Source organism: Artemia sp. Qi Xiang Cuo, chromosome 9 (genome assembly GCF_049724085.1).
Source record: "Artemia sp. Qi Xiang Cuo chromosome 9, ASM4972408v1, whole genome shotgun sequence".
Classification (NCBI taxonomy): domain Eukaryota; kingdom Metazoa; phylum Arthropoda; class Branchiopoda; order Anostraca; family Artemiidae; genus Artemia; species Artemia sp. Qi Xiang Cuo.
In genome coordinates this window covers 23,587,736-23,659,824 of record NC_142802.1, presented here as the reverse complement: position 1 = coordinate 23,659,824, position 72,089 = coordinate 23,587,736, and the positions used below count along the sequence as shown (strand labels likewise).

Sequence of the window (72,089 nt, the reverse complement as noted above, 5' to 3'; positions counted from 1 at the left end):
AATTTGACACTAGACTTCATAAATCAAAAGAAGAACCGTTACGATTGCCATACTTGCTAAAGCGTTAATAATTATGCAAGAGCCACATTATTAAAATTAAGCATAAACTTTCCAACTAAACGCTTAGTTAAAAAAATATAACTCAATTTGGCCAAAGACATATATATTGATCGTCAGAAATGATGTTTTATATCAATTTTACATTTTAAAAATATGAGCCCCTCTAGTGGGTAGATTTTCTCCGTTTCTTTCTTGGTTTACAGATAAAATAGATCACTTTATAGTTACACTGCTTACAATGCACATTATCCAGTCACTGAACAAAGAAGTGGAACTAGAGCAGCTGTTCGAGCGTAGTCCACGGCTGTTCCTTTCGCCAATAGTGAGCTTGTACCATGTCCTTAGCTTTGATAGCGTCGATTAAGGGTTTTATATTGTCCTTAATGGACACAAAGTCGATAGAAGTTATATAGACTAGGAAATGGAAATCTGAAGCAGCTTCTAAAAATTTTCCCGGCTCGAACTGTTTTAAATAGCTCTGCAATGACATGAGATCTTGGGTTTCACCAATGTGTGATCTATTTTCCACAGAGAATGAGGATCCCTGTTTTGGAACATGAAAAGTGTAGACAGACTCTAAAGGACTGGCCACAGGGACATCCACCAAAAGGTATTCGACTGGGAAAGGTCGAGCAATTTTTGATGTTTCGTTCCCATATTCATCTTTTACTTTGTAAAAGACATCAGGGACGTATTGGTTCTTTTCAGAGTCCCTTAAATATCCTAATTCGGGGGCATCTTTTGTGGGGATGATTACGTTATCTCTTGCTAATGACATGCACTGATTAGAGACCTGATAACCCTCCATACGAACCTGATTATTTTCATCCCCTGTAACACACACAGTTACGAATTTCGATCCAAACCGTCCTTCAAATGAATATTTACAAGGATTTGGATGTTTCGCTTGCAATTTTCCAGCAAGTATACATTCCTGAGCTGATAGAAAGAATGTTTCTCTATTCCGGAAATTTTTTACTGTTCCCTTTTGGGGATCTTCTGTTTCCAAATCAGTGAAAATCCAACCAACTCTTTGCAATCCGAAATCTTTGGCAACAGTGTTTACTGTTACTTCCATAGGATCATCCAGAAATTTAATACCCACTCTACTGTTTTGTTGAGGTGGCTCGTATATAGCTGCTACGACAGTTTTTATACCCAAGGGTACATCTTTGTGTGGCTTATACCATCCATACAAATGGCCTGCTCTTTGATTACCAGTAATTCTCCAATAGTTCAAAAATCTGTCCACAATTTGAGGATTTTCAAATTCAACGTTATCTAAATGCCGATACCGCTGTCGATTAAGTGTTATTGCACCAGGTCGACATCTTAGACATCCTCCTTCCGAGACTGGCAGATGATTCAGACAACGTAGTTTCAGTGTGAACTTCATATCATCCAGCTGAGCATATTTCCCTCGATCAGCAGCGCTTCCAAGTTTCCTTAAGCTGGCATGGAATGACATGTGTTTAATTTTGTGTTCAGCTAAATATTTTTCATCAAAGGGATCAATGGCTGAACATTGAATACAACGATAATTTGCCTCATGTTGACAGAATACATTTTTACCCCTTTCAATCATTCCTGTCTCATGTTCTAATATCCTATCAACTTCATCTTCTAAAACATTTTTTTTTACAGGTGGTAAAGAAATTCCAACACTTAACTTGGAAATATTTTGAACAGAGGGCTGCACTAGTTTAGGTGCAAAGGCATCCATGGCTTCACCATTGGACACACAATCAAAAAGAGTTACATTATTCACTGGGGATATGAATAATAATTCACCATGTTTTAAATTGTAGCTCTTTAAATCTCGAAAGGGGGTTGACTTAATTGCTGATGATTCCGGAGATATTCTATCCTTAAATATCATAAAGCTGAAACTCTTCAATCCAAAGGAATTATAAACCATTTCATAAAGCTTCTTGGTTGAAGTATCTGGGTCAATTTCAATGCGCTTTGTTCCTTCTGAAGTCTGAAAACGCAGGGTCATCTTTCTTGACTGATGTTCCAAAAAACCTGTATTCAAAATCAAATTTTCCGAGCTTGAGTCACGAGTTTTCCTTTTTTTCGAATTTACAGCTTTGCTACGACCTTGGTTACTCCTTTTTCTTGTCTTTAACCTGGTGAAAACAGTTTCTTCCTCGACACTTACTGGTGGACTAGTATTTAAAATCCTTAACTTCAGAGTTTTCATTCGTCTTAGAACTTCTGTCATGCTGGAATGTGGCTCATTTATTATAGTGGAAATACTTTCTGCCTCGACAGGCATAGATGCCCAGGTATCTAAAAAACTTATGTTAACAGCAACAGGTGCTGACGCGCTCAAATTTTCTGTTGTTGACTGTTGTTCCAAAAAACCTGTAACGGCGACAGGTACTGACGCGCTGTAATTTTCCGAGCTTGAGTCACAAGTTTTCCTTTTTTTCAAAGTTACAGCCTTGCTAGGACCTTGGTTACTCCTTTTTCTTGTCTTTAATCTGGTCAAAATAGTCTCTGCCTCGATAGGTACTGATGCACCTGTATCTACAAAACTTAACTTTAGATTATTCATTCGTTTTAGAACTTCTGTCACGCTGGAATGTGGCTCATTTATTATAGTGGAAATACTTTCTGCCTCGACAGGCACAGATGCACTTGTATCTACAGAACTTATGTTACAAGCTTCCTTTCGTTTTAGAGCTTCCGTCATGATGGAATGTGGCTCACTTATTTGCATATTAGTTGAATTTACAACCTTAGAAACACCGTTATCTAAATCTGATTCTAGATTATGATTATCACTTAGGTCTAACTTCTTTTCTTCTTCTCTCATTGCTCTATCTTTTTAAACTTACAAAAGAACTTGCAAAAGCTCATTTATATATAGTGTCAATGACGTAATGTGTCATTAGTAGACTCATATTTAGTGTTAATAACGTAAAGTAGCCTTTTGACGTCATATTTTGTAGTGAATGATGTCATACCAGTAAAAATGAACCCTTGCCATTATATATGAGTTAAATAACAAATTAGATATGGTTAGCTGTCTTACCATCGTGTGAATATTATGTTAACTCATAGGCTATTTTATGACCAAAACCTGTATTGGTTAAAACTAGATTGTGATATTTACAAAATAACAGCAGCCTGTAGTCATTACTGTTTTCTTTTCATAGACAAAATTTCCCTATATATATATATATATATATATATATATATATATATATATATATATATATATATATATATATATATATATATATATATATATATATATATATACATATATATATATATACATATATTAAATTTTTTTTTTAATGTAATCAATTTTCACGAAAAACTTCATTTTTCATGTACAATATTGATCAATGACGTCATAATCGTAGGTTGTAGTACATAAAGGCTCAATAATCGGAATTGAGAATTACATTATTTGCTGCGTTAAAATGATGAATTAGAGAACATAATGCTGGAATAATAGTTTAATGCTCTAAATCATTGGGTCTTATGTATTATGATGAAAAATACTATTTTGCGGATTCTCACTCATGCGGAGGTGCACCATAGCAAAATCATAATGGAAAGGCTTGTGTCATAGAATCACATAAAGGACCAATACAGTTCATTATAAGTGGGGCCTATGGTAGTTTCATATGATATAGCTGAAAACGTGGTAGAAAAATAACCATGGCACATAGCAACTAAAAGTTATCTTTTATAATAAAATCATCTTTTGAATTGAAGTTAGCTGCCTGACTTTTTGAGGTTCGTTTCTTACTATTCCAAGTAAGAAAAAGAGATAAGCTTTTTCCTGTTTGTAAGCATAGCTTGTACATTAAAATGTAGTTTTTTTTTGTAAAAAGTGATACTCGTTGCCGTCCAATTTTTTTGGTCACTTCAGAAGGGCACTAGAACTTTCAATTTCTGTTCAAATGAGCCCTCTCGCGACATTCTAGGACCATTGGGTCGATACAATTACCCCTGGAAAAAAGGCAAATAAACACGCATCCGTGATCTTTCTTCTGGCAAAAAATACAAAATTCCATATTTTTGCAGTTAGAGAACCTACAGTAAGGTTCTCTGATTATGATTCTATGACTTTTAGGAGGTATTTCCCTTTTTTTCGAAAATAAGGCAAATTTCTCAGGCTCTTAACTTTTGATGCGTAAGACTAAACTTTATGAAACTTTTATATTTAAAATCAGCATAAAAATTCAATTATTTTGATATATCTATTGGTATCAATATTCCGTTTTTAGATTTTCGGCTACTATTGAGCCGGGTCTTTCGTTACCACGAACTGTTTGATCAAGTAGTAGTGGCCTGCTATTAAGTACTTCAAACGCAACCCTCCCAGGATTTCTACCACAGCCCTCTGACGTCACGTCATCCCTAGGAAAAATAGCATTGGATTTTTACCGCAGCCCTCTGACGTCACGCAACACACCTTCGCACCTGTACAATGCGGTCAGCTGTTTCTACCGGAGTCCTCTGACGTCACGCTACACACCCCTGTGTTTTCAAGCGCATGCTTCGTCACGACACACCCCTGTGTATTCCAAGCGGAGCCTTGTTACATCACGCGATACACCCTCACCTTTAAGGAGCTACCAACCCCTCAAGTCGTCACACCTACGCAATAAGGTCACGACACACCCCTCTGGACTCCTTAGCCCGTTCCAAACAGACAGGTCTAATATGCTTCACGCAATTTTATGTAATCCTATCTCAGGTACCCATGTGGGAGTCCCCGCTTATAACGTAACGAGAGCGCACACCTTACGAAATGATTTTGCAACACTGTCACGTAATACTTTTTTTTGCCATTTTAGTTTTCAGCCGAAACGTGCAACGTTTTTTTCTTTCTTTAACTTAATGGCGGCGCACACTTTATGTAAGGTCACATAATGATTGCGCAACCATCACTGTCAGATAATACGTTTTTGACATTTTTCACCCGAAACCTTCAACACATTTTTTCCTCCTTTTAACTTAATAGCATTTTATTTTTCACCCGAAACGCTCAACACATGTTTTCTTTCTTTAGTTTTTTTTCTATAGTTCTTGACCCCACCATGACTTGCAAGGTCAGTTTCCTTCTATTAAAACTGCACCTTAATCAACTCGTCCATGAAGCCCTTTCCAATACTCCGTTCCAAGAAATACTTTCAGTAAATAATACAACCCCCTTGACGTCGCAGGTTTCCCCCCTGTGTATTTCAAGAAGAGCCCTGTTACATCATCGTGTTCTAGTGCCCTTCTTAAGTGACCCAAAAAATTGGACGGCAACTAGTATCACTTTTTACAAAAAAAAATACATTTTAATGTAAGTAGTAACCTAGGTTATACTTCTATGGAAGCTATAGGAATTACCATGCTATTCTATGGAAGCTATAGGAAAACATTTCTATGGAAGCTCTACACCTTTTCAAAGAGAGTGAGTATCCTCTCACATGGCCTTATACTTCTATGAAAGCTATAGGAATTACCATGCTAATCTATGGAAGCTATAGGAAAACATTTCTATGGAAGCTCTACACCTTTTCAAAGAGAGTGAGTATTTGACATTTTTGCAAAAAGGGATTCGCAAATTGGACACTATGAACGATATTGATTAATATTTTGAATAATAGAAGTGTGAATAATTTTAATTAGTGATTGGATTGTATGAAGGGGGAGAAAAAAAAAGGATTGAACTGATTAGCAGTTATGGTAACCCCGAAGGAGTTGTTTACTCGGGTAATTTGTTATAAATTTGATACATCATCAGTCTATGAAAACGGCTAACGACGATATAATGACATTGTGACTTGACCTAGCTTTACCTTTCCGATGTGGTCTGTATAATACACAAGTGATGTTTGATAAGTATTGTCAATTTAAAATAGGGTCTAACGTTTTAGTATACTAAAAAGTTGATACTAAGAGAGATGTAGATGGTAAGAAAAGAATTTTAATAATGAAATTCAGAACAAACGTTATAAATCCTTGAAAATAAAGTAGTATGGTTTATGTGAGTACGAACAATAATGTATAATAAGCACCAACGACTCTAACCAGCAGAGACATCAACTCCCCAAAGGTCCCTTATCCCCAAACTCGAAGGGCGCCCCCGGCCTCCAAAGTTTTGGCCCCCCCTTTTTTTTTTTTTTTTTTTTAACATGATATATTTTTTTCAACTTTTTTTTTTACATGTCTTCGAATCAGATGAACCAAACTTAAATTCAGTAGTGTTTTGTCGTGGTTTACCTTGTCACAGTTACATTCTCTTAATTCTTAGAGGTTCATTTTGAATTTCTTTCATTGAAATGCAAGAGTTGGAATATTTCAGTAGTGTCTTGTTATGCTTTACCTTGTCACTGTCTTGTTGTGCTTTACCTTGTCACAGTTACATTCTCTTGATTTTTCAAAGTTCATTTTGGATTTCTTTCGTTGAAATGCAAGAGTTTTAATATTGCAGTAGTTTCTTGTTGTTGTTTACCATGACCCTGTTACGTTCTCCTGATTTTGCAAAATTCCTTTTGAATGTCTTTCGTGAAATTCAAGTGTTGGAATATTTCAATTGTGTTTTGTAATTGTTTTAAATTTAACAGTTAAAGTATATGGGAGTTTAAATTTTACTTATGGAATTATATCTTTGAAATACAAGAGTTGGACTATTTCAGTAGTGTCTTGTTATGCTTTACCTTGTCGCAGTTACATTCTCTCAATTTTTGAAAGCTCATTTTGTATTTCTATTGTTGAAATGCAAGAGTTTTAAAATTTAAGTAATGTTTGTTATGTTTTACCTTGTTAAAATTACAATCACTGGATTTTAAGAGTTTATTTTGAATTTATTCAGTGAATTGAAATAGTTGGTACATATAAGAAGGGTGTCGTCATTGTTTAAATTATCACAGTTACATTCTCTTGATTTTTAAAAGTTACTTTTTGATTTCTTTCGTGAAATTCAAGATTTGGAATATTTCCGTAGTGTTTTATCATGTTTTACCATGTAACAGGTAAATTCTCTTGATTTTTAAAATGTCATTTTGTATTTATTTTTTTTACATGAAGGAGTTTTACTATTTAAGTATTGTTTTTTTGTGATTTCCATTGTTACATTTACATTCTATTGATTTTTCAAATTTCATTTTTAATTTATTTCTTGAAATGAGAGAGTTGTAATATTTAAGTAGTGTTGTGTCGTGGTTTACCTTGTCACAGTTACATTCTCTTGATTTTTCAAAGTTCATTTTGAATTTCTTTCGTTGAAATGCAAGAGTTGGAATATTTCAGTAGTGTTTTGTCGTGGTTTACCATGTCACAGTTACATTCTCTTGATTTTTTCAAAGTTTTTATTTTGGGTTTCATTTGTTGAAATGCAAGAGTTTTAATATTTCAGTAGTGTTTTGTTATGCTTTACTTTGTCACAGTTACATTCTCTTCACTTTTGGAAGATTATTTTGAATTTCTTTCGTGAAATGCAAGAGTTGGAATGTTTCAGTAGTGTTTTGTCGTGGTTTACAATGTCACAATTACACTCTCTTGATTTTTCAAAGTTCATTTTGAATTTCTTTCGTGAAATGCAAGAGTTGGAATATTTCAGAAGTGTTTTGTCGTGGTTTACCTTGTCACAGTTACATTCTCTTGAATTTTCAAAGTTCATTTTGGATTTCTTTTGTTGAAATGCAGGAGTTGGAATATATCAGTAGTATTTTGTTGCGCTTTACCTTGACACAGTTACCTTCTCTTGATTTTTCAAAGTTCATTTTGGATTTCTTTTCTGAAATGCAAGAGTTTGAATATTTCAGTTGTGTTTTGTAGTGGTTTAACTTTTCGCGGTTACATTCTCATGATTTTTCAAAGTTAATTTTGGATTTTTTTTTCCTTGAATTACAAGAGTTGGAATATTTCAGAAGTGTCTTGTTGTGGTTTACCTTGTCACAGTTACATTTTCTTGATGTTTCAAAGTTCATTTTGGATTTCTTTCCTTGAAATGCAAGAGTTGAAATATTTCAGTAGTGTTTTGTCGTGGTTTACCTTGTCACATTTACATTCTCTTGATTTTTCAAAGTTCATTTTGAATTTCTTTCGTGAAATGCAAGAGTTGGAATATTTCAGTAGTGTTTTGTTGTGCTTTACCTTGTCACAGTTACATTCTCTTGATTTTTCAAAGTTTATTATGGGTTTCTTTCTTTGAAATGTAAGAGTTGGAATGTTTCAGTTGTGTTTTGTTGTGATTTACCTTGTCACAGTTACATTCTCTTAATTTTTCAAAGTTCATTTTTGAATTTCTTCCCTTGAAATGCAAAATTTAGAATATTTCAATAGTGTTTTGTTGTGGTTTACCTTGTCACAGTAACAATCTCTTGATTTTGGATTTCTTTCCTTGAAATGCAAGAGTTGGAATACCATTTTTCGTTAAGTGTCAGAGTGAATAAATTCATTATCAACATCCTTTGTCAGATACATCAAATAAAATTGACAAAATCTAAATTTCAGAATGAATAAATTCAATATCAACGTCGTTTGTCACATATGTCGGATGAAATTGACAAAATATTAGTATCAGAGTGAATAAATTTTATATCAACTTCCTTGTCTCGGATGATTAGGATATAACTTACAAAACCTTAAGTTTTATAGTGAATAATTTTTTTTTATAAACATCCTTTATAATAAAAATAAGTAGAAATTTACAAAATCTAAATTTGTGAATGAATAAATTCATTATCAACATCATTTGTCAGCTATATAGTATAAAATTGATAAAATCTAAGTATCAGATTGATTAAATTATATATCAACATCCCTTTTTCGGATACATAGGATAAAATTGACAGAATCTAAGTGTCATTGTGAATAAATTTTTTTATCAACATTCTTTGCCAGATACATCGAATAAAATTGATAAAATATAAGTGTCAGAGTGAATAAATTTTTTTGTCAGAGTGAAGTATCGGAGTGAATATTTTTTTTATCATCATCCTTTGCCAGATACATCGAATAAAATTGATAAAACATAAGTGTAAAAGTGAATAAATATTTCTATCAACATCCTTTTGTCAGATACATCAAATAAAATTGACAAAATCTAAATTTAAGAACGAATAAATGCTTTAACAACATCCTTTATCAGATATGTCGGATAAAATTGACAAAATCTAAGTATCAGAGTGATTAAATTCTGTATCAACATCCTTTTCTCGGATACATAGGATAAAATTGACAGAATCTAAGTATCAGTGTGAATAATTTTTTTTTATCAACATCCTTTTTCAGATTAATAAAATAAAATTGAAAAAATCTAAATTTTATAGTGAGTCGCTTCATTATAAACCTCATTTTGTTGGATGTTTGAGAAAAAATTGCCAGAATCAAAATATCAGAGTGATTAAATTCTATATCCACATCCTTTTCTGGGATACATAGGATAAAATTGACAAAATCTAAATGTAAGTGTGAATAAATTTTTTTTTATCAATATCCTTTGCCAGATACATCGAATAAAATTGATAAAATATAAGTGTCAGAGTGAATAAATTTTTTTTATCAACATACATTGTCACATACATCAAATAAAATTTAAAAAACCTAATTTTCAGAATGAATAAATTCTAAATCAACATCCTTTGTCGGATATGCTAGATACAATTGACCATATATAAGTGTCAGAGTGAATATTGCTTTTAATCAACATACATTGTCACATAAATCTGGTAATATTGGCAAAAGTTAAGTATCAGAGTGATTAAGATCTGTGTAAACATTCTTGTCTCGGATGCGTAGGATAAATTTCACCAATTCTCAATCTTAGAGTGAATATTTTTTTTATCAACATCCTTTGGCAGATACATCGGATAAAATTGACGAAATCTAAATTTCAGAATGAATAAATTCATTATCAACATCCTTTTTCGGATATGTCAGATAAAATTGAAAAAATCTAAGTACCAGAGTGACTAAACTCTGTACCATAATCCTTTTCTCGCGTATAAAGAATAAAATTGTCAAAACCTAAGTGTCATTGTGAATAAATTTTTTTATAAGCATTCTTTGTGAGTTACATAAAACAAATTTGAGAAAATATAAATTTCAGAATGAATAAATGCATTAACAATATCCTTTGTCTGATATGTCGAATAAAATTGAAAAAGTATAAGTGTCAGAGTGAGATCTTTTTTTTTATCAACATCCTTTTGTCAGACACATGAAATAAAATTGACAAAGCCTAAATTTCAGAATGAAAAAATGCTTTAGCAACATCCTTTATCTGATATGGCAGATAAAATTGACAAAATCTAAATTTCAGAATAATTAAATTTTAAATCAACATCCTTTATCATATATATTATATAAAATTGACAAAATATAAGTGTCAAAGCGAATAATTTTTTTTTTATCAAAATCTTTTGGCAGATAAATCGGAAAATATTTACAAAATCTGAGTATTAAAATAGCTAAATTCAATAACAATACAAGTTTATCGGATACATAGGATAAAATTGACAAATTATAAGTTCCGGATTGAATAAATTTTTTTTTATCGAGATTCTTTGGCGCACATATAAGGTAAAGTTGACAAAATATAAATTGTAGAATTAACAAGAAACTTATCAACTCTCTTTGTCAGACACATATTATACAACTTAAAATTTATCGTCACCCATATGAATATTTTTTTTTATAGTAATCGTTTTATCAGACACATCAAATAAATTTTACAAAATCTATATTTCAGAATGAATGAATTCTATATCAACATCCTTTTTCGGACATTTCGTTTAAAATTTACGAATTATATTTGTCAGAGAGAATAATTTTTTTTTATTAAGATGCTTTGTCGGATACGCCTTGTAAAATTGCCGAATTATCAGCATAATCGTAACTAAATTCTATATCAAAATCCATTTCCTATATATAGAGGAAAAAATGGACAAATTAGAAGTATTAGATCGAATAAATTTTTTTTTATCAGCATGCTTTGGCTAAAACATCGGATAGATTTGAAAAAATCGCCATTGGAGAAAGAATAAATTCATTATGACTATCCTTTGTTGGACACGTCGGATAAAATTGACCAAATCTAACTGCCAGAGTGAATAAATACGTGCGCGCACGTAACCTCGTCTAAATTAACTTTAAAGAATTAACTAAAGCTATGTCGAATGTGCATGTCTCTCTAACTCTCTATGCGCCGCCGCGGTGTACACTCCATGTCTTTCTTGTTAGTTTTACCTGACTTAGCCGAAAAAAGATGTTGATAATACATTTAAAGGATGTTGATAAAGAATTTATTCACTCTGATACTTAGATTTTGTCAATTTTATCCCATGTATCCGAGACAATGATATTGATATGGAATCTAATCTCTCTGATACTTAGATTTTATCAATTTTATTCGACGTATCCGACAAAGGATGTTGATAATGAATTTATTCACTCTGACACTTAGATTTTTTCAATTTTATCCGATGTAACTGGCAAAGGATGTTGATAAAAAAAAATATATTCACTCTAACACTTAGATTTTATCAATTTTAATCTATGTATCCGAGAAAAGGATGTTGATGTAGAATTTAATCACTCTGATACTTAGATTTTGTCAATTTTATTCGAAAAACCCGATGAAGGATGTTGTTAAAGCATTTATTCATTCTGATATTTAAATTTTGTCAATTTTTATTCGATGCATCTGACAAAGGATGTTGATAAAAAAAAATTACTCACTCTGACACTTAGATTCTGCCAATATTATTCGATGTATCTGGCAAAGGTTGTTGTTAAAAAAAATTTATTCACTCTGATACTTATATTTTGTCAATTTTATCTGACATATCCGGCAAAGGATGTTGATAAGGAATTTATTTCTTATAATAATTATATTTTATCAGTTTTATCAGATGTATCTGGTAAAGGATGTTGATAAAAAAAAAATTATTCACTCTAACTCTTAGAAATTGTCAATTTTTATCCTATGTATCCGAGAAAAGGATGTTGATATAGAATTTAGTCACTCTGATACTTAGATTTTGTCAATTTTATCCGACATATCCGATAAAGGATGTTGTTAAAGCATTTATTTATTCTGAAATTTATATTTTGTCAATTTTATTTGATGTATTTGACAAATGATGTTGATAAAAAAAAAATTATTCACGCTGGCACTTAGATTCTGTCAATTTTATTCTATGTATCCGAGAAAAGGATGTTGATATAGAATTTAGTCACTCTGATACTTAGATTTTGTCAATTTTATCCGACATATCCGATAAAGGATATTGTTATAGCGTTTATTCATTCTGAAATTTAGATTTTGTCAATTTTATCCGACATATCCGACAAAGGATGTTGATAATGAATTTATTCATTCTGAAATTGAGATTTTACCAATTTTATCAAATGAATCCGAGAAAAGAATGTTGATAAAAAAATGTATTCACTCTGATACTTAGACTCTGTCAATTTGATCCTATGTATCGGAGAAGAGGATGTTGATATAGATTTTAGTCACTCTCATACTTAGATTTTTTCAATTTTATCCGACATATCCGACAAAGGATGTTGATAATGAATTTATTCAATCTGATACTTAGCTTTTGTCAATTTCATCTGACGTATCTGCCAAAGGATGTTTATACAAAAATTTATTCACTCTAACACTTAGAATTTGTCAATTTTATCCTATGTATCTGAGAAAAGGATTTTTATATATAAGTTGGACACCCCGATACTTGTAATATGTTAATTTTATCCGAATAATCCGATAAGAGGTTACTATTAAAGCATTGACTAATTTTGAAATTTGGATTTTTTAGATTTTGTTAGATTTATCTGACAAATGATGTTGATAAAAAAAAATTTAATCACTCTGACACTTATATTTCGTCAATTTTATCAGACATATTCGACAAAGGATTTTCATAAGGAATTTATTCATTCTGAAGTGTAGATGTTGTCAATTTTATCCGATGTGTCTGTCTAAGGATGTTGATAAAAAAAATTTATTCACTCTAACACTTAGAATTTGTCAATTTTGTCCTTTGTATCCGAGAAAAGGATGTTGATATAGAATTTAGTCACTCTGATTCTTACAATTCGTCAATTTTACAAGATGTATCCGACGTATCATGTTAATAAAAAAAATTTATTCACTCTGATACATATATCTCTTCGATTTTAACTAAAATGTCCAAAACAGAATATAGATATATAATCCATTCATTCCGAAATATATATCTCATCAATTTCGTTTGATTTGTCTGATTAAAGGATTTCGATAAAAAAAAATTATTCACACTGACAATTAGATTTTGTCAATTTTATCCTATGTATCTGACAAAGGATGTTGATAATGAATTTATTCATTCTGAAATTTAGATTTTGTCAATTTTATCCGATGTATCTGCCAAAGGATGTTGATAAAAAAAATATAATCGCTCTAACACTTAGAATTTGTCAATTTTATCCTATGTATCCGAGAAAAGGATATTGATATAGATTTTAGTCACTCTGATCCTTAGATTTTGTCAATTTTATCCGATGTATCTGCCAAAGGATGTTGAAAAAAAAAAAATTATTCGATCTGACACTTATATTTTATCAATTTCATCTGACTTATCTGATAAAGGACGTTGACACAAAATTTATTTATTCTCGTATTTAGATTTTTTCAATTTTATCCAACATATCCGACAGATGATGTTGATAAAGAATTTTATCATTGTGAAATTTGGACTTTTTCAGTTTTATTTGATTTGTCTGACAAAAGGATGTTGATAAAAAAAATTTATTCACTCTGACACTTATATTTTGTCAATTTTATCCGACATATCCGACAAAAGGATGTTGATAATGAATTTATTCATTTTGAAATTTAGATTTTGTCAATTTTATTTGATGTAACTCACAAAGAATGCTGATAAAAAAAAAATTTATTCACACTGACACTTAGGTTTTGACAATTTTATTCTTTGTACGCGAGAAAAGGATGATGGTACAGAGTTTAGCCACTCTGATGCTTACATATTGTCAATTTTATCTGAGATATCCGACAAAGGATGTTGATAATGAATTTATTCATTCTAAAATTTAGATTTTGTCAATTTTATCCGGTGTGTCTGCCAAAGGATGTTGATAAAAAAAATATTCACTCTAACACTTAGAATTTGTCAATTTTAACCTATGTATTCGAGAGAAGGATGTTGATATATAACTTAGTCAATCTGATAATTAGATTTTGTCTATATTATCCGATGTAACTGACAAAGCATGTTGATAAAAAAAAATATTCACTCTGACAATTATATTTTGTAAATTTTATGCAGCATATTCGACAAAGGATGTTGATATAGAATTTATTAAGTCTGAGATTTAGATTTTGTCAAGTTTATTCGATACATCTGACAATTGATGTTAATAAAAAAAAATTATTCACTCTGACACTTATATTTTATAAATTTTATTAGATATATCTTTCAAATGATGCTAATAAAAAAATTTATTCACACTGAAATTTAAATTTTTTCAATCTTATCTTATGTACCCGAGAAAAGGATGTTGATTTAGAATTTAGTCGCTCTGATGCTTAGATTTTGGCAATTTTATCCAACACATCCGACAAAATGATGTTGATAATTAATTTATTCATTCTGAAATTTAGATTTTGTCAATTTTATTTTATGTTTCTGACAAAGGATTTTGATAAAAAAATAATATTCACACTGACATTTAGATTCTGTCAATTTTATCCTATGTATCCGAGAAAAGGATGTTTATATAGAATTTAATCACTCTGATACTTAGATTGAGTCAATTTTATCCGACATATCTGATAAAGGATTGTGTTAAAGCATTTATTCGTTCTTAAATTTAGATTTTGTCAATTTTATTTGATGTATCTGACAAAAGGATGTTGATAAGAAATATTTATTCACTTTTACACTTATGTTTTATCAATTTTATTCGATGTATCTGGCAAAGGATGATGATAAAAAAAATATTCACTCCAATACTTAGATTTTGGCAATTTTATCTGACATATCCGACAAAGGATGTTGATAATGAATTTATTCATTCTGAAATTTAGATTTTGTCAATTTTATTTGATGTATCTGACAAAGGATGTTGATAATGAATTTATTCACTCTGAAACTTAACGAAAAATGGTATTCCAACTCTTGCATTTCAAGGAAAGAAATCCAAATTGAACTTTGCAAAATCAAGAGACTGTAACTGTAACATGTTAAACAATAACAAACACTATTGAAATGTTCCAACTCTTTCATTTCAACGAAAGAAATCCAAAAATTAAATTTAAAAAATCAAGAGAAAGCAACTTTGACAAGGTAAGCCATGAAAAAACAATACTTATATATTCTAACTCTTGTATTTCAAGGAGAAAAATCCAAAATGAACTTTGAAAAATCAAGAGAATGTAACTGTGACAAGTTAAAGCACAACAAGACACTACTGGAATATTCCAACTCTTGCATTTCACGAAATAAAATTCAAAATGAACTTTGAAAAATCAAGAGAATGTAACTGTGATATGTTAAACCACGACAAAACACTACTGAAATATTCCAACTCTTGCATTTCAACGAAATAAATCCAAAATGAACTTTGAAACATCAAGAGAATGTAACTGTGACAAGGTAAAGCACAACAAGACACTACTGAAATATACCTACTCTTGCATTTCAAGGAAAAAAAATCCAAAATGAACTTTGAAAAATCAAGCGAATGTAACTGTGACAAGGTAAACCATAACGAAACAATACTGAAATATTCCAACTTTTGCATATCAAAGATATAACTCCAAAATGAACTTTAAAAAACCATGAGAATGTTAGTGTGATAAGGTAAAGCACAAAAAGAAACAACTTAAATATTCCAGCTCTTAATTGTAAACGAAAGAAATCGGATTCGAACTTTGAAAAGTCAAGAACATTTAACTTTAACAGGTTAAACCACAACAAAACACTACTGAAATTTTCCAACTCTTGCATTTCACGAAAGAAATCCAAAATGAACTTTAAAACATCACGAAAATGTAACTGTTACAATGTAAAGCGCAACAAGACACTTCTTAAATATTACTACTCTTTCATTTCAACGAAAAAAAAATACAAAATAAACTTTTAAAAATCAAGAGAATGTAAATGTGACAAGTTAAACCACTACAAAACACTACTGAAATATTCCAAATCTTGAAATTCACGAAAGAAATTCAAAATGAACTTTGAAAAATTAAGAGAATGTAACTGTGACAAGGTAAAGCACAACAAAACACTACTGATATATTCCAATTCTTGCATTTCAACGAAAGAAATCCAAAATGAACTTTGAAAAATCAAGAGAATGTAACTGTGACAAGGTAAACCACGATAAAACACTATTGAAATATTCCAACTCTTGCATTTCACGAAAGATATTCAAAATGAACTTTGAAAAATCAAGAGAATGTAACTGTAACAAGGTAAAGCATAACAAAACACTACTAAAATATTCCAACTCTTGCATTTCAACAAATGAAACCCAAAATAAAAACTTTGAAAAAATCAAGAGAGTGTAATTGTGACACGGTAAACCACGACACAACAATACTGAAATATTCCAACTCTTACATTTCACGAAATAAATTCAAAATGAACTTTGGAAAATGAAGAGAATGTAACTTTGACATGTTAAAGCACGACAAAGCACTACTTAAATATTCCAAATCTTGTATTTCACGAAAAAAATCCAAAATGAACTTTGAAAAATACAGAAAATGTAACTCTGACAATGTAACCCACATCAAAACAATGCTGAAATATTCCAACTCTTTCATTTCAACAAAAAAAATCCAAAATGAGCTTCGAAAAATCAAAAGCTTGTCAGTGTGACATGGTAAACCATAATAAAAAGCTATTTAAATGCTCAATATTATGTATTTCACGAAAAATCGCCAAAAGTCAATTTGAAAAATCAGGAGAATGGAATTGTGAGAAGGTAAACCATTACAAAACACTACTGAAATATTCCAACTCTTGCATTTCACGAAAGAAATTCAAAATGAACTTTGAAAATCAAGAGAATGTAATTTTGACAAGGTAAAGCACAACAAACGCTACTGAAATTTTCCAACTCTTGCATTTCAACAAAAGAAATCCAAAATGAACTTTCAAAAATCAAGAGAATGTAACTGCGACAAGGTAAAGCATAACAAGACACTACTGAAATATTCCAACACTTGCATTTCAACGAAAGAAATTCATAACGAACTTTGAAAAATTAAGAGAATGTAACTGTGACAAGGTAAACCACGATGAAACACTACTGAAATAATCCAACTCTTGCATTTCACGCCTGATATCCAAAATAAGCTTCGGCATAACTAAAAAATGTGCCAGTGACATTGAAGAGGATGACATGACACTGCTGAAAAGGTCCCACTATATTTCATCAGGAAAAGAAATCCAAAATGACCACCGAAAAATCAAGTAAGCGAAAGAGTGACACGGTAAATCACAAAAAAACAGTGACAAGGTAAAGCATAACAAGACACTACTGAAATATTCCAACTCTTGCATTTCAATGAAAGAAATTCAAAATGAACTTTGAAAAATTAAGAGAATGTAACTGTGACAAGGTAAACCACGACAAAACACTACTGAATTTAAGTTTGTTTCATCTGATTCGAAGACATGTAAAAAAAAAGTTGAAAAAATATATCATGTTAAAAAAAAAAAAAAAAAAAAAAAAAAAAGGGGGGGGGGCCAAACAGTTGGAGGGAGGGGGCGCCCTTCGAATTTGGGGATAAGGGACCTTTGGGGAGTTGATGTCTCTGCTGGTTAGAGTCGTTGGTGCTTATTATACTTTATTGTTAGTACTAACATACACCTCACTACATGATTTGCAAGGATTTCTAAGGTTTGTTCTGAATTTCATTATTAAAATTCTTTTCTTACCATCTAAATCTCTCTTAGTATCAACTTTTTAGTATACTAAAACGTTAGACCCTATTTTAAATTGACAATACTTATCAAACATCACTTGTGTATTATACAGACCACATCGGAAAGGTAAAGCTAGGTCAAGTCACAATGTCATTCTATCGTCGTTAGCCGTTTTCATAGACTGATGATGTTTCAAATTTATAACAAATTACCTGAGTTAACAACTCCTTCGGGGTTACCTTAACTGCTAATCAATTTAATCCTTTTTTTCTCCCCCTTTATAAAATCCAATCACTAATTAGAATCATTCACACTCCTATTATTCAAAAGATTAATTAGTATCGTTCATAGTGTCCAATTTGCGAATCCCTTATCCCTTTTTGCAAAAATGTCAAATACTCACTCTCTTTGAAAAGGTGTAGAGCTTCCATAGAAATGTTTTCCTATAGCTTCCATAGATTAGCATGGTAATTCTTATTGTTTCCATAGAAGTATAAGGCCATGTGAGAGGATACTCACTCTCTTTGAAAAGGTGTAGAGCTTCCATAGAAATGTTTTCCTATAGCTTCTATAGAATAGCATGGTAATTCCTATAGCTTCCATAGAAGTATAACCTAGGTTACTACTAATGTACAAGCTATGCTTACCATTCTACCATTGGAGACTCCTGACCATTCTGCAGTAGCCACAATAATAACTATAACTGTTTTTTTCTAAAAAAAAAAACTTTTGTAGCAAGTGTTATTTTTAAAATTATAATAACTGAAAGCTAATTGTAATTCCGAAGGTATCGGGCACTAAAACATCATAGAGAGCTGTTATCAAACAGTTCGTGGTAACAAACTGTATGGTACGAGCGACCCGACTCAATAGTAACCGAAATTCTAAAAAACGGTCTTTTGATACCAATAGATCCATCAAAAGAATTGGATTTTTATGTTGATTTTAAATATTTGAGTTTCGTCAAGTTTAGTCCTACCCATCAAAATTTACGAGCCTGAGAAAATCTGCCTTTTTTTCAAAAAAGAACCCCTAAAAGTCATAGAATCTTAATGAAAATCACAATATCAGATTCAGCGTCTGAGAAAATCTTGTTATAGAGGTTTCAAGCTCCTATCTGCAAAAATGTGGAATTTGTATTTTTTTGCCAGAAGAAAGATCACGGATGCTTGTTTATTTGCCTTTTTTTCCAGGGATAATCGTATCAACCCAGTGGTCCTAGAATGTCGCGAGAGGGCTCATTTAAACGGGAATTAAAAGTTCTAGTGCCCTTCTTAAGTGACCAAAAAATTAGAGGGCAACTAGTATCACTTTTTTACAAAAAAAAACTACATTTTAATGTACAAGCTATGCTTACCATTCTACCATCGGATACTCTTGACCATTCTACAGTAGCCACAGTAATAACCATATATGCCGTAATAAATGAATGCAATATTTATACACGCTTATATTTCGACAAGATGATAATATAAGAAATAAATAATTACAAGGATCAATTTTTACGAAAAACTGCCTTTTTCTATAAAACTTTAGTAGCAAGTGTTATTTTTAACATTATAGTAACTGAAAGCTAATAGTAACTCCGAAGTTATCGGGGTACTAAAACATCACTGAGAGGTGTTTATCAAACAGTTTGTGGTAACGAACTGTATAGTAAGAGCGACCCGGCTCAATAGTAACCGAAACTCTAAAAAACGGAATTTTGATACCAATAGATACATCAAAAGAATTCGATTTTTATGCTGAATTTAAATATCTAAGTTTCGTCAAGTTTAGTCCTACCCATAAAAATTTAAGAGCCTGAGAAAATATGGCTTTTTTAAAAAAAAAGGGGAAATAACACCTAAAAGTCATAAAACTCTAATGAAAATCACACCATCAGATTCAACGTATCAGAGAACCTTACTGTAGAGGTTTCAAGGTCCTATCTGCAAAAATTAGAAATTTTGTATTTTTTGCCAGAAGAAAGATCACAGATGCGTGTTTATTTGTTTCTTTGTTTTTCTTTTTTCCAGGAGGGATCGTATTGACCCAGTGGTCCTAGAATGTCGCGAGAAGACTCATTCGAACAGAAATTAAAAGTTCTAGTGCCTTTTTAATTAAAAAAGCAAAAAAATTCAAATAGAGTCACTTTATACAAAAAAACTGCATTTTGGATGTCTTTTCATACTGCAGTCTTTTCAAAGATATTTAATTTTTGAAACAAGTCCAATTTTTAACATCAGTTTTATACTAATAACCATATATGACGTAATAAGTGACGTGACGTAAAAACTGAAAAATTGAATTTTGTTTCTCTCTCTTAAGGTCGTCTCTTACCATAAGGGGGGGGGATCGACCCAGCTCTAAATGGGTACCTGGAGAAATTTGGAGATGGTAAGCAGGAAGGGTGTGCGAAAGCACAGGATGACTGGCCCCAAGCCCCCCATTGCACTTCCTGGCTGAAGAGCCACGAAACGGAGATCAGCACCGCCGGTTTGGACCTTAAGGGTCTAGTGCCGTCATACTTACTTTACTTACTTACTCTTACTATATGAAATAAGAAAAAGCCGTAGCCTTTTTCCTGATTGTTAATTACATAGAGAAACGTGATTGTTTTTTATCTGCTGAGCTTCAAACTTTTGTTTTTTTTTAAGGTTTTCGAATTGTATGGTAAAGAATTAACTCCTAGCCACAGGGCCCGATAAAGGGCGATTGGACCGATTGGGCCCAATTGGGCATCGTGTTTGAAAGGGCCCCGCGCTGCCATCAAAATGAACAATTCATTTTCAAAATTTTGAAATGTTCTGAATAATTCCAGTAACCGTTGCTTCTGAAGAAAGGTCATTTTCCAGGCTAAAACCAATAAAAAAACTACCTGATATCAACAATAATCAGGATAGACTAAATTGTTAAGCAATTATGTTGATTAAAAGTGAAGACACAAGGAAAATAGATTTTAAAACGGTTTTAGAAGCTTTGCAGAACACAAATTTAGAAATTTTGTACATTCACGTGCCCGTATCCGGTGCTGTGTATTTCAAAAGGCATTTTCATAATACTTAGGGAACACAAACTTAAATTAAGGTAAGCACAAAATGAGCACAAAAAGAAGAAAAGAAGACAAAACCGTAAACTCAAAATGAACAAACCGGACCATGAGATAAGATCAAGAGAACCAACTGAGAAATGTAAATGTATGACGGGTGATAAACAACAACCTAGACCACCAAAAGTGACAAGACCAATTCAAGCATCTAAGGCTAAAGGTACTGAAAAATTTCCGAAGCAATGATAAACGAAAATAAAGATCAAAGAGACATGTAGCTAGAATATTAGCGAAACCAACAATTATACAAGTCAAAAACGAGACTTAAGAGCATAGAAATATGCATTCAAGAGATAAGTGCCAGCGAGAATCACAACGAAACTAAAACGAAAGCGAAGAACAGACAAAATATGCGGTTACAAGATATATAACAATGAGGATCAGAACAAATCAAAATGAAAATGAATAACAGAGAAATGTGTGGCTAGAAGATATACGACCGCGAAAACAAAATAAATTTGCAGTAAGAAGATAATCAAAAGCGAGAATTACAAGCAACAACAGGAATAAGAACGTGTCAAAAATGAAAGGGAAGAACAAAGACTTGTATGGTTAGATGACACGCTAAAGCGAGTATCAAAAAGGGTCAATAATGGCATTGAAGAACAATGAACTGCGCTGATAAGAGACAGCGAGAATCAAAACGAATCAAAAATGAAAGTGCATAAGAAAAAACATTATGTTAGAAGAACAGCACCATCACAATCTTAGATGCTAACTAACTGTGGCGTAAAACACAGTGAAAACCTATAATTATGCCTTAAACTACGAAAGTGTCATTTACAAGTCATTTGGGCCCTGCAATTCTGCATGTATTCACTGTAGAGCCCTCCATTATACCACAATAAAAGTACCTAACAAAGATGAGCTACTTGGAGACTGCTGCCTGCTTGGTCGAATTGCATTCCTGCATCAACACTTTCCAAATGAATTTGTTTGGCCTGTTATGGAACATCACTTGCTCTCAAAAGAGTTCGACAAACAAATGCGAAACTAAAACTCCTGTTTTGCTTTAACTTCATTCAACGTAACCGATGAGCGAACCAAAAATAGTCGTAATGTTTTCAGCCTCAAAACAGCAGGATAGAATTATCACAGAATCGATTTAGTGGCATATTCGTTATAGAATCCTGAAGCTGATTTTAAATCACATTGATATGGCCAAATTTACTTTTTAAACCCAAATAGATATGTTAAAGAACACCTTTCACATCTTTATATATATATATATATATATATATATATATATATATATATATATATATATATATATATATATATATATATATATATATATATATATATATATATTATATATATATATATATATATATATATATATATATATATATATATATATATATATATATATATATATATATATATATATATATATATATATATATATATGTATATATATATATATATATATATTTTTTATATATATATATATATATATATATATATATATATATATATATATATATATATATATATATATATATATATATGGAAAGTGTTGATGCAGGAATGCAATTCGACCAAGCAGGCAGCAGTCTCCAAGTAGCTCATCTTTGTTAGGTACTTTTATTGTGGTATAATGGAGGGCTCTACAGTGAATACATGCAGAATTGCAGGGCCCAAATGACTTGTAAATGACACTTTCGTAGTTTAAGGCATAATTAAAGGTTTTCACTGGGTTTTACGCCACAGTTAGTTAGCATCAACGTTTGCCCCCGGGCCCTGGGGGGTTGTGATGACACCTGAGTTTTTGTTATCTGACTTTTGAGAAATTTTTAACTTTATGGTTATCTCAAAACTTTTATTGGATGCATTTGGGGAAAAAGGGGCGGGGGGTGGGGGGGAGGCTAGTTGCCCTCCAATCTCTTTTGACCCTAAAAACTTAACTAGAACTTTCAATTTCCAATCAAATGAGCCATCTCTGAATTTTTTACGAGCATCCCTTCAATAAGAACCATATATTCCCCCAGGGCATAACTTACTACACCTGCCCTCGGGCCCTGGGATGCTGTGTTGACCCCTGCGTTTTCGTTATATGGTGTTTGAATTATTTAAAAAAAATAGCTATCTCACAGTTCTTATCTGTTGGGTTTGAGAAAAAAAGGGCATGGGGGGGGGAGGGGGGCTAGATGCTCTCCGAACTCTTTGGACTCTTAAAAAGTGAAATGGAACTTCCAATTTCCAATCAAATGAACTCTCTTTGAAGTTTATACGAGCATCCCTTCCATAAGACCCATAAATACCCCCAGGGCATAACTTACAACTTCTGCTCCTGGGCCCTGGTGGGTCGTGTGGACACCAGAATTTTTGTTATATGATCTTTGAACTATTTTTAACAAAATAGCTATCTTAAAATTTTATGGGATGCATTTGGGAAAAAGGGTTTGGGGGGGGGGAAGCTGGTTACCCTCCAATATCCTTTGACGCTTAAAAAGTGAACTAGAACTTTCAATTTTCAATCAAATGAGCCCTCTCTGAAGTTTATACGAGCATTGCTTCCATAAGAACCATATATGCCTCCAGTGTATAACTTATAACCCTTACCCCTAAAGATTGGGGGGGGGAATGTCCTGCTCAAACACATAATTTCCGGAAATTTCAACTACGTTGAACCAAATGGCTTTATAAAAATTTTGATTGGATGTGATTTGGGGAATGATGGGCGTGTGTGTGGGGGGAAGGGCCCTTCCCTCCAATCACTTTCGACTATTAAAAAGGGCAGTAGCCCTTTGAATTTCCAATTGAATGAGCCTTTTTTGAAGTTTCTACGACAACACCTTCTGTAAAAACCATATATGCCCCCAGGGCATAACTTACAACCCTTGCCCTGAGGGTTGTGGGAGATTATCCTCCTCAAAAATATATTTTCTATCTGGAAATCAACTACGCTGAACAAAATGGCTATCTCAAAATTTTGAGTGGATGTGTTTGGGAGAATGATGGGCATAGGGGGGGGGGGGGAGCTAGTTAACCTCCAATCACTTTCGACTATTAAAAGGGCATTAGCCCTTTGAATTTCCAATCGGAAGAGCCTTTTTTGAAGTTTTTACGACAACGCCTTCTATAAAAACCTTATATGATCCCAGGGCATAACTTAAAATCCTTGCCCTGACGGTTGTGGGAGAGTTTCCTCCTCAAAAACGTATTTCTATCTGGAAATCAACTACGCTGAACAAAATGGCTATCTCAAAATTCTGATTGGATGTGTTTGGGGAAATGATTGGCATGGAGAGGAGGGGGGGGCTAATTGCCCTCCAATCACTTTCGACTATTAAAAAGGGCACTAGCCCTTTGAATTTCCAATCGAATGAGCCTGTTTTGAAGTTTTTTACGACAACACCTTCTATAAAAACCTTATTTGCCCCCAGGGCATAACTTAAAACCCTTTCCCTGAGGGTTGTGGGGGAGTGTTCTCCTCAAAAATATATTTTCTATCTGGAAATCTACTACGCTGAACAAAATGGCTATCTCAAAATTTTGATTGAATGTGCTTGGAGGAATGATGGGGGTGGGGGGGTCTAGTTGCCCTCCAATCACTTTTGACTATTAAAAAGGGCACTAGAACTCTTGATTTCCAATTGAATGAGCCCCTTTTGAAGTTTTTACGACAACCCCTTCCATATGAAGTGCCTCTAGGAGAGAAACAATAATAATCATAGGCAGCGCGCTAGCGCTGCCTAAGTAAAGAACGATATGGGCACAATGTGTTTTTTTTATCGAAGGATTTGTCGTAGAAACTTCGAAAAGGGCTCACTCGATTGGAAATTGGAGTGGCTAGTGCCCTTTTTAATAGTCGAAAGTGATTGGAGGGCAACTAGCCCCCCCCCACGCCCATCCTTCCCCCAAACACATCCAATCAAAATTTTTAGATAGCCATTTTGTTCAGCGTAGTGTATTTACAGATAGAAAATATGTTTTTGAGGAGGACACTCCCCCACAACACATAAAGAAAGAAAAACGAGCAAAAATGGGGTTTTTATAAGCCAAATGAAAATATTGAAAAAACAAAGCGAATAATTCGAGAGGACAAACGCCTCTTTTCTTCAGCGCGAAACGAAATAATATATCCAAGGAAAGTGCCGAAGAAAAAAACGATAAAAAACAAACGTGGAAAGTCAATGTGAAAAGAACCAAAAAAACAAACAAAAAAAAACAAATATTAAAAGATGGATAAAATTCAATAAAACCCAAAAATCAAAAGAATTAAAACCAAATACCTAACAACCATAAAAGCGAGTCATTCACCAATATCCGCGATTTACAGAAAATCCAAAAAATTATAAACTGCCATCGACGGATACTAGCGAACAACTGAGAAAGAAAGGAAAACAATTCATTCACTAGTAGAGTAGTACCTTCCATTTCTATAGAGGCCCTAGGAATTATCATGCTATTCTAGAGAGGCCATAGGAAGACGTTGCTATAGAAGCTCTACACCTTTTCAAAGAGAGTGAGTATCCTCTCACACCTATACTTTCTTGGCACCTTTTCAGAGCATGTACTTATGGATTTGCTTGGTTTACGTTCCTTCATATGCTATTCTAAGGGTTTATGTTCCTTCCTATGCTATTCTAAGGGTTTATGTTCCTTCCTATGCTATGCTATGGCATTACGTTCCTTGGCACCTTTCCAGAGCATGTACTTATGGATTTGGGTGGATTTTGTTCCTTCCTCTGCTATTCTAAGGGCTTATGTTCCTTTCTATGCTATTCTAAGGGTTTATGTTCCTTCCTATGCTATTCTAAGGGTTTATGTCCTCTCCTATGCTATTCTAAGGGTTTATGTCCCTTCCTATGCTATTCTAAGGGTTTATGTTCCCTCCCATTCTATTCTATGGCCTTATGTTCCTTCCTGTGTTATTCTATGGGACCTCTACACGTCATTAAACACGTTTTGCTTATGTCTCCTTGGTACCTTTCTAAGCGAGCAGGGATTCCCCTCCGGTTCCTACACATTGCAAAAAGTGAGCAGTATGAGCGGGGATTCCCCACACAAGTTTTTTTCAACTCCCAGTTTTTCAACCAGATTGTTTTTTGAGCCAACATCCGTTTTTTAGGGGTCCAATCAGAGATACCGAAGGTTGCTCAATATACGATAACTCGACTGGTGATTGGTTACAAATAAAAGGAGTGATTTTTATTCGTCCTTGAGATTTTGTATATAATGGCCATACCTTACAATTAAATTTTCATTATGATTTAACATACTATGGATAATACATTAGATATTATTAATCTTGAAGCAATGGATACATAAATTTACAATGTGAGTACAGTTTACTACATTTCTTAATTTATTTCCAAATAAAATCATTTTACCACCCCACTAGTAAATTCAAATTTCAGGGGGACATAGCCCCCCTCCCCTCCAACAATACAAACCCTACAATATGCTTTTTTCCACTATGTAAACCTACATCCCCCCCTCCTATGTTTACGAGTTTATTTCATTAGTTTTAGTTATTTCGTTCAAAATTTCCTTTTTCCCATTATCAAAAATCTTTTTTCCGGTCTAAAACCACATGTGTTTATAATTACAGAAAGGGTCCTTTTTTGGAACCAAACTTCAAACGCTCGTGCTATCACAGATTAATAGCACATGTTTATGGATAGCAGCAAGGGTTTTCCTTGACAAAGAGAGAGAAATTGTATTCTGGCCTAATTAGACGAGAGATATTCTATTTTTAATTGTATTCGATGATTAAGAGGGTTTTATAAAAATATAAGGCGGGGGAGGGGAGCAATGTATCAATTCTAACACCTTCGTTGCGAGGTGAAAAACAAACTATTTCGTCGCATGGACAGTAAGGGGCCGGGCGGGGGGATTCTTTGTGCAGACTATTTTTTCTTCTGTAAAAAAGGGGATCGTTTTTTCCATACTAATTTTTTTTAAGGAGGAGGTGGATTCTTACAATTACTCTCCCCCTGATAAGAGAGCTAAGGCTAATGGTATTACTACAATGCAACAACTGGAGATAGCCGAGTCATCCAGGGCCACGCAAATACAGTCTGGTCAAAAACCGAAAAGAGAATGGACGGCTGCTCACAGGACGATGAACCCCACTGGCTCATCTGTACATGCCAGTGACATCGCCACCATATCTATGCAAGAAACGGACGGCACTCAACATCAGTCTGAATTCGGAAATGTGGGTATTTTCACCACTAGCTTCTACCTATTTCTATCCAACTTTTTTTTTGTTTTTTTTAAGTATTTTCTTTTCGCCATTTTTCAACACCGTAAAAGTGTATGTCAGAGATATTAAAATGTTAATCCCCCGCCCCCAACCATTGTTTTAAATTTCTCTGCTCCCCTCAGAGATAGCTGAATATAATGCATTTTTTTTATCGGCAAAGAATCTTTTGCGTCTTTCTTAACTTTCTCTGGGAGGGGGGTGGAGGCAAGTGTTTAGTTTAAATAATTCTAGAAGGAATTGAGTTTTGAGGATGGGGTGAAAAAATGAACACGTTTTTTTTTTTTTTTTTTTTTAACTTTATAAAATAATCGTTATTTAACATAGAAAATAAAACCTTTTTTCTATAGGTTAATGAATTAGCCTTTTCGTAATTTTTTCAGCACTGTAAAAGTGTGTGTGTGTGTGTGTGTTTGTTTGTGTGTGTTTGTGTGTGTGCGTGTGTGTGTGTTAGCGTGTGTGTGCATGTGTGTGTGCGCGTGTGTGTGTGCGATTGTGTGTGTGTGTTTGTGTGTGTGTGTGTGCGTGTGTGTGTGTGTGTGTGCGCATGTGTGTGTGTGTGTGTGTGTGTGAAGGATGCATGCGCTGCTTTTTTTCTGTCTACTCGATAATTCATTGAGATAGTATAATGAATATTTCAAATTCAATAACAACGTAATGATTTTCACTATTTTGTTGTGTGTGAGTGTGTGTGTGTGTGTTCGCGTGTGCGTGTGTGCTATTAACAAAATTTGTAATTTATTATGCATTTGTTTTATAAATAATGCTATAAGCAAAAATTTGTAATTTATTATGTATTTGTTTTATAAATAATGCTATAATCAAAAAAAATTTTTAATTTATAATGCATTTGTTTGATAAACTCGAATCCAATTAAGAAAAAAAACAATTGTTTGATAAATACAAATCCGACTAAGAAAAAAAAATAAATAGTGTGCTTTAATTGTGATCAAACTTTCCTAAAAAAAAAACAATTGTTTGATAAATAAAAATCCGACTAAGAAAAAAAAATAGTGTGCTATAATTGTGATAAAACTTTCCTAAAAAAAAATTGCTTGATAAATCCGACTAAGAAAAAAAATAGTGTGCTATAAATGTGATAAAACTTTCCTCAAAGAAAAAAAATCAATACATTCATTTTCTAGTTTCAGGGGGAAGCTACGAAAACAACTGCCTTCCCTGGCCCAGGACTTCAAAATATCATGGGCAATTGTCCCCTCTCGCCGAATGATGTTAGTGAAGGTATGTCATTTAACATCCCCCTGGATTTTCAATTTACAACTGAAGAAATGGACAGCCTTATGCAAATTGTTGGACCTAATGTTTCCGCAGAACCTTTTTTACGATGAACTTATAGTTAATGATTTGGATTCTTTGCAAATAGTTGGAAGTCACGAAAATACTATCGCGTCCCCGGAACTACGTGAATTTTATTTGTTAGAGTCTGCTCTAGGTCACTTGCAAACATATAGAATAGATTTTAACCCCCCATCCCCGAGGAAAACGTGGTTGACGGGAGTGTCATTTTAACAGACCCTGTAAATTTTCTTCATACCTATATCGACCGAATTCGAGCATATATTGAAATTCAGATTCAGAAATGGGGGGGGGGGTCAAGGGGGGAGGTTTAAGGCATCGGTAAATCAAAAAGTTTATTTACAAAAGGGGACATTTGGGGACATTTTTTATTTTCATTTTTCAACTGGTAATAAAACTTTTTACCCTGCTCTAAATGAATTTGAGGGTAACTTTTTCAATTGGGTTAATAAATTAATATCGACTTTGGGCACATTTAACGAGAGGGGAAGTGGGTCCACAGTTTTACACATTGAACACATGGACTTGAATGTCAGTTGATTTAAAAAAAACTTTAGTTCAAGGGGAGCGGGGAGAGTTAATCAACGAATAAATTGCCACCCAGTTTTGTCGACTACCAAAGGGGTTCAGGGTTTCGGTTTTGACACAGGGCCGCAATGCTTTAAATATGCATTTTTAGCAGCAGCCCATAAAACATTAAAAAATGATTCAAACATGAAAAATCTCGACAGACTTGCTCGTAACGGTGGAGACGATTTTCCTAAAGTAAATTTTGATTGTTTAGAGGGGAAGTATTCGGTGTCCTTAAAAGAAATAACCATATTTGAAAAAGCAAACGAAAATCTTGGGTTGGGGGTGGTTGTTCTCCAGTATGACACAGAATTTGTAAATGGGGGAAAGAAACCAAATAAAAAAGAGATTCTATATTCAGTTACGACACCATGGGTAGATAATGTTAAAAATTGGGTTTGGGTTATTTATGAGCCCCCCAAAGATGTAAATTTCGATGGTCATTTTTTCCCCGTTACGGCAATAAGTCGACTCTTATCTCAAGGTGTTCGGAAAGGGGAACATCACTATTGCCCCATGTGTCTTTCCCCATTCACATCTGAACGAACATTCTCGGATCACATGAGATATTTTAAAACTTATGGCAATCAAAAAATAGAAATGCCGGCAGAAGGCAAAGATACTTTACAATTTAAAAACTTCCAAAATTCCCTGCTACAGGTTGATAAAGTATCTTCGGACTGTGAATCAAGACTGGTGGAGGTATCGGACCCATCAAGGCCAAATATAGTCAAGGAACACAAACTAGTTGCGTGTTCCTATGCGCATGCCCGTGACGATTCTAATAATAAAATGCAGCTGGAAGAGTTTTTTTTATGAGGAGTGTAGCATGGAGAAGTTATTGGTGTCTTTTATAAAAACAGCGAACGGTGCAATTTCACGATTGCGTCACACCAACTACCAAATGTCAGTATCAGAAAAGGAGCAACTAGCACAAGAAAAGGGGACACTTTTTTGGGTATGTAGGAGTGCTCTTGCCCCAAAAGACGCGGTCCAGGGTCATAATCATCTTATTGACCCCAATTCAACGGGGAAAAGTAACTTTCGGGGGTGGGCTCAATATTCATGCAATTTAAACATTATACAGCAGCTGTTTCTTTCGGTTCTTATACATAATTATAACTAAGATCTGATTCGTGTGGTACCACTAACGGCACATGGTCAAAGAAAATGAACTGTTAATTATGCATGGCTAACAGACAGCTTTTCCTACAAAACCATTCCTAAATCATCCAAAAAGTTGCTTTTTTAGGAATTCATATAGAGATTTTTTCAAGACGACGCTGAGCACATGAATAAAATTGGCTTTTTAGATTCCTACAGTTTTTTCCCCAAATCATTGATCGAATTAATTCAAGTGCAGAAAAACGATGACGGCTGCAACGCTTTCCCCCTTCTCAAGCAACAATTTCCAAATGATTTATACGACTTGTTGACCGTCAAGGGCATCTATCCTTATGGTTATTATTGTTCCATGTCGAGATTCGCCGAGGAAACTATTCCATCGATCGAATCGTTTTACGATAGTCTACACGATCGTAGGTGCATCCCTGATGAATAGAGTTTTGCTAAAAAAGTGTGGGCAGAGGGAGGGTGTAAAAATGGATTTGATTACTGCAAGCTGTATTTTTCGAGTGATATGTTAACTTTGTTAGACATTATGCGTAAAAACACAGACAAAATCTATAGGGAGTTTAATCTTGATTTAGGATATTATTTTTCATCTCCTCATCTGGTAATGGACCTCATCCTAAAAATTTGCGGGGAGAAAATTGGGCTAATCACTGACATCAATCAGCACCTGTTCATCGAGTGGTCAATGAGGAGTTCTAAAAAGCTCATGTTGGAATTCTGCTGCAATATGGCGAAGCTACGGGGGCTAGAGAAGGGGAAAGTATGGGTCTGCTGTGGGGAAACAGACTCTCTGCTGTTAAAAGTAAAAACCTCAAACGTAATCGATTCTTTGGAAAACGGTGAAATTATTAGGTCGTGGCTGGACTTCACCAATTGGAGTGGGCTTTACCCAGAGCTAGTGAAACGGCGGGCGCCAAATCAGCTTTTATTTTTTAAATCAGAAACAGGAAGCGACATGATGTCCAGTGGTGTATTTCTAGGTTATAAAGTGTACTTTATACAGACAAGCGGCAAGGAAATCAAGAAACGTTGCAAAGGAGTACCCACGCGCTATGTGGATAAGAATTTCATCACGGACATTAAGGGAAATCTTATTGATCTGAGTACAATTCTAAAATAGAAATTGCTGGCAATATTTTCTTTCAACTACAAAAGCTTTACTGTAAATATAGAAAAAAATGCCATGGGTACTATTTTCGAAAAATTCTGTTTGTCAAGACGGTGTGACTACCCTCCCCCTGGGGCACTGTTTAACTTCCAACCGAGCCGAATGTGTTATCCAAAGGGAAAGTCTCGGTTTGAATAAAGTCCAATAAATTTCCCAAAACCTGGGGGGGGGGCCTTGCGGGGGGTGGGGGGTGGGTGGGGGGGGGGCTCGCGGCACGGGGGGGCCTCCAGAGGGGTGCGCACCGCCACTACCAAAGTTATCTTTTTTTACTTAGAGCAGATTTTTTTTTTAGCTTTTGTAAATATACATGTTGCATTCAAATTAAAAAAAGTGATATTATTCAAAGTGTATTTTTGTAGTGCATTTTTTTATAAATAAATTTAAAAAGTGTATTTTGCTTTGTTTTCTGTAAAGTGCTGTTTTTTATAATGCAAGAAATACGATTCTTTATTGATTTTTTTCTTGAACGGAGTAGTATTAATTGGGAAATTATTTAGTCATTAGACAACTATATTCTACAGTTAGTTGTCCTGGTGAACTATTGAAGGGAACATGTATCAATTTAAAACACCATTCAGATCGTTTCTGTGTGGGCCGTCAATGTCAGGCAAAACAACACTCTTAACTAAAATAATTAAAAATTACGATAAAATGTTTGTGGAAAAGCCGAAAAAAATCTACTATTGTTACAGTATTTGGCAGGAGTCATTCGATAAAATAAAATCAATTGGCACGGCGGCTTTGGTACAGATAAAATTCGTGAAGGGACTTTACGTTTTCAACATTATTGAAGCAAACTCTTGGCAGGTCTTTGACGAAATACAAGTATATATTAAACACTAGTTCCCGTACATACTGTAACTGTTCAGTATTCGCTGCCATGACGAATAAATTTTAATTACTCTGTCTCTAAGTAACCCGTTTCATCAGAGCAAATATATCCCAAAACTTGCATTGAACTGCACCTACTATATCATCTACAGAGTTGTTCGTGATTCTAGCTCCCTAATAACTCTCAATAAACAAATCTATCCAAGCGCCCCCAAATATCTGCTCTCACCGTACAATCTGGCAACAAATACACCCTACGGCTACATCCTATTGGATCTTGATCAAAATGCACCCAAGGATCTGCGTGTAGCCACAGATATTTTTGACAATGAAATTACAGTATATCTCCCTGTGAACAGTAAAAAGACCTAAAAATTAATATACAGACACTGAAGAACCAAGATTAAAATGGACATTTATTTTCATTTCTAGGTGCTTCAAAATCTCAAATTGGGAAAACTTTACTTAAGTATAGCGTCCATAATGATTTCATTAATCTGATATCCGAACTTTGTTCAAATTTGACCGAATGCAATGTTGAACTGCCAGAAGTAGTTAAGCAACAGGCAAAGCAACATCATTCCATTGTACTTACTATGGCCTCTAAAAACAAAGGAAAGAATTTTAAAAGGAAACGACTTCTTCAGGCAAGCGGTAGCTTTTTCACACTTTTACTTCCAATAATTGCAGGACTTGTAAACGGTTTTCTCTAGAGAATTGCAAAACCCTATAAATTGACTCCAATAGAACTCGCTCTCTCACCCGTGGAACACTTTGAGGACAATCTGAGTAAATTCATTGACAATGAGAATATTGAGGATGATAAAAAACTGCTTTTACTTCAAGATGCACGTCGCCGAGTGGACACACATAAGCCCAATCGTGCAAAGGTTAGTGGTATTGATCACAAAAAAGAATCATCTCCTAAGGAGTCTGCTGCTGCTGTACCAAGATTAAAGACGGATTAATTGGATTCATTTTTATTTACAATTGGAAATCTAAGACCCAACTAATACCTTTAAAAATTTACACGACTACTAATTTATCTCATGGAAAGTGGTCAAGATCTTATTCCAGTTGATGGCAATGGGAAAGAGATTATAATTGAAGGCAAACGCTATAATCTACTTGATTTAATCTATGATATGGTTACAAATCGTAAAGGGCTTTTATCATTTGACGCTCATCTATACAACTTTCTAAATATATTAAACTTCCCCAAAAGCCTTATTAGCAATAGGCAAATTCTAAAACAATTAAATGAACACGCATCAACAACACCATTTAAATATGAACTTGAAGAAGAAGAAGAAGATTTTAAATCAATTTTGGAAAATACTAGCACGCCTAGTGGAAACTTGACAATAAGGAGGAGTAGCAGCATACCATTGATAGCTAGACAAAAGCGAAGACGTATGAAGTCAACGTCACCACCACCACCAGCATGCAAAAGGGTAGCGGACGTTACACTACACGTTTACATTCAAAGTGGTTGAAGTTCTGAAACGTATTTATGAAAATATTGGTGAAGTGGGGAGTTTAAGTTCCCCCACCACTCTTTCCAAAGTCACTGGTGTTCACGCTAAAATGTACAAGACTATCTACAAAACGAATCAAGTTACACTCTGCATAGAAATAATAGACTTCGTGCTAATCATTATCGAAAAACTAAAGCCTTTTTCCCATTGCATATAATGCAAGCAGATCTCTTTACTCTAGATGAGATTCAAAAACATCATAATACACCGTACAATTACATTCTAATTGCAATTAGTGTTTATAGTCGTTATGCATATGCCATTCCATTGCGATCAAAGAGAGGTGTTGAAGTTGCTCAGGCCGTTGAAAGTAGTCTAGAACAGGATTCGTGTAAGAAAATTCAAACAGATCATAGTTGTGAATTTTTTAATCCCCATGTTGCCAAACTACGATCGAAATATAAAACACCGCTCTTTAGTTATGGCCCCATAAAGGCTGCGTTGGCCGAAAAATTGATAAAAACTATTAGACTTTTGATTTCAAGATATTGTATATTAAAAAATACATCTGCTTTTATTCATGATTTAGATAAAATCATGTTGATTTATAATCAACAACATCATCGATCATTGTCCAACTCAACCCCAACGGAAGTTCATCATTATGATCATGATACAATTGATACTTTTCTTAAACAATATTCCAATGAAACGAGTGTCAAGAAGAAAAAATTCAATGTTGGTGATACTGTTCGAATTAATAGAACAACTAATTTTTTTGAAAAGGATAATTACTTGTGGTACACAGAACTTTTTAAAGTGGCAAAAATCCTAGACACTAAACCCATAACTTATCGTTTGCGTGATACCAAAGATGAAGAGATTCTCGGCGGCTTTTATGACTATGAACTACAAAAAGTTACAAATAATAGTGAAATATATCGAATTTAAAAGATATTGAAGACTCGTACTCACAGGGGTAGGAAACAGTTACTTGTTCGGTGGCTAGGATACAACTCTGATTTCGATTCTTGGATCAGTGTTGAAGATATTGAAATTACACAATTATTTATATGTAACATTTATGTTCAACGTCTCCGATCCCCTCTACAAAGACTTGACAAAGACAAATGATTTTTTGAGGAAACTCTCCCCCACCATCAAATTTGATGGCGCGTATGAAGTGGCTCTTGTCGATTGTATTCTCAAAAATACCTATGATATCCTGAGAAAAGATCGTGTGTATGATATAAAAGTTATACCATTCGATTCGTCACTTTTTGTCGACTATGAATGGGTTGAAGCACTTAAATCTAGCGAATATCCACATGTTAAATTGAAATATATTGAATATGATCATATGAGAGATTTGTGTCATGCAATCAATAGAAAAATCTCATATCGTAGGAATGGTACATCCCGTTTTAATTATTCATTGGAACACGATAGGATTTACATTACCTCACCTGTTGACAGTGAAATAATTATTCTCAATGATAATCTGAGAGACGTTCTTGGCTTTAAACAGAATATGATCAATGGGGAAAATGCTGGCACTGTTTACGGGATGGATCAAGTTATTTTTGCTGATTATCCACCTGGTTTCGCCTCGGACTCTTGCATATTTTTCTATGCATCCTTTGTGGAAACACCGAGATTTGGTAATTCAAATGTTCTCCTCCTACGTGTTCTTGAACGAAAAACATCCCATGAACTTGTTCATCACTATAATATAAAACAACTTCAGTATGTTCCTGTAAACACTTTATATTTGGAACTCGTTCAGTTATTGCTAAGCAGTGAATTGGGGGGCGCTCATGTAATAGCAAAAGGCTGAGTAGATAGCGTATATCGATTTCCATCCGGTTTCGGTGACATCATTATCATCACCTAAAATAAACAATGCAGGTATTCCATTTCTCAGCCTCGGTGTTAATTCCTAAGCTGTTTTTCTTGATCCTAATCGATCAGGGAATGGTTTGTACTACAACAAGGAGCGTACTACAATGTCTGACTATGGTCTTGGTAGTTGGTTTTCTAGACTATTTCGTTTTGCACTATCCCTTTCCAGAAAATGTCTTGTACCTACTTCATCAAACTTTTCTTGCCTACACAGCAAAAGACTGGTAGTTGGGCAAGAATTTCAAGGAGAGTATTAAGGAAAATGTTAGATCTTAAGCAAAAGCCGTTGGTGAGCAATTAAAATCTCAGCAAAATGGGAAGGGCTTGAAAAGGATGCGTGCGCGTCATTCACTCATCAGTCTCTACCCAGGCGGGAAGCGAAGGACATCAACAAGGACTTTGAGGAATAAAACAAGGAAGACCAATAAGCAGAAGAAAAATAAAAAGATTGTTAGAACAAAGAAGGATTTCTTCTCTTAAGATGACTTATCTCCCCCACAAGGAATCGCATCCATCAATCAGTTCCTCATTAAATCTGTTCAATTCTGAAAATATTGATGTCAGTGTCAAGTATGGCTTTTATGAACAATTTCACCCCCAACAAACCCTCACGGAAAATAAGCACTTTCAAATACTTTCCAATGAAGACTATTTCATTGATTTGTCATCAACATTTATTGATTTAAATGTTGCGGTGAAGAAAAAGTCAGATAATACAACTCCAACTGTTGCCGACGGTCTCTCCTACGAAAACTGTACTCTACACAACCTATTGAAACAAATTAATGTATTTATTAATGGAACATTGCTGAGCACTAGCAATAATTTATCCAACTATGCAAGCTACATACAATTTATGATGATGACACCAAAGGCATACAAGGAGTTGAGAGGACAATCATTGGGCTATGAATATCGATCAGGTGTTGATACTGAAGGTGTGCTGACTACTGCGGTTACCTAGTATAGTCATCAAGTTGAGTAACCTTGAAATATGACTCATTGCGCGCTCCTCAGACTACCCCCCATAGCCACGATTTGCCTAAGAGCGTAACTAGCCCCCCTGGATGTCTGCTTGAAAACATCGCTTCCGTCACCTCCCGATGCACAAGCTAGAGCCGTTTCGAGAATCCCTCACGTCCGAAAACAACAAGTTATGAGCTCTGTTGCATCGGCAGTGGAAAAGCTGAGAGCCAATCGCAACATCATTAAACTTCTCGTACCCCAAACGATCGCTAATCAGCGTCACACTACCAACGGTTATTGTAGCTATAGTGATTCATCATTTATCAATGGAGAAATCCCATCAAAATTGGCTTTGCTCTTTTTGAAGAGTGGCAGTGCCATTGGATCCTGGACTGAATCGCCCCATGATTTTAATTTTCTCGGTCTATCTAGCCTTGTGTGCAAAGTGAACGGTATCCCACTGTACACTCTTTCATTTGATAAAAAATCCTATAGAACTCTGTACGAGTTGACCATGCAATCCCTAGATCATGACTCTCAACTATTTGAAAATGGAATAACCGAATCAATGCTTTCAAAAAATCATGGGATAATTGTTTTGAACTTGTCGGGGACCCAGGATATGAGCATAATACGAACAGGGAATGTACGTTTAAAGTGCACCTTTGCCAATGCTTTGACTCAGAGTATCACGCTAATATCACTGAGTCAATTTGAAACCTACTGGGAAATGACACCCGACGGTAGTGTTCTTCTAGACCTAGCACCATGAACACAAACCAAATAATCAGCGTATTTAATATAGATCCATACATGTCCCAGTACAAGTCCTATTGCATACCATCGGACTTCATTGAAAAAATTCCAAGTGTTAACAATACCCTAATCATTGTAAATAGCAGTCCATCGACTTTGAAGACAGGTAATTGGCTATGCATCTTTCAAACAGCGAAGAATATTGAATTTTTTGATCCTCTTGGCCTATCGTATAAATTCTACACTCCATTCATCAGCAACTTTATTGATCGCAGTGGGAAAACTATTATTCAAAATCAACGAAGAGTACAGGATTTAACGAATAAGACATGTGGCTTTCATGCACTACTCTTTTTCATGTTCAGATGTCGTGGCTATACCTACTAGCAGTTTCTCGACATCTACGTTGACTTACCTCGATTGAACAACTTTCTAGTCGTAAATGTAGTTAAAAGCGTGTTTAATATTGATTTTAGTGCCCTACGAATAAAATGTTCTAAAAATGTATGTAAGATTGTTTATTAATAAAAATAATGTATGTACATGATAAAAACGTCTTTTCTACTCTTTAGATTTCATCTTCTACTAGATATTTTTCGATAACAACTAAGGCAGGTAGATTATCTAAATTCAGAGAATACTGATCCTGACGTACTGCAATGTCAGGCTTACATTTTCCACAATAAAGTGTAACTTCACTCGTGCCATATTTCTTCTTATAATCAATGTTAACAATCTTATTTATTTAGTATAATTCACATGTTTCAATTTGCTTATTTGAAGTAATGTCACAAATAATGTCCTCAAGTGGTGAATCAATTTCCATCACAGCCAAATAAAAAGCAGTGGGCTTATAATCGTAGTAGTAATTGTCTTCACAACGATGACGTAGAAAATAAATTCTTTTGTTGTTCCAGCAGTTGAATCGCTGACCCGACTCCTCCTCCTAGAACAATCTAAAACTACGACGATGCCAATCTGTTAGCAATAAACTAAAATCACGCTTAGGATTCTTTCCAATCATACCTGGATATGTATTCTCTCATTGATTACATTAATCATAGTGGAAATTGAAACACAGGTGCCCTCTAGGATGAGAGTCATGCACCTCCTCAAGACAGGAATTATATCCTTTAATTTCTACAGCATAGTTTCAATGAAATTGACACGGGATGTATAATCTAAACTATTTATCATGCTCATCAATCATTATACAATTCTCACATGATGACCAGCTGCCCAGTGTGTACATACATAGTGGACATGTATGGAACATTTTTCATGTATTGACACTCTCACTGCCACAATGAAACTGAGCTACCAACATTAAAAAATTGAGTGGGATAGAGAGAGGAGTAAATCATCCTTTAACGCCATCTTTCTCATGAAAAAAGGTCCTAAATTTCTAAACTGGTGTTTAAAAGCATATCCACAATATCATTTTGTCGTGTCGGGATCAGTATATCAATAAATTGTGTAAATGCATTTGGACCACGACGTAAAAGCTTCATGCAATAGTCTAATGATGGAGAATGACGTTTCATTATATCGACAAGCGTTCCCTGAGAAAATATCTTCCTTTGAATTGACGGCTCTAGAAAATCATCATCTAAAATCAAAGGTTTTTCCATAGACACTAGATTTCCCTTGATTCGTTCTTTCTCAAATCTATCCATTTTTTAGAGTCCTAACACTCTCACAACCAACTTCAGACTAACCAGAATTTTTTTTTTATGAAAATCACTCCTTTTTATTTGTAACCAATCACCAATCAAGTAATCGCATATAGAGCAACCTCCGCTGTCTTTGATTGGCCCAAAAAAATGGGTGTTGTCTAAAAAAAACAGTCTGGTTGAAAAACTTGGAGTTGAAACAAACTTGTGTGGGGAATCCCCGCTCATACTGCTCACTTTTTTTTCAATGTGCAGGAACCGGTGGGGAATCCCTGCTCGTTTGGAAAGGTACCAAGGAAAGACAAGTAAATAGCATGTAGTTCCAAAATGTGCTTTTTTTTTCTTTTTTTCACTTTGTTTGGAAAGGTACCAAGGGGACATAAGCAAATAGCATGTAGTTTCAAAATGTGTTTAATCACGTGTAGAGGTTTTGCATGCTTTTTGCAATGTGTACGTGAAACTGTGTGAGGGAGCACTGACTCTCTTTGAAAAGGTGTAGAGCTTCTATCGAAACGTCTTCCTATGGCCTCTATAGAATAGCATGGTAATTCCTAGGGCCTCTATAAAAATGGAAGGTACTACTCTACTTTCACTCACAAACAAACCAGCAATTAAATAAGTTGGAGAACTATGTCATCTGATTTCGGATTTTAATTAATGCATTTCTTGCAGAGACCCTTTGAGACCTATGGGGCTGTTCACGTGGTTGATTAGATGGCTGGGAAAGTGGTTCAAAGTTTATTTCAGGGATTACTAAAGTATCGGCTTCTCTTTTGAGAAAACCAAAATATGACTCGTTTATTCTTAAATCACCGGAATCTTTGTTTAAAGCTAGACCTAAATGTTGGTATTTATAAATTTCAACAGCTTCTCTGTAGTGCTGGACAATACCTTTGTCACGTAAAATTAGACTGGCTTAATTAAACAAAATGGTATGGTCTGGGTTTTCAAAACTGTGCTGTGCAACAGCAGTCAAAATTTTCTGTTTTTTTTCCGCTTTTTAAGTGTATTATTAATTGAACTAGAGTGCTGAGTTAATCTATCCGTTAGTCGCTGATCAGTGACTAACGGATTGCTCGTTTTTCTTTCTTTATGTGATGTCAGGCCAATGTGGTTTAAGAAATTATCTTCCCCCACAACCCTCTGGGCAAGGGTTTTAAGTTATACCCTGGGGGCATATAAGGTTTTTATAGAAGGCGTTGCCGTAGAAACTTCAAAACAGGGTCATTCGATTGGAAATTCAAAGGGCTAGTACCCTTTTTAATAGTCGAAAGTGATTGGATGGCAACTAGCCGCCCCCCACGCCCATTATTCCCCCAAACACATCCAATCAAAATTTTGAGATGACCAATTTGTTTCAGCGTAGTTGATTTCCAGATAGAAAATATGTTTTTGAGGAGGACACTTCCCCACAACCCGCAGGGCAAGGGTTTTAAGTAATTCCCTGGGGGCATTTACGGTTTTTATTTGAACCGTTGTCGTATAAGCTACAAAAATAGCTCATTCATTTGTATTATCAAACGGCTATGGCCCTTTTCACCGTTTGCACGGGACGTAAGTGCAAATAGCCCCCCCCCCCACACCACTAATTACATCAAAATAATCCAATCCAAATTTTGAAATAGCCATTTTGCTGAGTGTAGGTTATTTCCAAATAGAAAACACATTTTTGAGGCGGACACTCCCCCACAACCCTCAGGACAAGGATTATAAGTTATACCCAGGGGGCAAATAAGGTTTTTATTGAAATCTTCGTCACAGAAACTTGAAAAAGGGCTCATTCGATTTGAAATTCAAAGGGGTAGTACCCTTTTTAATAGTCAAAAGTGATTTGAGGGCAACTAACCCCCCTATCACGCCCACCTTTTCCCCAAACACATCCAATCAAAATTTTTATATAGCAATTTTATTCAACATAGTTGAAAGTTTTGGCAATTAGGTCTTTAAGGATGACAAACCCTCCCCCCACAGCCTTCAGGGCAAGGTTTGTAAGTTATGCCCTGGGAGCATATAAAGTTTTTATTGAAAATGTTGTCGTGGAAACTTCAAAAGGGCTCATTCAATTGGAAATTGGAAGGGCTAGTGCCTTTTTCAATAGTTGAAAGCGATTGGATAGCGACTAACGCCCCTCTCACGCCCACAATTTTTCCAAACACATCCAATTAAAATTTTTAGATATCCAATTTGTTCAACGTAGATGAAACTTCTGTAAATTAGGTCTTTTAGGATGATAACCCCTTCAGAGCCCTCCTAGCAAGGGCTGTAAGTTATTCCCTGGGGCATATAAAATTTTTATTGAAAGCGTTGTAGCAAGAAATTCAACAGGGCTCATTCAAGTGGAAATTGAAAGAGCTGCCGCCTTTTTTAATAGTTGAAAGTGATTGGATAGCGACTAACGTCCCTCTCACGCCCACTATTTTCCAAAACATCAAATCAAAATTTTGAGATATCCATTTTGTTCAACGTAGTTGAACGTTCTGGAAATTAGGTCTTTTAAGATGATAATCCCCTCAGAGCCCTCAGTGCAAGGGTTGTAAGTAATGCCCTGGGGGCATATAAGGTTTATATAGAAAGTTTTTGTATAAATCATAGGCAGCCCAATCGCGCTGCCTAAGTAAAGAACGGGGACACTCGAGAACGAGACAAAAAACGGGGACTAAGTAAAGAGGAGGACACTCCCCCACAACCCTCAGGGCAAGGGTTTTAAGTTATGCCCTGAAGGAATATAAGAACGATGTTGGCACAATGTATTATTTATTAATTTTAACCTTTAAAGCACGGCACTTCGTATCGAAGAAGTTGTCGTAGAAACTTTGAAAAGGGCTCATTCAATTGGAATTTGGAGTGGCTTGTGCCCTTTTTAATAGTCGAAAGTCGTTGGAAGGCGACTAACACCCCTTCAACGCCCAGCATTTCCCGAAACACATCCAATCAAAATTTTGAGATATCCATTTTGTTCAGCGTAGTTGATTTCCAGATAGATATTTGAGGACAGTCCCACACAACCCTTAGGGCAAGGGTTGTAAGTTATGCCCTGGGGGCATATACGGTTTTTTTATAGAAGGCGTTGTCGTAGAAACTTCAAAAAAGGCTCATTCGATTGGAAATTCAAAGGGCTAGTGCCCTTTTTAATAATAAAAAGTGATTGGAGGGCAACTAACCCGCCTCTCTCGCCCACCTATTCCCCAAACACATCTAATCAAAACTTTGAGATAACCATTTTATTAAACGTAGTTTTAAGTTCTGGAAATTAGGTCTTTGAGGATGACAACCCCCCCACAGCCCTCAGGGCAAGGGTTGTAAATTATGCCCAGGGGGCATATACGCTTTTATATAACCTGTTGTCGTAGAAACTTCAAAAAGGGTTCATTCGATTGGAAATTGAAATGGCTAGTGCTTTTTTTAGTTGTCGAAAGTGATTGGAAAACAACTAACACCCCTTCCACGCCCACCATTTCCCCAAACACATCCAATAAAGATTTTGAGATAGACATTTGGTTCCACGCAGTTCAAAGTTCAGTAAATTATACCTTTGAGCAGGACACTCCCCCCAAAGTCTTTAGGGCAAGGGTTATAAGTTATGCCCTGGGGGTATATTAGGTTTTTATTGAAATCTTTGTCGTAAGAACTTGAAAAAGGGCTCATTCGATTGGAAATTCAAAGGGCTGGTGCCCCTTTTAATAGTCGAAAGTGATTTGAGGGCAACTAATCCCCCTCTCACGCCCATCTGTTCCCCAAACACATCCAATCAATATTTTAGATAGCCATTTTATTCAACGTAGTTGAAAGTTTTGGAAATTAGGTCTTTAAGGATGACAGCCCTTCCCCCAGCCCTCAGGACAAGGGCTGTAAGTTATGTCCTGGGCGCATATAAGGTTTTTATTTAAAGCGTAGAAACTTCAAAAGGGTTCATTCAATCGGAAATTGAAAGAGTTAGTGGCTTTTTTAATAGTTGAAAGTGATTGGAGAGCGACTAACGCCCCTCTCACGACCACCATTTTCCCAAACACATCCAATCAAAATTTTGAGATATCAATTTTGTCAGACGTAGTTGAAAGTTTTGGAAGATGGGTCTTTTAGGATGATATCCCCCTCAAAGCCTTCAGAGGAAGGGTTTTAAGTTATGTCTTGGGTGGATATTAAGTTTATATAGAAGGTTGTTGTAGAAATTTCAAAAAGGGCTCATTTGGTTGGAAATTAAAATTTCCCTTTTTAATAGTCGAATGGGAGTGGAGGATAATTAACCCCCCTCTTCGCCCACCATTTCCCCAAAAACATGCAATCATAGTTTAGAGATAGCCATTTTGTTCAAGGCAGTTGAAAGTTCTGGAAATTATGTATTTAAGGATGACAAACCCCCCAGAACCCCAAGGGCAAAGGTTGTAAGTTATGCCCCGGGGGCATATAAGGTTTTTATAAATAGAGTTGTTGTAAAAATTCAAAAGGGGCTCATTCAATTTGAAATAGAAAGGGCTAGTGCCCTTTGTAATATTCGAAAGGGATTGGAGGGTAACTAACCCTCCTCTCCCGCCCACCAGTCCTCCAAACACATCCAATCAAAATTTTCAGATAGCAATTTTGTTCAACGTAGTAGAAAGCTTAGGAAATTAGGTCTTTAAGAATGACACCCCCCCACACTCAGGGCAAGGGTTGTAAGTTATGCCCTGGGGGCATATAAGATTTTTGTTGAAAGTTTTGTCGTAGAAACTTCAAAAGGGCTCATTTGATTGGAAATTGAAAGGGATAGGGCCATTTTTAATAGTTGAAAGTAATTTAAGAGCGACTACCATCCCTCTCATGCCCACCATTTTCCCAAGCACATCCAATCAAAATTTTGAGATAGCCATTTTGTTTAACGTAGTTGAAAGCTCTGGAAATTTGATTTAGAGGATGACAACCACCCTAACAGACCTAAAGGTAAGGGTTGTAATTTCTGCCCTAGGGGCATATAAGGTGTTTATAGAAAGCGTTGTCATTTCTAAAAGGGCTCATTCGATTGGAAGTCGAAAAGCTTAGTGCCCTTTTTAATAGTCGAAAGTGATTGGAAGGCTTGACATTTTTATAGTAAAGATCGATGTGGGTATAATGTATTATTTTTTGTTGTTGTTGTTGTTGTTTAGACCAGGGCACTTCGTATCAAAGGAGTTTTCGTGTGAACTTTGAAAAGGGCTTATTCAATTGAATATACAAAAGGGCTGATGTCCTTTTTAATAGTCGAAAGGGATTGAAGGGCAACCAATCCCCCTTCCACTCCCACTCTACCACGCCCACCCTTCCACGCCCACCCTCCCATTTGCCCATTATGTTTAAAAACTAAATGTTGCCCTAAGATTAAATCAAAATGCACTGTGATAATGCTAATTCCAAATAAGGCATCTCAGCAGTATCCCAAAAACAACTGAGGGACATGAGGGTATTATGTTCAAACTTTGGGGCTACTTCTGCTCTTAAAATTTAACCAAATCAAAATAGTGGAAGTGTATCCAAGCTATCGAAGAAAGTAAATAGATTTTTTTGCGAATGGTATCAAGTTTTCTATTTCAGGTCAACCAAAGGAGGTATGAAACTGAATTGAACAGTACCATTTTTATCCAGATTTATAAAAGGGTATGTTGTTAAAAAATGCTGAAAATTTTTCTCCAGCATACAAATATCAGACCAAACTATAAAGTCTTAAAAAATCAAAAGATTTAAAGTATTATTTTCTTTTTCCCTGAAAAGACTATGCCAATATAAAATGAACAGATATTAATTTAAAAAACCTTTTCCACAAAATAAGTTTTTCAAAGAAAAGTAAAGAAATCCATTTAACAAAAAATTAGCAAAATCAAATCAAATAATATACCATGTGTGAAACTACCACAAATCAGCATCAATAAATAAATGAAACCCAAAACAAACAGAAATTACAATAATTAACCAAGTCAAACTCAAAACGAACAGAAATTAAGATAAGTTGGGCGCAAAACCCGTATGCCTTCCCAAGCCCAGAACAAAATTTGCACTTTACTGATAAATACAAATAAATGTGCATTGTCAGTTTAATATACATATACTGAAATTTAGTCATTAAAATGTTAATATTATTTGATTTATTAAAGTTGTAAAAGTAAAAACATTTATATATTTTCAGTAAAGTGCAAATTTTGTTCTGTAAAAGTGCTTTCAGTAAAGTGCTAATTATTGTAATTTCTGTTTGTTTTAGGTTTCATTTATTTATCGATGCTGATTTGTGGTAGTTTCAGACTTGGTAGATTATACGATTATGCCCAGGGCATAACTTACAACCCTTGCCCTGAGTGGGGGGGGGGTGTCATTCTCAAAGACCTAATTTCCTAAAGTTTCTACCACGTTGAACAAAATTGCTATCTGAAAATTTTGATTGGATGTGTTTGGAGGAATGGTGGGCGTGAGAGGGGGGTTAGTTACCCTCCAATCCCTTTCAAATATTACAAAGGGCACTAGCCCTTTCAATTTCAAATTGAATGAGCCCCTTTTGAAGTTTTACGACAACTCTATTTATAAAAACCTTATATGCCATCAGGGCAGAACTTACAACCTTTGCCCTTGGGGTTCTGGGGGGTTTGTCATCCTTAAATACATAATTTCCAGAACTTTCAACTGTGTTGAACAAAATGGCTATCTCTAATCTATGATTGCATGTTTTTGGGGAAATGGTGGGCGAAGAGGGGGGTTAATTATCCTCCACTCCCATTCGACTATTAAAAAGGACAATTTTAATTTCCAACCAAATGAGCCCTTTTTGAAATTTCTACAACAACCTTCTATATAAACTTTATATGCCCCCAGGGCATAACTTACAACCCTTGCACTGAGGGCTCTGAGGGGGTTATCATCCTCAAAGACCAAATTTCCAAAACTTTCAACTATGTTGAACAAAATGGATATCTCAAAATTTTTATTGGATGTGTTTGGGAAAATGGATTAGTCGCTCTCCAATCACTTTCAACTGTTAAAAAAGGCACTAGCCCTTTCAATTTCCAATTGAATGAGCCCTTTTGAAGTTTCTACGCTTTAAATAAAAACCTTATATGCGCCCAGGACATAACTTACAGCCCTTGTCCTGAGGGCTGGGGGGGAGGGGCTGTCATCCTTAAAGACCTAATTTCCAAAACTTTTAACTACGTTGAATAAAATTACTATCTAAAATATTGATTGGATGTGTTTGGAGAAAAGATGGGTATGAAAGAGGGGTGAGTTGGCTTGCAATCACTTTCGACTATTAAAAGGGGTACTAGCCCTTTGAAGTACTAGTTAAATCAGCCCTTTTTCAAGTTTCTACGACAAAGCTTTCAATTAAAACCTAATATACCCCCAGACAACAAATTATAACCCTTTTCCTAAAGACTGTGGGGGGAGTGTCCTACTCAAAGGTATAATTTCCTGAACTTTGAACTGCGTGGAACAAAATGGCTATCTCAAAATCTTTATTGGATGTGTTTGGGGAAATGGTGGGCGTGGAAGGGGTGTTAGTTGCTTTCCAATCACTTCCTACTACTAAAAAGAGCACTAGTAATTTCAATTTCCAATCGAATGAACCCTTTTTGAAGTTTCTACGACAACGCGTTATATAAAAGCGTATATGCCCCCTGGGCATAATTTACAACCCTTGCCCTGAGGGCTGTGGGGGTGTTGTCATCCTCAAAGACCTAATTTTCAGAACTTAAAACTACGTTGAATAAAATGGTTATCTCAAAGTTTTCATTAGATGTGTTTGGGGAAATGGTGGGCGAGAGAGGTGGGTTAGTTGCCCTCCAATCACTTTTGATTATTAAAAAGGGCACCAGCCCTTTGAATTTACAATCGAATGAGCCTTTTTCGAAGTTTCTATGACAATGCCTTCTATAAAAAAAACAATCGTATATGCCCCCAGGGCATAACTTACAACCCTTGCCTAGGGCTGTGGGGGACTGTCCTCAAATATCTATCTGGAAATCAACTACGCTGAACAAAATGGATATCTCAAAATTTTGATTGGATGTGTTTCGGGAAATGCTGGGCGTTGAAGGGGTGTTAGTCGCCTTCCAATGGCTTTCGACTATTAAAAAGGGCACAAGCCACTCCAATTTCCAATTGAATGAGCCCTTTTCAAAGTTTCTACGACAACTTCTTCGATACGAAGTGCCCTGCTTTAAAGGTATAAATTAATAAATAATACATTGTGCCAACATCGTTCTTATATACCTTCAGGGCATAACTTAAAACCCTTGCCCTGAGGGTTGTGGGGGAGTGTCCTCCTCTTTACTTAGTCCCCGTTTTTTGTCTCGTTCTCGAGTGTCACCGTTCTTTACTTAGGCAGCGCGATTGCGCTGCCTATGATTTATACAACATCCTTCTATATAAACCTTATGTGCCCCCAGGGCATTACTTAAAACCCTTGCACTGAAGACTCTTAGGGAGTTATCATCATAAAAGACCTAATTTCCAGAACGTTCCACTACGTTGAACAAAATTGATATCTCAAAATTTTGATTTGATGTTTTGGAAAATGGTAGACGTGAGAGGGACGTTAGTCGCTATCCAATCACTTTCAACTATTAAAAAAGGCGGCAGCTCTTTCAATTTCCAATTGAATGAGCTCTTTTGAAGTTTCTACGACAGCACTTTCAATAAAACTCTATATGCCCCAGGGTATAACCTACAACCCTTGCACTGAGGGCTCTGAGGGGGTTATCATCCTAAAATACTTAATTTCCAAAACTTTTAACTACGTTGAACAAAATGGATATCTCATAATTTTAATTCGATGTATTTGGAAAAATTGTGGGCGTGAGAGGGGCGTTAGTCGCTATCCAATCGCTTTCAACTATTGAAAAAGGCACTAGCCCTTTCAATTTCCAATTGAATGAGCCCTTTTGAAGTTTCCACGACAACATTTTTAATAAAAACTTTTAATGCTCCCAGGGCATAACTTACAAACCTTGCCCTGAGGGCTGTGGGGGGAGGGTTTGTCATCCTTAAAGACCTAATGGCCAAAACTTTCAACTACGTTGAATAAAATGGCTATCTAAAATTTTTATTGGATGTGGGGAAAAGTTGGGCGTGAGAGGGAGGTTAGTTGCCCTCAAATCAATTTTGACTATTAAAAAGGGCACTAGCCCTTTGAATTTCAAATCGAATGAGCCGTTTTTCAAGTTTCTGCGACAAAGATTTCAATAAAAACCTTATATGCCCCCAGGGCATAACTTATAATCCTTGTCCTGAGGGTTGTGGGGGAGTGTCCTCCTCAAAAATATGTTTTCTATCTGGAAATCAACTACGCTGAACAAAATGGCTATCTCAAAATTTTTATTGGATGTGTTTGGGGGAATGATGGGTGTGTGTGGGGAGGGGGCTAGTTGCCCTCCAATCACTTTCGACTATTAAAAAGGGCACTAGCGCTTTGAATTTCCAATCGAATGATCTTTTATTGAAGTTTCTACGACAACACCTTCTTTAAAAACCGTATATGCCCCCAGGGCATAACTTAAAACCCTTGCCCTGCGGGTTGTGGGGAAGTGTCCTCCTCAAAAACATATTTTCTGTCTGGAAATCAACTACACTGAAACAAATTGGTCATCTCAAAATTTTGATTGGATGTGTGTGGGGGAATAATGGGCGTGGGGGGCGGCTAGTTGCCATCCAATCACTTTCGACTATTAAAAAGGGTACTAGCCCTTTGAATTTCCAATCGAATGACCCTGTTTTGAAGTTTCTACGGCAACGCCTTCTATAAAAACCTTATATGCCCCCAGGGCATAACTTAAAACCCTTGCCCAGAGGGTTGTGGGGGAAGATAATTTCTTAAACCAAATTGGCCTGACATCACATAAAGAAAGAAAAACGAGCAATCCGTTAGTCACTGATCAGCGACTAACGGATAGATTAACTCAGCACTCTAGTTCAATTAATAATAAACTTAAAAAGCGGAAAAAATAGAAAACTTTCACTCTTCCGTTGCAGAGCACATTTTTGAAAACCCACGCCATACTATTTTGTTTAAGCAAGCTAGCCTAATTTCGCATGACATAGGTATTGTCCAGTACTAAAGAGAAGCTGTTGAAATTTATAAATACCAACATTTAGGTCTAGCTTTAAACAGAGATTCCGGTGATTTAAGAATAAACGAGTAATATTTCAGTTTTCTCAAAAGAGAAGCCGATACTTTAATAATCCCTGAAATAAACCTTGAACCACTTTCCCAGTTATCTAATCAAACACGTGAACAGCCCCTTAGGTCTCAAAGGGTGTCTGCAAGAAATGCATTAATTAAAATCCGAAATCAGATGACATAGTTCTCCAACTTATTTAATTGCTGGTTTGTTTGTGAGTGAAAGTAGAGTAGTACCTTCCATTTCTATAGAGGCCCTAGGAATTACTATGCTATTCTATAGAGGCCATAGGAAGACGTTTCTATAGAAGCTCTACAGCTTTTCAAAGAGAGTCAGTGCTCCCTCACACAGTTTCACGTGCACATTGCAAAAAGCATGCAAAACCTCTACACGTGATTAAACACGTTTTGAAACTACATGCTATTTGCTTATGTCCCCTTGGTACCTTTCCAAACAAAGTGAAAAAAAAGGAAAAAAACGCGTTTTGGAACTAGATGCTATTTGCTTGTCTTTCCTTGGTACCTTTCCAAGCAAGCGGGGATTCCCCACAGGTTCCTACACATTGAAAAAAAAGCGAGCAGTATGAGCGGGGATTCCCCACACAAGTTTGTTTCAACTCCAAGTTTTTCAACCAGACTGTTTTTTTTAGACAACACCCATTTTTTTCGGGGCCAATCAGAGACAGCGGAGATTGCTCTATATGCGATTACTTGATTTGTGATTGGTTATAAATAAAAGGAGTGATTTTCATAGAAAAAGAATTCTGGATAGTCTGAAGTTGATTGTGAGAGTGTTAGGACTCTAAAAAATGGATAGATTTGAGAAAGAGCGAATCATGGGGAATCTAGTGCTGATGGAAAAACGTTTGATTCTAGATGAGGATTTTCTAGAGCTGTCTATTCAAAGGAAAATGTTTTTTCAGGGAACGCTTGTCGATATAATGAAAACTGATTCTCCATCATTAGACTATTGCATGAAGCTTTTACGTCGTGGTCCAAATGCATTTACACAATTTATTGATATACTGATCACGACACGACAAAATGATATTGTGGATATGCTTTTAAACACCAGTTTAGAAATTTAGGACTTTTTTTTGATGAGAAAGATGGCGTTCAAGGATGATTTACTCCTCTCTCTATCCCACTCAATTTTTTAATGTTGGTAGCTCAGTTTCATTGTGGCAGTGAGAGTGTCAATACATAACAATATGTTCCATACATGTCCACTATGTATGTACACACTGGGCAGCTGGTCATCATGTGAGAATTGCACAATGATTGATGAGAATGAGGAAAAGTGTAGATTATACAACCCGTGTAAATTACATAGAGGATATGCTGTACAGATTAAAGGTTGTAATTCCTGTCTTGAAGAGGTGTGTGACTCTCATCCTAGAGGGCACCTATGCTCCAATTGCCACTACGATAAATGTAATCAGTGGGAGAATACATATCCCGGTATGATTGGAAAGAATCCTAAGCGTGATTTTAGTTTATTGCTAAGAGATTGGTATCGTCGTGGTTTTAGATTGTTCTGGGAGGAGGGGCCGGGTCAGCGATTCAGCTGTTGGAACAACAAAATATGGTTTCTACGCCATCGTTGTGAAAACAATGACTACTATGATTATAAGCCCACGGATTTTTATTTAGCTGTGACGGAATGTAATTCGTCACTTTAGGACATTGTTTGTGACATTGCTTCAAATAAACAAATTGAAACATCTAAATTCTATAAAATAAATAAGAATAGTAACACTCACTATACAGAGATATATGACAAGAATGGAGTTACACTCAATTGTAGAAAATGCGGGCCTGGAAATATACCACATCAGGACCAGCACACTCTGAGTTCAGATAATCGACCTGAAGTAGTTGCTATAAACATATACATAGTAGAAAATGAAATCTGAAGAGTAGAAAAGACGCTTTCATCATGTAAAAACATAATTTTTAACAATAAAAAATTTCAAATAAATTTTTAGAACTATTTACCATTAGAGCACTAAAATCAATATTAAACACGCTTGTTAGTATATTTTACACTAGAAAGTCGTTCAATCAAGGTAAGTCTACGTAGATGTCGAGAAACTGTTTGTAGGCATAGCCACGACATCTGAACATGCAAAAGAGTAGTGCATGAAAGCTAAATGTCTTAGTTGTTAAATCCTGTACTCTTCGTTCATTTTGAATAATAGTTTTCCCACTGCTTTCAATAAAGTTGCTGATGTATAGAGTGTAGAATTTATACAATAGGCCAAGAGGATCAAAAAATTCAATATTCTTCGCTGTTTGAAAGATGCATAGCCAATGGCCTGTCTTCAAACTCGATGGACTTCTATTAGCAAGGAAAGTGGTATTGTTAATTCTCGGAATTTTTCAGTAAAGTCCAAAGTCATACCATAGGACTAGTATTGACACATGCATGGTTTTACATCTAAAATGCTGATTATTGGGTGTGTGTTTAGTTTGCAAGGTCTATAGGAACGTTGTCGTCGGGTATGATCTTCAAAATTGCATCGGATTGACTCAGCGGCCTTAGCGTGATGCTCTTATTCAAAGCATCGGCAATGTACACTCTAAACGTACATTCCCTGTTCGTACTATGCTCATATCCTGAGTCCCCGACAAGTCCAAAACAATTACCTCATGATTTTTTGAAAGCATTGAATCGGTTCTTCCATTTTCAAATAGTTGAGAGTCATTATCTAGGGATTGCATGGTCAACTTGTACAGAGTTCTATAGGATTTTTTTCAAATGATTGAGTGTACAGGGGAATACCGTTCACTTTGCACACAAGGCTATATAGACCGAGCAAATTAAAATCATGGGGCGATTCAGTTCAGGATCCAACACCACTGCCGCTCTTTACAAAGACTAAGGCTAGGTTTAATGGGATTTCGTCAGTGATTAATGATGAATCGGTATAGTTACGACAGCCAGTGGCAATTTGACGTTGATCGATGATCGTATTGGGGACAAGAAGTTTAATGTTGTTGCCATTGGCTCTTAGCTTTTCCACTGCCAATGCAACAGAGTTCATAACCTGTTGTTTTCGAATGTGGTTGATATCCGATCTTACAAAGACATTTGCATCGAGTACTGCCAGAAATTTTTATCTCAAGATGAAACTCGGGGGAGCTAATTGAGACCTTATGTCATTCTCGACAATGGGGGGTAACCATTGAGATATATAAAATGTGACAATTCTTGATTTTCAAACCTGATGATACTCCTGGGTCACTGAAGTAGTCAACTAACCATCAGTATCAAAACCTGATCGATATTCATAGACCAATGATTGTCCTCTCAACTCCGTGTATGCCTTTGGTGTCATCATCATAAATTGTATGTAGCTTGTATAGTCGGATATATTATTGCTAGTGCTCACCAATGTTCCATTAATAAAAGATCGAAATTCGTAACTGTGTGTGTTACAGGGGATGAAAATAATCAGGTTCGTATGGAGGGTTACCAGGTCTCTAATCAGTGCATGTCATTAGCAAGAGATAACGAAATCATCCCCACAAAAGATGCCCCCGAATTAGGATATTTAAGGGACTCCGAAAAGAACCAATACGTCCCTGATGTCTTTTACAAGGTAAAAGATGAATATGGGAACGAAACATCAAAAATTGCTCGACCTTTCCCAGTCGAATACCTTTTGGTGGATGTGTCCCTGTGGCCAGTCCTTTAGAGTCTGTCTACACTTTTCATGTTCCAAAACAGGGATCCTCATTCTCTGTGGAAAATAGATCACACATTGGTGAAACCCAAGATCTCATGTCATTGCAGAGCTATTTAAAACAGTTCGAGCCGGGAAAATTTTTAGAAGCTGCTTCAGATTTCCATTTCCTAGTCTATATAACTTCTATCGACTTTGTGTCCATTAAGAACAATATAAAACCCTTAATCGACGCTATCAAAGCTAAGGACATGGTACAAGCTCACTATTGGAGAAAGGAACAGCCGTGGACTACGCTCGAACAGCTGCTCTAGTTCCACTTCTTTGTTGAGTGACTGGATAATGTGCATTGTAAGCAGTGTAACTATAAAGTGATCTATTTTATCTGTAAACCAAGAAAGAAACGGAGAAAATCTACCGACTAGAGGGGCTTATATTTTTAAAATGTAAAATTGATATAAAATATCATTTCTGACGATCAATATATATGTCTTTGGCCAAATTGAGTTATATTTTTTTAACTAAGCGTTTAGTTGGAAAGTTTATGCTTGATTTTAATAATGTGGCTCTTGCATAATTATTAACGGTTTAGCAAGTATGGCAATCGCAACGGTTCTTCTTTTGATTTATGAAGTTTAGTGTCAAATTTTTAAATTATAGAATGAAACTGGTCTGTTTTTTTTTATTATTATTTTAATTTTCTTGAATTTTATAAGATGAGCAAAAGCTGAGAAAATAGTCGCATAAAAATACAATTTTATGTTAGTTTTTTTTTTTACTGAAAAAAAGAAGAAATTTATCTGCACCTGCATTTTACTCTTCTGTGACAGTTTTCCCTGTTGTGTATACAAATGAAATGTCTTCTGAGTCAATTTGCTTGGGTTACCTGAGTTACCGTAGGAAATTGATCTCACAATTATTGCTGGTCTTAAATTGTTAAAATGAAAGAGAGAAACTAAATTCTGACCACAAACCTTTTTGACTTAATAGTTACTGTATAATGATTACTTTTTAAATGAATATTCTTTATCATTAGAACTTTCCACTTCAAAGACTTACTTTATACTTCAATTTTGCCTGTACCTCAAGAGACAGGCAGGGCATCAAGAAGTTATCACCAATCATTCCTCCAATTTGCTGCAGCAACAATGTCTCCTCATTAAGACTGAAAAGTGTGGTGGTTTTACAAATTGTTGGAGAGTTGCCGGATCTTCACCGATTAAGTCAAACTCCTGCCTACATTAAATAGGCTTGGGTTAGCATGGAAAGATCTTGGCAATTTACACGGAATGGTACAGTTTAAGATGAAAGGTGTATTGGTGGCGGAGTTTAGCTCTCTTGCTCCCTGGAACTTTAAAACACTTCAAAAGACAAGTATGGAGCAGTTTTTGAGTAGGCTAAAAAGGGTCCAGGAGATGACGTCACGAAACAATATTGGAACCTCGTCACTAGATAGGGCGATGATTTTTATTTTTGACACCAGTATCAGTTCCCTAACTGATACTACCCACAGCAAAAGTGTCCCGAGCCCCCTAAAATATTTTACAACAGTCTTTTATTAAATAGTAACCTGAAACTAATTACCCGTTTTGTTTTTAAAGCCTAGTTTTTAATTTAAAGAATTTTACTTTTAAATTTTTCATTTGTATGTATATTTCATTCAAATATACTAATTAATAAATAAAAGCTTGTCCACATGTAAGAATCAGTTTTTTTTTTCTAACCAACTGCAAAACCACACTGAGAAATAATGAACAAGGTTAATAAACAATTTAAACATCTTCCAATAGCGTTAAAATAGTCTCCTTCAAAAGTCTCGTCCCAGATTTAGCACTAGGTTGGTACCATTTAAAGTGAAGGGTCACACTAGGAACGAGTTCAAGGTCGAGTAGACTCACATCTTGGTCCAGTAACTTCCATCTTGAAAACATGAGGACAAAAGGTCTTGAGTGCTCTTCTAAAGCTTCTTGAATGAATGAATAGACATCCCTCAGTTTTTATTTACTTTGAAGGTGCCCTAGAAAAATAAAACAAAACAAACTGATCACAAATCACAGCAAAAGCACGTTTAGAGGAGAAGACAAAATTTAGAAGGAGGTTTTTACAGAAATGAATGTTTTATTTTTTAACCTTATAAATCGCACGCTTTTTTACATTTTTGGCTTTCTTGGGGAAGGGAGGGAAGAGTGAGGGAATGGGCTGAGCCCCACTTCATAGACTGGTCGTAACTCCGTGGCACCACACAAATTTTACAGAGCACTAATAAACAATAAAGGCTATTTCCAGAAGCATTGCATAATATTTTAGTTGAATACACCAAGCCCTATGGAAATATTCGAATGGGAAACCAGGATCTACCCCCCCCCCCCCGAAAAATACCCCCATCCCATACTCCCCATGGATAGTTCCTGAAGTTCATTAGAAAGGAAATTGAAAGTTTTACTCACCTGTTTAAGTCAGGGGCAACCCTATAGCATTGCCTAAAGTAAAGAGCCAAAAAGTTTCAATGTATTAATATTTGTTTATTTATTTTTTTCAGATGCACTTCAAATGGAAGGGTAGTCGTATACACTTCAGAGGGGGCTCATTCGATTACAAACTAAAAGTTCTGGTGCCCTTTTAAAAGTCAAAACCGATTGGAGGGCAACAAGCCACCCACCTTACTGTTTTTTCCTCAAACGCATCCGATCAAAATTTTGAGATAGCCATTTTGTTCACAATAGTTCAAAGGTCAAATAACAATAACTCCATGTTCGACAACCTCCCTTCCAGCCCCCGGGGCAACAACTGTGAGCTACGCAAGTTGCCCATTGTTAAGATATAGGGTTTTAATGGGAAGAGTGGTCGAATAAACTTTTGAGGGGGCTCATTCAATTGGCAATCGAAAGTTCCAGTGCCCTTTTTTAAATTTAGCCTGCTTTCACAAACCTTACTCTTTATTCTAAAGGGTACCTTCTTTCGAAATTCTTTAAAAACGACTGCTAAAACACAAGGTCCGTTGAACTAGAATAAGAACTTTTTAAGACACTGTAGTCGGTAACAACTCGTTCGAACCGCAGCAATGTTACTCTCGTACACATCACTAATCACTTTGATGTATTTATTTGGTATACCATACAAGGATAGGATCTTCGCTAAAGCTCGTCTATGGGCTGAATCAAACACTTATTTCTAATCTATAAAACTGAGGACTAAAGAGATTTGATGACTCGGACACCTCTCAATTATTAATCCGAAATTTGGTCGAAACATCCTTTCCCCTTCCTAAAACACGACGTCACTATTTGAATAAACACATTCCCTAGTTCAAAGGATTTTTGCAACCTACCTTTGGAAGAAACTAACAATTGGAGTATAAAACAGAAAACGACACACTTGGTCAAGCAACGTTGCTATGTGAATAGACACTTTTCCTTATTCAAATGATTTCCCCAATCCAGCTTGGGAAGAATCAAAGACCTGCTGCAAATCACTGTTGCGTCAAGTTTTGACAGAAAACGGAAAATTTCCCTAAACCAAAGGATTTCCAAGATATGAATTTTTCAGATCTTGACCCCACTAAATCAATTAAACTAACTCTGAATTTGACCCCACTAAATCAATTAAAGAATCATGAAAAATACCTAATCCGGGCGGTTATCTAATTAAAAGCAAAATTTCTGAAGTTGTTCTGGAAAACTTAATTACTCCCATCAAAAAAAGAAAGATTCCTTTGCATGCCAATCTATAAAGAATGGTACCAAAGCACTTTTACCAGCGCATAAGCATGAAGCGTTATTTATTTTAGGCACAACTTAGCTGGGTGGGTAGTGAATTTTAACATCAATTCGATGCGGAAACAAACCTAAAATTTACCCTCCCCCTATTTTTTCAGCGCAGCATCCAGCTACAGAGGCATAACTCTGACCCAGTGCAGAAGAAAGCCGACCATTGCCCTCCCCCTTTTTCTTATGTCAAACAAAACTGCAAAAGTAGAATTCTGTTCCGATGAAGAAGCCAACCAAATATTTACCCAATTTTCATCTTCGTGAAACCCACCTGTGGGGAGCAGAACTCAGATCTGACACAAAAGCAACACAATATTCGTCCCCTTTTTTTGTTATCCTACGATGTGAAACCCAGCTGTGGAGCCTAACTCTGGTCAGAAAAAAACAGCTTAACTGAGACACTACGGGTCTTACTATTTTAAAAGAACAACCTTATGGTTTACTAAAGGCCTGATTATAACTGATCTGATTAGGAGGAAAATTACCTGCAAAATGATATCATCAGGAAAACGGATGCGAATATTTGTGTATCGATATTTTGGCTTTTTCCTCTGTGCTTCTCTTTCCCTCATTGCTTTCGTCTTCAGCATTTGTTCTTGCTCCCCAACATCTTTCCTACGGTGATAAGTGTTTGTATGTTCAGTTAAGTCTTTAAAGTCAGTCTCCAGACTTGCATGTAAAAAAAAAAAACTCACACATATGCAAAAAAGAAAGAATGTGGCACTATAAAGTCAGTCGGTTGGTATATTATAATCAAAACCAGCAATCTGTCTCCTTTTTTACTTTTTTTCCGCTATTTCTTTTATAGAATCAGTCAGTATGGCTTCTGGACTGTGAAAATTAGAATCTAAATAAAAACAAAATATATAATTACCTCTCGATTCATAGTGAAATAAAATGAGCTCGGAAAATGATTGAGCTTTAACTCCCTATCCCCCAAATGTGAATGCATTGGCTGACAAAAAAAAGTAGACATAAATCTAAAAAAATAAGATTTCTAGAGGGTCAATTAAGCAGAGTTATGTAAATCGATTTTATCAATTCCAACTCCAAAGGTTGCGGACAGTTAAGTAATCTAGTTGTATAGATCACAAGAAATCTTTTGCTCTAAAAAAAATCGATTCTCAAAGCTGACTCAGAAGATATTGCCTATTTTGGCTATGGCCCAGTTCTAAAACCAACAGTTAAATAAGTACACATAATGAAGAAAATTGCGTCAATATAAAAAAGAAAACCGAAATTTATTTTTAATAGTGGGGGCAGTTCAAAGAAAACACATAAATAGTCAGGCAAATCTGATAGGAAAAAAACAGGAATGAAGCTTACCATAAAGTAGAGAAAACAAATTAGAGAAAACGAGAAAAGTAGAAAACAAATTAGAGAAAAGTAGAGAAAACAGAATTAGAAATTGTTCGACTTTTAATGATATGTTTTTTTTTTACAGCATCATGAGTAACCAAAGATTTCTGAATCATGCTCAAGCCACATCATAGTCCCATGTTTTGCAAATAAAAAAATAAAAATGATTTATGAACGCATATGCTTTCCGTATTTTAAGTTCAAAATTGCACTAGAGATGTGGAAAATTAGAATCGCAAGAAACTGGTCATGAAAGCGTGCATAAACACTGTCTTGTTCCTAAGTATTATCTGCTAACACTGCAAGGCATACAAATTGGTCCTTAGTTAGTTCAGTAATATAAAGAAAATTGCGTCAATATAAAAAAGAAAAAGCCGTTGTACAAATAATCTGCGTAAATACCCCAATGTTGACATTTGTAAAAACATTTCAAGTGGAAGATGCTTTGGTTGTGCAAAAGCTCATATTAAATTGCCCATTAAGGGTCGTAACAGGTTCCACAAAACTGGGCTGCCCAGAAGCCACTTAAATTCTGCTAATTTTAGCAAACATTTTTTAGACCATCGCTCGCATACAAGAAAACCCTCGATCCATCCCGTCCTTTTCAATCGAGTACCTATTCAAAGGATATCCCCGCCTCCATATCCACTTACATACCCCTTCCTTCTTTTTTAAAGATTTAGCTATAGCTATATATTAGCTATAGATTCAGGGAGGAAGGAGCTTTTTATTTGGCGTATCCAGTTAGTATATTTAGTAATTATTTACTAGTGTTTATAAAAAACACATTTAGTATGTTTTTACATACCTGCATCAACAACTGGACAAAAAAAAAAATTCGTAAATTGAGCTTGTGATCCTCTGACCAAACCGTTTTTTATACAATAGCAGGCACTGAACAAAGAAAATAATTTTTTTTAAGGCAGAAATCGGGCAAACTTCTATCACTAACCAAAAAAGTTTCAATAATAAGTAGAGTAGGAATTTATAGTCACTACCTTAATGCTATGCTGGTATATAATTAAAAACTCAACTACAAAAGAGAGCCGTATTAAGCCAAAGCAAAAATATTAATAAAAATTAGATATAGGCTGCAAGTTTTGTCTGGCAAGTTTTCGACCATATACTGCTCAGATGCGCGAGTCCCACCATCATACTTCATAATTAGAGTAAAAAATTGAGCTAACTTCTTCCATAAGGATCAGGCATCGATGTGGCTCAGTCTTATTTTGATTTAAAGCTCTTGCTTAGCAGCGTTGCCACTGTAGGGGGGAACAGGATGTCATCACCGTTAGTCTCAACCAGAGAGTTGCTATTGTGGGCGAGGGTCAAAGTTTCCTAGGAGGTAGATGTTTCGGAAAATGAATCGATTGCAAATGACGTTTACTCTTTTGGTGTGTATTCTTCCTCTGGGGAGCTTCCAGCCATCTGAAGTTCGGAAAAAGTCAAAGAATTATTGAGCGGGAGTTTGCAGGACCATAAGAAATAGGTGGGCATACCAAAGCAGCGAGCAAGACACCAGCTATTTGGATAGGGGTGATAATTTGAAGGACCAAAGATTTTCCAGATTCTGTACCCTGTAAACTCATCTGGCGTGATGAATGTTTTGGAAGGTGATCTATCTGGATGGCATCCACCTTCATCACCTAGGACTGGGTGATGGCAAACGTCTCTGATGAGTATAACATATCGTTAGCCAGCGAAGGAGGGAAATTCACGCTTTACTTAAATAAAGTACTGTGACTTTATATACTTTACAAAAAAAAGCCCTAAGAATCCTGAAACTTTTTATTCAATCATCTGTTGCACTTCCAAACAAGTTTTCTACATTATCTTTATACACTTATTTAGATAAACTTCCAGTTTCTCAACAATTTACTTTAGGGGCAATTCTTTTCAAATTGAAATATGACATCAAGAAATTATCACCACATTACCTTAAGAAAAATTTATTCTCCTAATCACAAGATTTACATGATTATAACACTAAAAAAAAAAAAAATATATATCTACATGGACAAGTATAGAACTGAGAGATCTAAATTCGCTCTGTTTTTGTCGATGGACCGGTGCTGGGATGCTCACAAGGATCTTATTGATAATTTTACTTCTATCCTATCAATAAAAAAAAATCTTAAATTATATTTAGTTCAAATAATCTTTAATTTAGTGCTTATTAAATAAGATAAAGTTATTTGTAAGGTTTGTTGCTCTGGTTTTAAAAGGGCCTCTTGGTTATCTGCTAGTAATAATTTGTATTTAATAAAAATGAAATTTTGATATTTAAATAAGAATCCTGGGCTAGCAGCTGCTTTGACAATACTGTAGTATTATTGTATATATATAAATATATATATATATATATATATATATATATATATATATATATATATATATATATATATATATATATATATATATATATATATATATATATATATATATATATATATATATATATATATATATATATATATATATATATATATATATATATATATATATATATATATATATATACATATATATATATATATATATATATATATATATATATATATATATATATATATGTATATATATATATATATATATATATATATATATATATATATATATATATATATATATATATATATATATATATATATATATATATATATATATATATATGTATATATATATATATACGTATATATATATATATATATATATATATATATATATATATATATATATATATATATATATATATATATATATATATATATATATATATATATATATATATATATATATGTGAATAATAATATGATTGAACTTGAACTTTCAACTGCTAGTAGGGCACTAGAATATCATATAGAGTTGCTATATCACCTCAGTTTCTGCTCTTTTTTCAAATCTTCAAGTGTAAAATTGTAGAATTCATCTGGCAGTTCAGGTATCTGACGAGCTACTGAGAAGGAAAGTACTCGTAGTCTCCTGTCAAACTCAGGTTTTTCTTTAAGTGACAAATCGTAGATATCATCTGGCATTCGAGCGTTTTGGGCACAACAGATTAGGTGCGGGACACTCCAAATTCTTTTAGTGTCCCGACCTCTCTACAATAGCTCAAAACCCTCTTGCAATAAAGAGTAGCCTAATCTGAGCAAATTACCCGTTTCATTGTGGAACCTAATTTTCTCTTTACTTATTGATTTATATATAACTCTTCTTTTCTCAAGTTTTATTTTCACATTTGTATGTATATTTTACTCATATATGTTAAACGATAAATAAAAGGTTCTTCATACATAAGAATAATTTTTTTTCTAACACACTACGAACCCCAGTTTGACAAATAATTAAATAAAAAACAAGTTTTTCAACTGAAACTAAGGAGCAACAATAAAACTTAAAACGAACAGAAATTATTACGTATATGAAGGGGAGTCCCCCCTCCTCAAATCCTAGCTCTTTACGCTAAAGCATTTTAGTATTTTTGAAAAAGCTTCTTGTTGTTCTAATTAAACGACTATTATATTCCTGGAGTTTTTCTGAAAGAATTGGGACAACATTCAAACTTTAGCGTAAAGAGCGAAATGTTTAGGAGGGGGCAATCCACTTCAAATACGTAATAATTTCTGTTCGTTTTAAGTTTTGTTGTTGCTCCTTACTTTCAGTTAAAAAACTTGTTTTTTTTTAAATTTCTGATCGTTTTTTTAATAATGCCAGGTAATATGGCCCACATCCAGGGAGAAATCCCCCTCCGCACGGAAATATCCTCTAGACAACTGAATCCCGGTGAAAATTTACCCCTGACAATTACGCTTAACAGCTCCACGCGTTAAATTGAGACGGAAAAGAGAAAGCAAAACATAAAAAAGAATCTTGTTTAGGATTTCTGGAAAATTCCCCCAGTGCATAATTTCCCTGATAAGTTAACCTCCTGGAAACTTCCTTCCCCATAGAAAATTCCCCTGTGGAAAACCCCCAGCAGAAAATTCGTCTCCCCATACAAAAATGTATAGCCTACATACTTCCCATTAACAAATACTATGCATAAACAATGGAGAAATTTTACAACTTAAAGATCTTTTCCCTGGGGCTGTGAAGGGGGGGGGGGGTCACGTTATATCCAAAGGCATATTATTGGGTCTTTCAAATATGATGAACAAAATGGATATCTCAAAATTTTTGATCGGACGACTTTGGGAAAAAAAAGGGGTGGGGAAGGGGGCCTAGTTGCCCTCCAGTCTTTTTGGTTACTTAAAAAGGGTCCTAGAACTTTTAATTTCCGTTTGAATGAGCCCTCTCACGATATTATAGGACCACTGGGTTGATACAACCACCCCTGAAAAAAAAACAAAAAAAAAAACACGCATCCCTGATCTTTTTTTTTCTGGCATTTTTTTTTCTGGTAAAAAAAATATATAAAATTCCACATATATGCTGAAGCATATAGGAGCTTGAAACCTCTACAGTAGGCTTTTCTGATACCCTGAATCTGCTGGTATAATTTTCATTAAGATTATATGACTTTTAGGGGGATTTTTCCCTCTTTTTCGAAAATCAGGCAAATTTTTTCAGGCTCGTAGCCTTTAATGGGTAAGACTAAACTTAATGAAACATTTATGTTTGAAATAAGCATAATAAGCTGATTCTTTTGATATACATATATCTATTGGTATCAAAATTCCGGTTTTCAGAGTTTCGGTTAGTATTGAGCAGGGTCGTTCCTTACTTAAAAGTTCGTTACCACGAACTGTTTCTTGGATGAAACTAATAAATAATTCGCAGATTTTTCAATAGTGCTAAAATGGTTTCTTTAAAAACTCGTCTCAGATTCATTACTAGGGCAATCCCAATCAAAGTAAAGCGTCAAACAAGGGATAAATTGAAGGTCCAATAAAGGCAGGTCAAGGTATAATGCCATGCAACAAAAAAAAGGTTGCTTAAACCTGATTGGTTGCTTTGTCAAGCTCCTCCCATTGTACGTCTGAATCTAAATATTATAAGTCAAAGTCTTTATGTGTTTATGAGCCGTTTCATTTTCAGCATGGTGTCCACCGTTTTCTTTGGTAACCAAAAATTATTAAGAGATAGGATCTTTCCTCTTTTGTAATACGTTTCACTATGACTCAGATGGATACCAGCAACAGAGCTGAAATAAAATTATGTAAATTATCATCTGTTTTTAAACTATACAAAGAAGTAATTGCACAAAACCTTTAAAGTAAGGTAATTTTAGGCAGTGTCCACTCAATTCGCAGTAAATTGAATGGGTGTTACTGACGAGGATAGGTTGGGTATAAAATACTGGAACTTTTCCGGTGCTTTGAGATGGCTTGGGGTCTCCACTCCGTAAATAGCGACGAAGCTCCGTAAATCCACTCCATGATAAGCTCCTATCTCCGTCTGTATCCTTGAAAGGGAAATCCTGCCTGGATGGACTCATAGTTCCATAAGGGTGGACCTTATATGAGTTCTAACAGTGCTGCACGATGACCTTGAGGTGTAGCGCCCCTCGAAGAAATTATAGCCTTGTAAACAACACAGTATTCGCACTTAATTCTGGGAAATAGATAATTCTTCTGGGTTTGGTCGGGATGGAGGAGGAGAGCGCGTAGCTGTGTTGGCCTCAGGCGGCCTGATGTTCCAGTGAGTTGTTAGTAGTAGTAGTTACTGAGAAGCTCCTTTAGGCATCTAGGACCGGCGGATATTCAACCATAAGAATTTTTCAGACAACAAAAGGTGATGTTTTGAGCTATGGTGCGGAAGTTTGAGGGTTTGAAAAAGGGAAGAAAATAGAATGAGTGTGGTTATGAAATTTTAGGAGACTATTGGGCTTAAATAGGAGATTTAGTAGCTTGATGTTAAAGGACGATTGTTTTCATTAAGAGTAAAAAAAAAAACTGGGTATAATGATAAGATACTGGCAAAAGTATTAGCTTGGTTTGGTTGGAGTGGTTGGTTTGAGCAATGGGTTCAAATGATTTTTTAACTATTAAAAACATTGCGAAACATATTCAATTGGTAATGAAACATAAATAAATTTTTTATAGAGAAAGGGAGAAGGCCGAGCGCTTCAAAATAATTGTATGTATATTAGTTGGTTTCTTTTTTTGTTATTTTTCTATCTTATTTTGTATGCGTTGTTGAATTGTTATTTTGAATAGTTTCCTTGTGTTTTGTCATGGCCTTGGGGCTTTTTTGTAATAAATATTTATCTCCTCTTCTTGATATTTTAGCAGGACCAGGTTTAAAATTTTCCACCTCACATGGCATCTGAACTTCAGACGTTGCGTGAAAATTCGCTTAACTGAAAGCTCCCCAGACTCACGGCAATATGTATCTATTTATAGATATCAATAACACAAGTTGAAATTAATCTTCAAGTAATCTTCAAGTAAAAGACCAAAATTTTAGTTTTACGTATCAATATTCGACAATTCATTATTTCAATTCATTTAGTTCAATAGTTCAAACAAATCAGCAACGGGTAAAAAAAAGGTGCGCGTATTTGACTTCTTTATCTGACGTAAGCTTAAAGAATGCATTTGACTTCCTAAAGTACGTCACAAAAAAATAGTATTGAAGCACAATTTATAACACGGGACCATAAGACTGTAATCTCTCCAACTTTATTGACACGAGAATAGACCGCAACTTCTTGCTCGCCGATAACTTATTTTTCACTTGGCAGCTAGCTCCATCTTTAACTCTTAAAGCACTTTAAATTCTTCGCAACTAATGCAAAACTATTTCATTTTTTTATGCAGTAAATTAGCTTTATACAAGGGATGAGGTCTGCCAAGAAAAATGAAAAATCCCACCTTTGATTCGTTTGTTTGTTTTCAACTTTAACTAATTTTTAAATGTAGAAAACTCATTTTGAAAGGGGAGAGGGAGTTGCTGAGAAAAATAAGCAACCATAACTTTAGTCGTTCTGTTCATTTTTAATAAAATTATTATTAAATGTATTAGCTGCGTGCAGCTGGGTCTGGCATGTTATATATTATTTTTTGGGAGTTTGAGTTTTACAAAGCTAAACTTGGCCTTTCTGAGTGCAGATATGCAATGACAATTTACCTTTCAGACCCCCTGGATCAGACTTTCAGACTCAAAAACCAGAATACCTTTTAAACACTCAAAATACTGACCTGCAAAACCCTTTCGAAAAACTGCCACACTACCCTAACCGCAAGGAGTTTCCTGAAAACAATGACATGAAAAAAAAACGAAGAATAATTGGACCTAACCATGTAATTGGATATCTAAATTTCACCCCAACAGAAACTGCAACTCCCTTTACGCCCTTTATGCTATTAAAAAATAGAATTAAAAGTAAGAAGACATTGTAAGAATTTTAACAGCATTCAGTGTTATAACAGGAACCTGAATTCAACTCTTATTTCTACGCAGGAAATAAAATTTTTGTAACACATTGAAAATAAAACTTCTATGTTATATATCAGCTTAATTACACAAAAAGAACTCAAGTGAATCCGTGGTTCAAAAAGGACTTTCAGAAGAATAACAACTAGTATTCGAAAAATCTTAGGTACGCCTTTTGATCTTAACTAACAGAAAAATGTTCAAAAACTCGATTCTGGAAAAAACAAAGAAAAAAAAACAAACAAACAAACGAACAAAGAAGAAATTTTGACAATAAGTTCACTTGTTCAATAGTCCTCCCAGTTATAAAAAGAAATTCATTGAATAATATTCAGACACGTTTACACATGAAGATCATATAAAGCAATGATGTCCCTAGAGGATTCTTGAATTAATAGAATTCAAAGTAAGAATAGAATTGAAAAATATAATGAAAAATATGAAATGTAAGAAAAATACAATGAAAAATAGAATTAAAAGTAAGAAAACATTGTAAGAATTTTAACAGCATTCAGTGTTATAACAGGAACCTGAATTCAACTCTTATTTCTACGCAGGAAATAAAATTTTTGCAACATATTGAAAATAAAACATCTATGTTATATATCAGCTTAATTACACAAAAAGAACTCAAGTGAATCCGTGGTTCAAAAAGGACTTTCAGAATAATAACAAATAGTATTCGAAAAATCTTAGGTACGCCTTTTGATCTTAACTAACAGAAAAATTTTAAAAAACTCCATTCTGGAAAAAACAAAACAAAAAAAAAACAAAAAAAAACAAAAAAACAAACAAACAAACGAACAAAGAAGAAATTTTGGCAATAATTTAACTTGTCCAATAGTCGTCCCAGTTATAAAAAGAAATCCATTGAATAATATTCAGACACGTTTACACATGAAGATCATATAAAGCAATAATGTCCCTAGAGGGTTCTTGTCTATTATACGAGCAAACTACTATACAGCTAACTACTACAGCTAGTACAATACAGCTTTTACAGCTATTATGAAGCGTATACAGCTACATATGCTACTACAGCTAGCTACTATACAGCTAACTGCTTATACGAGGTAACTACTTATACGGCATGCTAATTCCAGTGATTACGGTAAATCTAGGAATCAACTGAGGTTTTTTTTATAGTTGACATAAACATAACAGTCAATCACAGGCCTTCAAAGTTAGGAGAAGTGTAGACTAAGATGTTTATATTAAACAAGTTCAAACTATGAAAACAGTTTACAGATAAGAACATTTTGAAAAAAAGTGAACGCAAAGCGTTCAGCTTTTTTTCTTTTTGATTTTTTTTTTCTTTTTGAGAGCTTTCTTCCACTCTTTCAACCGCTTTGTCTCTAGAACAGAAAAAGAGGCAGGAGACAAAAAAAACAAGGATGAAAAAGGAAACAAAAAAGAGTTATTTTAGTCGCGAGTATCTTTTATCATTTGAATGATCTTTAGATCTGTATGCTAATAATAATAGTTTCTTGCTTTCCTTTGTTAGGATCAATTTTAAAAAATCACGACACACCTCAAGAAGGAGTGGAAGAAATGTTTTCCTTTGTCAGAATCCATCTGAAAAAACATGAATATAAAGCGTAAGTTCAATTTTTGTAATTTTTCTTGCCTAACTTGAGAATTAGGAGCGTTATTTTTTTAGTAGTCTCCCTCTATTCTTGATACCACTGTCTCATGAAAAAGGGAAGAAAAAGACAAAAAGAGGCAATGTATGTGCCAGTGTAATTTATCTTTTGAATTTTGGCTTTGGCTCTATGATTACCTTAATATTCTTTACGTCAAAGTCCATCAGAACATAATAATCTTCTTCATTTCCGTCCGGTCCAGGAAGTTGGACTAACTGAAATCCAGCAGCAGTGAGGAGCTCTTTACTCCCTTCTATGTAGTACACGTTCTCTTGAAAAGTTTTACTCATAATACGGATTCTGCGGTATTTTTCTTCGGTTGGACGTTGAATTATATTTTCAAAAATGACATTTATCGTGTTAACACAGTCTTGAACCTACAATTGAGGATTTTATATAAAACATACTATTGGAACGTATGTTATATAAATGTATATTCTGGTCCTCTGAATATAAATTTGGGATAGTGGCTGGAAGAATAATAATATACAATATGTTAAAGATAATCATTCGGTAAAAAAACAGTTACTCTACTTCAGTAATTTGAACAGATACATATTGGAAGGAGGCCCTGAGCTTATTCATCCATCTTTTCATCTGGAACAAACAATACAGTCAAGCACAACCAACAAAAGAGAAGGACCCATGGACATGCAAAATTACAGTTAGTAAATATAAGCGTCATAAACTCAAAAGTAAAAACACCTCAAATCTAAAAAAATATTTCAAGCTATTCCCATTTTATGATAATTTATATGAAAACAGATGTTAATAAGGAATAAAAGAAAATGGGAGACAATTCTTTGTTGCAGTCTTATCTTTACACCCAAGTTGGATGTTGAATTAGCCTACACTTTCTAAAATGCGAAACTTTGTTGCGATTACGTATTATTTAATTATCCTTGCATGTTGCAACATTTTCATTGGCAAACAACTGTTCAGGTCCGGCTAGACATTATATGAATACACTACACGATCCATTTCATATTCTGTCTTCTTTTAAAATGACCTGAAACTGGCGTTTTCCAGTGTATTTTTGGCAAATTTTCCCGAAGAATTTTCCTAATGAATTGAAACATTTGTCTCCTTGTGTTCAATTACGATTACTAATAATACTGTGCTAAAACAATTGAATACGAGATAACTCAAAAAAAGGATAATAGATAATGGACATCGAGGATAATGGCGCATTAAGTCATTTTACCGAATTGGAAATCAAATATCTTTTTCTCAGTACATTAATTTTGATAATTCAATTCAGGATTATAATATAATCTTTTCAGATATTTCAGGAAACAATTTTGGTAATTTGTCATTAATTTTGTTTGAAAGAAACTAACCTTTGAATTAAGATTTACACACAACTAAGCCTCATCCCAACTATCAGACGTAATCCAAGATCCGAAGTCAAAAAGACCCTGACTTGTTATTTGCCGGTACGAAAATTCAGAAACTGAGTAATTTGTTTTAAAAACTAGCCGTGGTTTCAAATGTAGTATGAAATGATAACTACCACCGAGGGGGGAAGGGTAGGTGGAATATTGTAAAAGGTTTCAAGGCGGGTGCAAATAACATCCAAACTGGTTTTACCTTTTGTAGTAGGGAAATAAACAATTTGCTTAAGCTTCTGATCTTTGCACAGATAATTAAGACTTAGTTCGTTTGCGTCTCCTTCTAAAAAATGCCGGCATTTGGATACTTTGTCGTCACAAAGTCAAGACTTGCTTGTAGCCTGTCATTAAAATTACGACGAGAACAAGCATTATGTGCGGGTGAATAATAAAACGAGCAAATTATTAAATTAGTGTAAGGCCGCGGTAGATATTTGGGCTTTGTAGATATCCAAATGATTTCATCGCGATCAACTACTCCTGGCACATGGATAAGGGTAGGAGATAGGCAATCTCCTAAGTATGTATTTTGGTTAAGCATTTATTTGAACAAGGGATATTTCTTGCCTAAACAAATATAATAATATCACAGGATTAAGACGAAACCTTTCTCAGGTAAATTTTAGTTTCTTTTGTTATTCACCACTCTTACAAATCTATTGGTTTACAAATCAGTTGAGTGGCATGGGCCACAACTTTTCACTTTGCAGTAAGAGATGCTACGCACTTTTGTTGCCTATAAGTTCCGATAGAATAAGGAAAGATTCACAATGGTATCTTACCCTTAGATCTTTTTCTTTATTTTTGAATAAACGTTGAAGATTTTTGAAGAATGGCTGGTCCCTATCGGCCATTTCAGTAATAAACTTTCCTAGTACACTTCTGAAAGAAATAACATTGTTAAGTTCAGAAGGTAAAAGTTTGACCAGAACCAAAAAATAAAGAGTCAATCCAGTATTTTGAGGGTTTTGAGGGTATTTCCAACATCTCAAATTTAAAAAAAATGGACATGTGCTTATTGGATTCTGAAAGGCTTACTTCATGGATTTTGCATAAGATGTTTTGCATAGATTTATTTCTTCTTCAAATGTATATATTGATTAGGTAGTCATAAGTTTTTGACATGTAAAATAAATTTTACATAAATTAAATCCTCAAATAAATTAAAACTCGGATGAAAAGGAAATTTTGACTCCTGTTTCTTGCACGATTTCTAAACGAATACTGCAGATTATATCAATGCATATTATATTTATTTAAGCCCCTCAGCGGCAGAGACGATTGAAAAAGACTAGGAGATGACGTTTCACCCTTGAACTAGGGAATCCATTGAGCCATACCGTAAAGACTTAACTTTAGTAAGGGCGAATATTAAAAAGCCTTTCAAATCTCAAGGAATACGAATTAGTAGATAAGGGTAGGAGATAGGCAATCTCCTAAGTATGTATTTTGGTTAAGTATTTATTTGAACAAGGGATATTTCTTGCCTAAACAAATATAATAATTGCACAGGATTAAGACGAGATCTTTCTCAGGTAGATTTTAGTTTCTTTTGTTATTCACCAATCTTACAAATCTATTGCTTGTTTGCAATCAGGAGTTGCCGGGCCAACAAATAGCCAGGTGGATATCGCTTATTACTAGCAATGAAGAAATCCCAAAGAAATCCCTGAAATGGCCCTATCGGCCATTTCAGTAATGGACTCTCCTAGTACACTTCTGAAAGAAAAGACATTGTAAAGTTCAGAAGGTAAAAGTTTGAACAGAACCAAAAAACAAAGAGTCAATCCAGTACTTTGAGGGTAACACCTCAAATTTATAAAAAATGGACATGTGCTTATTGGATTCTGAAAGGCTTACTTCATGGGTTTTGCGTAAGATGTTTTGCATAGATTTATTTCTTCTTCAAATGTATATCTTGATTAAGTAGTCATAAGTTTTTGACAAGTAAAATAAATTTTACATAAATTAAACCCTCGAATAAATTAAAACTCGGATGAAAAGGAAATTTTGACACCTGTTTCTTGCACGATTTCTAAACGAATACTGCAGATTATATTAATGCATATTATATTTATTTAAGCCCCTTAGCGGCAGGGACGATTGAAAAAGACTAGGAGATGAAGTTTCACCCTTGAACTAGGGAATTCATTGAGCCATACCATAAAGACTTAACTTTAGTAAGGGCGAATATTTAAAAGCCTTTAAAATCTAAATAAATACGAATTAGTTAAAGTAGAATATACGGGATTTCTATAAAAAATAAACGACTTAGTCGACTGATGGTTATTCAGTTGCCCAGTCAAGTGTGCTATTTGGAAAACATAGAAAAAGTAACATCATAACAAAAGCAAAACTTGATAAAATTAAACAAGATAAAAGGCCAGCAAAACGTTCAAATAAATCACAAATGACTCTTCAACAGGCTTTTCTTACTGCACCCTAACGAATCACTTAAGATTAAATAAAAATTAGGTATAACTCTACATTCATGTTATCCTTTCAACGCTTGCATTTGCCAAGCGACGTGTTTACAACGTGTTAGGCTATTCCAAAGGTCATAGCAAAAGTACGCATTTTCAGAGCATGAATTGCATCCCGTGGAATATGATTCCCTGCCTTTTTATATGCACATGCCCCCATAGAATTGGTGTTTACAATCAAACTCTGATTATATATGTTCGACTGAACTCCTCGAATCAGTGTTATCGATTTGATTTGTCAGAAAACCATGGAGTACTCTAGATTTTACAAAGACCAATATTTCAAATAACTTAGCACTAACGAAAGACGAAAACCAATGATAGAGCACGGAAAGACTGTTTTATTTTATTCCCTCTAGTTCGAATCTGAAACTTAGAAGCGATAACTCTGCTTCGAATCCAGCACGATATTGAACCTTATTTAGAATAGGTACAATAGAATAGAAATTATTTATGCTAAAAGCCCACAGGCCATGGCAAAAAATATAAACAAAGAACAATTACAAAGAAATTGCACAAATCCCGACATAATCCTACAGAAATATACTTCTATGATTCATCGCGAGACGAAGGAATCGTGCCAAGCTTCTGATAGCCATAAAACACTCATCCGCGAACACTTTCACCAACCATTCAAAATCATGATCCCCCTACCAAACACTTCAAGTCTCCAATCACTCAGCTCCTCACATTCACATACCAAGTGATATAAGCTCTCCTCTAAACCCCCACACATAGGATAAAAATAAGGACCAACCTTTGACCTTTTCCTCCCGATAAACTTTCGTTTTTGGCCCAGTGGCAAATTATCAGCCCTCATTTCAATTACTAATTTTATTTCATTTTTATTCAAACCTTAAAAAATAAAACCTCATCCCATATCCCCTTCGACCGATAATTCGAAGTTGATTCGAAAGCGAACGCTGGGTCTGCCATGCCTGTAATTCTTGGTCCTGTAAAATCCTTTCAACTAATCCACTTACTTGGTCCCCCGTATCCTCAAGCCCTAAACCATCCCCCCCGCATATAACCTAATCCACACTGATCTAATACATTCCTTATTTGGCCACCCTCTAACTGAGCTACCCTTCAACATTTCTAAATAAGAAGCCTTCATCACCCGCACCCTAGGCATAAGCAAAATTTTTCCCAAAGCCTAACCATGTTAATTAGCCAAAGACTTCTTAAAGAAAA

General features: G+C 34.8%; 1 protein-coding gene and 1 pseudogene across 1 annotated transcript; both read right to left on the bottom strand.

The window, feature by feature from the left end:
- Positions 1 to 334: 334 nt before the first annotated feature.
- LOC148948462 (nuclear protein localization protein 4 homolog pseudogene) lies at positions 335 to 2,881 on the bottom strand (annotated as a pseudogene).
- Positions 2,882 to 54,470: 51,589 nt separating this feature from the next.
- LOC148948461 (UBX domain-containing protein 6-like) lies at positions 54,471 to 69,298 on the bottom strand. Its single transcript, XM_089093933.1, has 4 exons — positions 69,195 to 69,298; positions 67,159 to 67,398; positions 57,128 to 57,257; positions 54,471 to 54,892 (listed from the first exon to the last, which is right to left on the bottom strand). Exons 1-3 carry the CDS (start codon positions 69,264 to 69,266, stop codon positions 57,144 to 57,146), a joined length of 426 nt encoding a protein of 141 aa, XP_088950059.1. The 5' UTR covers positions 69,267 to 69,298; the 3' UTR covers positions 54,471 to 54,892; positions 57,128 to 57,143.
- Between the last annotated feature and the right edge of the window lie 2,791 nt (positions 69,299 to 72,089).

Excerpts from the sequence above, each read along its gene's own strand:
- LOC148948461 (XM_089093933.1), bottom strand. The coding sequence starts at position 69,266 with ATGGCCGATAGGGACCAGCCATTCTTCAAAAATCTTCAACGTTTATTC. Across the intron at positions 67,399-69,194 it reads ATAAAGAAAAAGATCTAAGG|GTTCAAGACTGTGTTAACAC; the intron begins GTAAGATACCAT and ends CCTCAATTGTAG. Across the intron at positions 57,258-67,158 it reads TTGACGTAAAGAATATTAAG|GAAAGATGTTGGGGAGCAAG; the intron begins GTAATCATAGAG and ends TTATCACCGTAG.